This window comes from Lactuca serriola, chromosome 3, assembly GCF_051521515.1.
Source record: "Lactuca serriola cultivar US96UC23 chromosome 3, Lser_US96UC23_V15, whole genome shotgun sequence".
In the NCBI taxonomy this organism is placed as follows: Eukaryota; Viridiplantae; Streptophyta; class Magnoliopsida; order Asterales; family Asteraceae; genus Lactuca; species Lactuca serriola.
Window position 1 is genome coordinate 33,923,487 of NC_136410.1, and position 72,089 is coordinate 33,995,575.

Sequence of the window (72,089 nt, forward strand, 5' to 3'; positions counted from 1 at the left end):
AGTCAAAAACTTTTGAAATTTTCATAAAGTTTAAGAAAGAAGTGGAGAATCAACTGGGCAGGAAGATAAAGATTCTCCGATCCGATCGAGGTGGTGAGTATTTTAGTATCGAGTTCCACGACTATCTTAAGGAATGTGGAATTTCTTCACAATTAAGGCCTCCTAGGACACCGTAGCTGAAAGGTGTGGCTGAGAGGCGCAATCGAACCTTATTGGACATGGTTCGTTCAATGAAGAGTCAAGCTTCATTACCTATCTCATTTTGGGAGTATGCATTAGAGACTGCCGCCCATATCATTAATCTAGTCCCAACTAAGAAGGTTGCCAAAACACCTCACGAGATGTGGACAGGGAAGGTTCCCTTGTTGGCACATATCAAGGTTTAAGGTTGCTAGGCTTTCATAAGACGAGAGACTCACGACAAGCTTGAACCTCGCAGTGAGCGGTGTATTTTCATCGGCTATCCATAGAAGTCCTTTGGATATCTGTTCTACAGAGCGAGTGACAATTTTGTCTTCATTGCGAGGAGATGGTTTTCCGAGAGACAGAACTCATATGCCAAGAGGACAGTGGGAGAAAATTGACCTTGAAGAGCTTCAAGAATCAAGTGATGAAGGAACCTCAAACACTAGCGCTCAACCCGAGGAGGAAACTCCTCTTGAACCATTGATGAGTCCTTACCTCTTCGACGTTCCAGTAGAGTTAGTGTTCCACCCGTATTATATGGCTTCCATATAACTGTTGAGGGAGATACATTTATTAGTGTAGTACACTAGCAAACATGGATGAACCTAAAAACTACAAGGAAGACATTGTAGGCCCGGGGTCTGCAAAATGGAAAGAGGCGATGGACAACAAAATTCAATCCATGTATGAAAATCGAGTTTGGAACTTCGTTGATAATGTATCGGGTCGTAAGACGGTCGGGTGCAAGTGGATCTTCAAGAAAAAGACTGACATGGATGGGAAAGTGCATATGTTCCAGGCACGATTGGTTGTGAAGGTCTTTACTCAAACCCCTAGGGTTGACTATTGTGACATCCCCATTTTCACAGTCAGAAAAGACCGATTTTGTTTATGCTTTATAAAAATCAGAGTACTTCTTTTTCATAAAAATGTTGCGGAATTTGTTTCCAGAAAAACACGATAAATACGTTATCAAAACATTTTCGAAGAAACGTATTTTATTCATTTTAAAACGTTTGGGATGTCATTGTCAATACAGAAACATAAACATAAACATAAACATAAACATAAACAGAACTTACTTTTATTTACACTAGTGATCTACATCTCTTTAATCTCTCAGTGTAATGTGACTTCATATCAACACCTGTGATATAAATAAACTGACTGGGTCAGGTTGGGAAACCTGGTGAGTACATAGGGTTTTTAACCCACAATAATATAATTATTATGTTTAAACAATCAAACAATCAACCCAATTACCCATCCCCATTATCTTCCTTACTCTTAAGGATTTATCCTAAGAGTCATCTATCCTGCATTCGTTTATTCCGAAGTTCCTTACTTCCAGGGTTATAGGACTGGCACTAAATCCATAGCTGCCAATGTTCGTTCATAAAGCACTAATTCCATAGCTGCTATAGTCTATTCATCGGGTACTAAATCCATAGCTACCAGTCTTTATCTAATAGGTACTAAGTCCATAGCTACCAATTCCTAACAGGTACTAAGTCCATAGCTATCAAATCGTAACAGGTACTAAGTCCATAGCTACCAGTGTTTGTCCAATAGGCACTAAGTCCATAGCTGCCGATGTTTATTAGGCACTAAGTCTATAGCTGTCAATGTTTACTCACATCATCTTTTATCTCTCATCATTCATCTACCCATGTCATACCCAACATATTCGTATATATAAAATACGTATACAGTTTAAATCATTTAAAACATGTATAAAACGTTCATCCAGCATAGACAGCAAGTATTCAGATAATATGCACACATAGCACGTAGTTTATATAAAATACTTCATATCTATGTGTAAGATGAAAGGTACCATGCACTCACCTGAAAGGTGGTGACTTAGCACTCGGACAGCGCTTCGATACTCTCAAAACAATTTCCTTCGATATAACCTAGTATCAACACCACTAGAGTTTAGTCTAATGATAACCGCGACTAATTAATAGTCTAGCTATTATTATTATTATATAAGCGTTAAATAACACTCAATATAACTCATAATAATAGCCCAAATAATTATTTTAAAGACCTAATAACATTTCTATATCGAAACATAAGCTACGCTAAAGATAGGGTAGGTACAACTCACTTACAATGGGTTTTCTCGAAAACCGGGCTTCGTTGGAGCAGCGTTCCTAAGCCGAAAGGCTTTTTTCTAAGAGCCGTCGGGCGCTCCGGGGCATCCGCCTCGTGCTAGGGAGTTACCCTAGGCTTTGGGGGGTTAGGGAGGCTTAGAGAGAGAGTTTAGAGGGAGAAAGAAGAGGGTTGAGGGGTGAGGAAATGAGGGAACCCGACACCTCTATTTATAGGGTGAAATCCTAACGGACTCGCCGAGTCGGTTTACTGACTCGCCGAGTCAGTGCCACGTGTCATCACCTGATGGCTTTCCTTGGGGAGAAAGCCTTGGTCCATATTCAGCCACGTCACCCTTTCTGCAGCAGCACCCTGCTGACTTCTAAACCCCGTAACTTTCGCATACGAGCTCTGTTTTTGACGTTCTTTATATCCACGCGTAGGTAAAAACAAGATCTACAAATTTCGTTTAGACTCCGTCGGCTAATTCTTGACCGATCTCAAATTTAACAGTAGGAGGCGTTTAGACTGTTAAATGACCGCGAAGAATTCGTAACTCCTTCATACGGACTCTGTTTTCGTCCATCTTTTTACCATTGAGTTTCTATTAATGAGATATTCAACTCTCATTTAGGTCACATAAGCCAAAAACCGCTCGAACTAAAATTTGAGTTTCGGGCCGTGCACTGCTAAGCCGAATCTTAGAAAAATCATAACTTCCTCATACGAAGTCAGATTTGGGCGTTCTTTTTATCGACGCTCTTAGTTTAACATATTCTACAACTTTCGTTTAGATTTCTAAGGCTAAATCTCGCTCTATCATAAATTCACTATTTACGCTTCCCGGTGTCGTGCCGGTTTTGCCGTAAAACTTCGACGGGCCATAACTTCTTCGTTATAACTCGGATTTCGGCGTTCTTTATATGTACGGAAACCTTGAGACATATAATACAACTTGGTTAAGATTATTTATTCTAAATAATCTTTTGTCAAAAAGTCGTTTTCGACACTTATTGCCTCAAAATTAACTAGCCCGGATCTGCGGGCGTTACAATTATCTCCCCCTTAGGATGATTACGTCCCGGAATCATCAATGAAACAGGATAGTATAATGACTCCATACGTTAGCTCTTCATCCTAGGTAATAACTGTAACTTCTATGTTGCTTCGAACAAGTATCTAACTCTTGGACTCCTTGACTGCAGGCGGTGCTCGGTCTTGCACCTGCTCGTTAGACTTTCAATCATGACCTTCGTGTCACAAGCTCATTCTTTATCAGAGACACCTTATTCTTCTTAGGATAAGTTAATTTGATTGCTACAATTGACCGATGTGTCATATTCTAATGACCTATTATCGTATGTAACAATGCTTAGACTCAAGTCTCTTAGAGTCAAATTCTGGAATGGAATATGCCTTCCTTCATGGTCTAATGTGATATAATCACATTTTAATATGTAGCATTTCTAGCTACCAACTTCTTTAACAACGAGCACGATACTTCTATTGATCGCTTTGATTTCAATCGTTTGGTTTAAGTCGAACGCTACATCAAACTTGGTTCTCTGAACCACGTAACCTACTCATCGTAGTCGGACTCAATGTGATATGACCACTAGGGTCGGGATAAAAACAAATTTCTTAGTCATTACCGAAACAATGGTAACGACATACTTGAATAAAACGAAATCAATTACTAGCTTCCTTGTAACCTTGTGACTTTCCCTGATCCAAGCGTGAGTCCTGTGCTTCCGGTAGTATATGCATCTACTACCTTTCACACCTACTCATACTCGTCCCAAGTATTGTCTTGCAGTTTTCCAAGTCACCATTCAAGAAAATCATATAACAGTTTAACACACCAGATAACAAAGCGAAGATTTTATTATTTCTTGAAACTATTACATAGGTGTTCAAGTTCACCCTAGACTATGCCTCTAAGAGGCTACATCATGTGGTTTTATCTATTAGGCTACCTCGTAACTCGATCTTCGTGTATAGATTCCTTATCCTTGGTTTCTCGCGTTGTTTTCCGCGTCGTCGAGGATCATGTGGAATGCCCTTGGCCTTGGTGGCGTTTCTGGTCTTGTTGCTTTATTTTTCCTCGGGCAGTCTCTGGACATGTGCCCCTTGCCTCCACATCTGTAGCATACTTTATCATTATGTGTGCAATCCTTGGAATAGTGACCAGTCCTTCCACACTTGTAACAACTCACTTCTTCGTTGCACTTCCCACAATGCTTCTTCTTGCATTTATCACACCATCTCGCTTCACCTCCATCTCCTCCTCCAAGCTTTGAGAATTTGCTTTCCTTGTTGGACCTTGAAGATCCTTCAAACTTCCGCTTCTCTCCCGACTTATCTTTTTCTAGACCCTTTTCTCTTATCTGGGCCTCTACGTTCTTAGCTGCCCTAACAGCTGTTTTCAAGGTAGTTGCCATTTTGACCATTGGGCCAAAGTCAGTGGGTAATCCATTAGCAAACCTATCAATCTTGAAGAGTTTAGTAGGCACCAAGTAGGGGAATAGCTTCATCCTCTCGGTGAATGCGGTGGCATACTCATCAACACTCATCTTCCCTTTCTTCAGGTTCTGAAACTCGTTGTTTAGGTCTATCAGATCTATCTCCAAGCAGTACTGCATTTTCAACTGTTCCAAGAACTCCTTCCATGACATCCTTATGGCTTCTCCTCGTGGCATCGTATCTGCCAATAGCTTCCACCAGCTCAAGACTCCAGTTTTCAGCTGTCTTACTGCGAAGATAGTCTTCTGTTTATCGTTACAGCTGCAGCTCTCAAACACCATCTCCATCTCAGAGATCCAATCCATAATCTCAGCCGACTTTGGGCTTCCTGAGAGGCTTGGTGGTTTCGCACCCAAGAAATTCTTGTACATTCGCCCATCCTTGTCGTTTCTCCTCTCCGGGCCATCCCTTTGATCACCTTGAGTCCCCACTTGACTCACTTGGCGGCTGTAGTTCCCTTCCTCAGATTGTTCGGGAATTGGATCGGTTGGCTCAACATGTATGGTAGGTTCGTCCCTATTTTCGTGGAACATCTGTCTCATTTCTTCCCTTTGTTCAGCTAGCATAGCCCGAATCATGGCTTGAACTCCAGCCATGGTGACTGGCTCAGGTGCAACTTCTTCTACAACAGGTATTTGCTGAACCACTGGGGGTTGGTTTCGGTTCCCATTTGCATTCACATTTCCGCTACGGGTCCTTGCCATCTTGATCTATACACCGAATAAGGTGAATCTAGATCTTAATTTAGGATTGACGTCTTAAATCATCCTTATCACTCCGAAACGTTTATATGCTAGTTCTAATATCGTATTCGTATGTTTAGAATCCTAAACACATAAAGTTTCCAGATCCGGTCGGCAACAGACCATAGATCCGATCAAACTATAGCATAACAAATCATTTAGAACATAAAAGCAATTTATGCATCATTCCTAAAATAAGCTAGTGCTCACACCTCACAATCATCACTTAGCATTCTAAGTTTAAGTCTAGAAATAAATCCATATTCCTAGTTCGCTTAAACTAATGCTCTGATACCAACTGTGACATCCCCATTTTCACGGTCAGAAAAGACCAATTTTGTTTATGCTTTATAAAAATCAGAGTACTTCTTTTTCATAAAAATGTTGCGGAATTTGTTCCCAGAAAAACACGATAAATACGTTATCAAAACATTTTCGAAGAAACGTATTTTATTCATTTTAAAACGTTTGGGATGTCATTGTCAATACAGAAACATAAACATAAACATAAACAGAACTTACTTTTATTTACACTAGTGATCTACATCTCTTTAATCTCTCAGTGTAATGTGACTTCATATCAACACCTGTGATATAAATAAACTGACTGGGTCAGGTTGGGAAACCTGGTGAGTACATAGGGTTTTTAACCCACAATAATATAATTATTATGTTTAAACAATCAAACAATCAACCCAATTACCCATCCCCATTATCTTCCTTACTCTTAAGGATTTATCCTAAGAGTCATCTATCCTGCATTCGTTTATTCCGAAGTTCCTTACTTCCAGGGTTATAGGACTGGCACTAAATCCATAGCTGCCAATGTTCGTTCATAAAGCACTAATTCCATAGCTGCTATAGTCTATTCATCGGGTACTAAATCCATAGCTATCAGTCTTTATCTAATAGGTACTAAGTCCATAGCTACCAATTCCTAACAGGTACTAAGTCCATAGCTATCAAATCGTAACAGGTACTAAGTCCATAGCTACCAGTGTTTGTCCAATAGGCACTAAGTCCATAGCTGCCGATGTTTATTAGGCACTAAGTCTATAGCTGCCAATGTTTACTCACATCATCTTTTATCTCTCATCATTCATCTACCCATGTCATACCCAACATATTCGTATATATAAAATACGTATACAGTTTAAATCATTTAAAACATGTATAAAACGTTCATCCAGCATAGACAGCAAGTATTCAGATAATATGCACACATAGCACGTAGTTTATATAAAATACTTCATATCTATGTGTAAGATGAAAGGGACCATGCACTCACCTGAAAGGTGGTGACTTAGCACTCGGACAGCGCTTCGATACTCTCAAAACAATTTCCTTCGATATAACCTAGTATCAACACCACTAGGGTTTAGTCTAATGATAACCGCGACTAATTAATAGTCTAGCTATTATTATTATTATATAAACGTTAAATAACACTCAATATAACTCATAATAATAGCCCAAATAATTATTTTAAAGACCTAATAACATTACTATATCGAAACATAAGCTACGCTAAAGATAGGGTAGGTACAACTCACTTACAACGGGTTTTCTCGAAAACCGGGCTTCGCTGGAGCAGCGTTCCTAAGCCGAAAGGCTCTTTTCTCAGAGCCGTCGGGCGCTCCGGGGCTTGCGCCTCGTGCTAGGGAGTTACCCTAGGCTTTGGGGGGTTAGGGAGGCTTAGAGAGAGAGTTTAGAGAGAGAAAGAAGAGGGTTGAGGGGTGAGGAAATGAGGGAACCCGGCACCTCTATTTATAGGGTGAAATCCTGACGGACTCGCCGAGTCGGTTTACTGACTCGCCGAGTCAGTGCCACGTGTAATCACCTGATGGCTTTCCTTGGGGAGAAAGCCTTGGCCCATATTCAGCCACGTCACCCTTTCTGCAGTAGCACCCTGCTGACTTCTAAATCCCGTAACTTTCGGATACGAGCTCTGTTTTTGACGTTCTTTATATCCACGCGTAGGTAAAAACAAGATCTACAAATTTCGTTTAGACTCCGTCGGCTAATTCTTGACCGATCTCAAATTTAACAGTAGGAGGCGTTTAGACTGTTAAATGACCGCGAAGAATTCGTAACTCCTTCATACGGACTCCGTTTTCGTCCATCTTTTTACCATTGAGTTTCTATTAATGAGATCTTTAACTCTCATTTAGGTCACGTAAGCCAAAAACCGCTCGAACTAAAATTTGAGTTTCGGGTCATGCACTGCTAAGCCGAATCTTAGAAAAATCATAACTTACTCATACGAAGTCAGATTTGGGCGTTCTTTTTATCGACGCTGTTAGTTTAACATATTCTACGACTTTCGTTTAGATTGCTAAGGCTAAATCTCACTCTATCGTAAATTCACTATTTATGCTTCCCGGTGCCGTGCCGGTTTTGCCGTAAAACTTCGACGGGCATAACTTCTTCATATATAACTCGGATTTCGGCGTTCTTTATATGTACAGAAACCTTGAGACATATTCTACAACTTAGTTAAGATTATTTATTCTAAATAATCTTTTGTCAAAAAGTCGTTTTCGACACTTATTGCCTCAAAATTGACTAGCCCGGATCTGCGGGCGTTACAATTATCTCCCCCTTAGGATGATTACGTCCCGGAATCATCAATGAAACAGGATAGTATAATGACTCCATACGTTAGCTCTTCATCCTAGGTAATAACTGTAACTTCTATGTTGCTACGAAGTCAGATTTGGGCGTTCTTTTTATCGACGCTCTTAGTTTAACATATTCTACGACTTTCGTTTAGATTGCTAAGGCTAAATCTCGCTCTATCATAAATTCACTATTTACGCTTCCCGGTGTCGTGCCGGTTTTGCCGTAAAACTTCGACGGGCCATAACTTCTTCATTCTAACTCGGATTTCGGCGTTCTTTATATGTACGGAAACCTTGAGACATATTATAAAACTTGGTTAAGATTATATATTCTAAATAATCTTTTGTCGAAAACTCGTTTTCGACACTTATTGCCTCAAAATTGACTAGCCTGGATCTGCGGGCGTTACAACTATGATGAGACCTTCTCACCAGTGGCCAAGATCAAGTCTATAAGGGTTATGCAAGCCATAGCTGCATTTCATGATTATGAAAATGGCAGATGGATATTAAAACCACTTTCCTTGATGGAAAGTTGGCTGAAGATGTTTACATGAATCAGCCAGAAGGTTTTATGGACGCAAAGTTCTCGAATAGAGTGTGCAAGCTTGAGAAATCCATCTATGGATTGAAACAGGTGTCTCGCATATGGAATCTTTGTTTCGATGAGAAAGTCAAAGAGTTTGGTTTTTCAAGAAGCAAGGATGAGTTCTGCATATATTTCAAAGCTAGCGGGAGTATAGTTAGCTTCTTGGTATTGTATGTCGATGACATACTAGTCATAGGAAACGACGTCCCAACCTTGCAGGGGGTCAAGTCCTAGCTTAGGAAGTGTTTTGCTATAAAGGACCTCGGAGAGGCTGCTTATATTCTAGGGATAGGGATATTGAGAAATATAAGTAAGAGACTAATAGGACTTAGTCAAAGTACTTACTTGGATAAAGTGTTGAAATGTTTTAGCATGGAGAATTCTGAGAAAGGGGATTTACCAATCCAGTGCAATACCAAATTAAGTAAGACACAAAGCCCGAGTACCGATGCTGAAATAGCAGAAATGAGTCGAGTACCATATGCTTCCACCATTGGCTCGATCATGTACGCTATGACGTGTACTCACCCTGATGTGGCTTTTGCTTTGAGCATGGTCAGCCGATATCAAGGGAACCATGGTAGAGTTCACTAGATAGCAGTAAAGAACATTCTTAATTATCTATGAAGGATGATGAACTGGGTCCTTGTACTTGGTGGAAGTGAAGACTTGAGAATGACAAGGTATAGTGATGCTAGTTTTCAGACTGACAGAGATAACTTCCGCTCTCAGTCGGGATGGATATTTCCCTGAATGGATGAGCAATGACTTGGAGATCCAGGCACATTGACAGAAAATACCACTTCATCAGACATCGGTTAGAAGAGGGACTCCTCATAGTAAAGAGGGTCTGAGCAGGGTTAAACACTTACAACATGTGAGGAGCATTATTCTGAAGGACGATACTAGTTTTAGAGATTAGATAGTTATTTAGAAACTTATAATAGATAAAATGTAATTGACATTTGATGATTAAATAAAGAAGTTTTATTTATGAGTAAATTTACTATCTTGTATCAATTGTTTACTATTGTTTTACTTTTGCATGTTTTGACTTCCAGAATAATAAGATTATTCAAATTATCCACAGTCGATCATACTTTGTAAGTAGGCTACGAGGTTAGATTGTCATGAATTGGTTTGTGGATTGTCTAAGTGTTTAGACATAGCAAAGGTTTGCTGCAATGTTCATGAGTGCTCTTGAAATCAGATTTGATTATTGGATTAAACCCACGCTCATATGAATCACTTCATGGAATTTATCACGGGTGATTGTGAGATGATAATATCGTATAGTCTTTAAACCGATATATATATATATATATATATATATATATATATATATATATATATATATATATATATATATATATATATATATATATATATATATATATGAGTTGTCGTTTACAAGTTTCTTATGCATTGATAGTGCGTAAACGCATCAGTAACTTGATGTTATAAAACGTAGTGTGGTGTACTATTTATAAGTAAGTAGTACAAGCATATAAGTCAAAGTTTACCTGTTCCTTTTAACCTAAGAGGATTAAAAGTGATATCTTGGGCCCCTTGATGGTTTTATGTTGACTTATGTGCCGGACCCGGTCATAATTGAATTGATGTGTTCAACTAAGTTTGAGTTTGATAGCGGCTTTTGAGATCTACCATTGCTAATCGGATTTTGATGTCGTACTTGCAATTATAGTTTTTAGACTTATCCAAGTAGGAGACTGTTGGATTAGGTGTTTAAGCCCATAACTATAATTGGTATGTATTTGGCCTGATAGTAGCATGATCCTTTTGGGTTGCCTTCACCATAGCAACTTGAATGGATGAATAATGGAGAAAAAGGTTAATTGTGATTTGTTAATATATTATAAGAATAATATATTAATAGAGAGATCATATTATTTAATTAGTATTGACCAGAAATTAATTTGGAATTAATTTGATGATCAAAAGAGACTAATTAAATTAAGGGGACTGGTATTTCAATTATCTAATAGTTGTGAGTTGGGCTTGTGGCTCCTTGTGGATGGAGTGGACGAATTCTATATTTAGTCCACAGAGATTCCATCCATATGATAGCTTCTGGTAGGATCTACTGGGCTGCTTAAGGCTTAAGCGGTTGCATTAGGGTTTTACCTGAAACCCTGGAAGCTTCGCTATATAAGGAACCCCCTAGACTCCCAAAATCGGCCTCTTGTTCCCAAGAGAATACCCTAGTCGAATTTGAGCCTCCCAACCTCTCTCATATTCTTCCAACTTGCTACTTGGTGTTTGTGATCCATTTGAGGTGCAACATTCGAGGCACTAGGCTCTTGAAGGTCAAGATTTGCAAGCTACAAGGAAAAGGTATTCTTCTAACTTAGTTTTATGTTACAAATTATGAAAATTGTATGCTAGTTACGGTTCATGCTTTGGATAATTTGATTTGCATGTATAACTTGAGAAAAACATAGATCCGAAGCATTAGTGTTGCATGTACACCATAGGAATGTTGTAGTGCTCAAAACCCATCAATTGTTTCCTTCCAGAATGTCAATGTATAGATGATGAGCCAATGGGATCACTCAGGTTAAGTGTCGGTTGTTAAGGGATTTGTCAGCTCGTTGTTTTGATTGCTATTTTTAGTTTAGAGTGGGCAGATGTCGATGAGTAAATCAATTCCAGAGACGGATATTGTGACATCCCCAATTTCACGGCCAGAAAATACCGATTTGTTTATGATTTATTTGAAAATCAAAGTATCCTTTTGAAGAAATATGTTGCAGAATTTGTTCCCAAAAAGGTGATAAGTAAATTATCAAATCATTTTCAAAGAAATGTGTTTTCATTATATTAAAAGCGTTGGGGTGTTATTGTCAATACAGTACATCAGCATAAACAAAAATAGTACAGGCCTTACAACATCTATTATACTAATGGCCTACAATCCGTTGATCTCTCATCTGATCTACACTCATATGCACCATTGCTACTACCTGTAATACAAGAAACTGAGTGGGTGAGGCTTGGGAGCCTGGTGATCACATAGGGTTTTCAACCCACAATAATTAAGTTTATTAATTTCATCAAATCAATCAACCGATTACCCATTATCGTTATCCTCACTTTTTGTCCCTAAAGCATTTAAATTAAGGGACCTAGCCTAAGGATTTTCATCAGGATTTACAACACTTCTTAGGCGATTCCTTAGCAATATATTTCAAAAAGGTAACCATGAGGGGGATGGAGTACACCTGGTGAACACATTCTTCAAAAAAACCTACAGGTTGCAAGCCTACTAGCGTTCCACTAGATTGTTTAGAATAGTCTGTGGTCATCATTTATACTCTACTAGATGACTGGACCAACTTAAACATCGAGGACAAAGTTTAAGTCAAGTGGGGCCCTAGTTCCATTTTCATAATTTGGGTTTTAGGGGAGTACGCCATGCGTACGTGTATATGCTGAGCATACTACAACGCGCCCTAATACGTAGGGCGTACATGCCTGACATGCAAACCCTAATTATTATGGTTTGGATCATATTTAAACCCCATTAGAGCCTCATTTCCCCCCACTTCATCGGCCTCCATCCTCTGAAAACGTTTTTGCAACCCTAATCTACCTAGTTTGCAACCTTTTAAGGTATAAAGCTTGCACTTTACCACTCTATCATATAGATCTAGATCTCATTCTTTTAAAGATACTTTTGGTCCAAAAATGGTGAATCTTGAGCATGGCATGTTCTTGACCCATTAATCCATCCTTTCTTACATTAGGTGAGGTCTTAAGCCATAAAAACGGAGTGTTAATGGTTAGTATTGGGATTAGAGTGTTGCGTCATATGGGCTTATTTGTTAATATTTTGATTACCCGGTTTGGGCCTGTCCAATCATGGTGTGCGCATTAGGGTTAGCTTATATAATATGCATGCATGTATAGAAGTTAACGTTTTCATTGATAGTGATTGCATTGTAACCCTAACCACGCCTCTACAATCGAAGTTCTTCATCGAGCTCTTCTGAGGAGTGAGATATTAATCGTTCGACACCTTTTGATCCATTCTAAGTGTTCTTTACTTTGTTATTCTTATTAATCTGTTTAGAATCTATCAATCTAATAGCACAATAATCTCATCAATTGGTATCAGAGCAGGAGACCGTGAGATAATACGCATCTCTTCTGTTTGAAGAATCTTTTAGGGTTTCCGCTTTTATCGAATATAGAGAAGTCGTCTTCTTCTGATCGACGGTGTATCTTGTGTTTGATAAAATCCTAAGTTCATCTTTACAAGTTTGATTCTAGCAGAGATAAGAAAAAGCTCATCATGTCTCACAACGACTCTCAATCAATTCCCATCAACATTTACAACAGTATTGGATCCACTACTAGGATTCCCATTCTCTATACTCAAGACTATGAAGTGTGGGCGCACCACTTCAAAGACTACGTCATTGGATCTAAAGATAATGGCTATCTTATCAGGGAGGCAATAACGATTGATCCGTTTGTTCACTCTGGAATGAATAGAACTGTCCAAACTCAAAAGGAGTACAATAAACTCTTGATTGATGTAGAAAAGATCCCTCAGGACGAAAAAGACAAGGTGTTATGTAACATTAAAGCATGAGGATGATCAGATTCGCTTTGCAAGACGATACTTTTCGTTTGGTGAGCTGATGCACTACAGCTAAAGAAATATGGGATAGGTTGAAAGAATTATATTTAACTGATGAAGATCTAGAGCACTCGATCCAAACCTTATTGCTCTCTGAGTTCAGTGCTTTCGAACAAAAACCTAAAGAGAAACTCATTCGAACATTCGATCGTTTCAACCATCTGCTTAGCAAGATAATGAAGCATGGAATTGGAAGGGAAGTGATCAAACAAAAGGTTACCTTTATGAATGGGTTAAGACCCGAATGGATGGTTGTAGTCTCGACTGTAAAGGCACTTGAGCAATTTAAGTTTTACTCGCTGACGAAATTAATGGGTATACTCAAATCTCATGAAAGTGTGGTGACTAAGGAAGCGAAGGTAGTTTCGGGTGTGGGTTCTCTGTCCCTTGTTTCTAAAAGCAAGAATGTGGTAGACGAAGAAGAAGAAGAATCTGACATGTCAGAGTGTGATATGACTAATGAAGAATATGCAATGATGGTTACAAACCCAAAGAAGTTTTCACGTAAGAATTTCCTTGTCAACAAGAACCGAAATTGGCAGGGAAGCTACAGCTCTGAAAAGACGAAGGAGGAGAACAAGAACACTACTCAGAAGGACGATGAGAAGAAGGAGAGCAAGCTTGTGGAAGATTCAGGATATGACTGCAACTCCTGTCACAACAAGAACCACTTTGCTAAGGATTGCATGCTAAGAAAGATGTCTGAGAAAAAGGAGGGTGAATATGACGAAGCATACCACATGCGAAAGTTGGAGGAGATAAAGAAGAAGAAATCAACTAACGTTTCTATGAATGCTTTAATTGTGCAGGAACATGTTATTGATGATGAGTTTGGTGGAGTAGAAGTCTGGTTTACAGACTCTGAGGATGAAGAGGTATGCAGACCCTCGCATGGAAGAGCTTATGTGGCAAAAGAAGGAGTTTCTGAGTCGACTGGGAGATGCTTAATGGTGACAACAGAAGTTTCAGGATATACAATCGAAGGTAAGCATGAGGAAGCGAAGCTTAAGGAAGACAAATGTTTCACTGCCAAGCCTATGAGTGAAAAGATCAGTGATTGCAATCAGTTGATCAAAAAGGTACAATCCATACTTGAATTACATAAGATACCTGTATCAAACTATGAACCAGAATTAAACGAATTAAAATTCAAGTTTTCTAACTTAAGTGGTAGTCTTATCCAAACTCGCTTAGAAAATTCTAACCTAACTGAACAACTCAGCAGGGAGTCTTCCAAGAGTGAGGAGAGAAGGATGTGGATACAGCAGAAGGAGTCAGAGTTAGTTAGGGCTAGGGATGAACTTATTTATGTGCAACGAGACAATTTGAAGTTTTTAAAACAAAGAAAAGTTTTTTATTTGATTTCTAAACGTTTGTACACTAATATCACCTAGTTTCATTTAGATTGTGAGATAGGTAAAAAGATTCACAAAATGATTTTGCCTTTCCTTGAATTTAAGGAGGACGAAGTCAATGCTGAATGTGGATCTATAATGTCATCAGATGAGATTTTAGTAACCTAAAAATATGGACTGGAAAAAATTGAGTCTTTTATCGAGTTCAAAGAACATAATTGTATGTTAAAGAATTTGCGGGATGAAAATGATAAATTAAAAATCAAGACCGAGACCATACAAAAGTTTGAATCATCACATGGCAAATTTAGTTATATTCATAAGATGAATATAGAAAACAGTTCTGAATTTGATGATGACAATGAGATGAGAGAAATCTTAGTAGAAGACAAGGTCGATTGTTCAGAATTTCTTAAGAGCGAACCTGAGTCAATGAAACCACTCATATCTGAAAATTCTTTTGAGTTCGCTCGAACATCCAAGGATAAGTCCAAGGTTTTCAAAGAGAACTGAATGGACCTCCTTGGTTTATGAAGATAACGCTGAAGGTTGTAACAACTACTTCTGGTCTGCACCCATCGACAATGCAGAAGAAACGGTTGGCCTGTCAGAGAGAACCTCATGGGGAGTCAAGGGTAGATAGATGGCTGAACCCATCAACAAACCTTCAAGTTTTGATAAGCCAAGTTCAAGTGGCACGAAAGAAATACCAAGCGAACCAATGAAAGCATTTGGTGCATCTTCAACCATAACCGAAGCCAGAGAAGAGAAACCAAAACCAAGAGTGAATATTCATAAATCTCAAGACCAACTTGCTGAACAGAAATGCCAGAGGAACAAGAGATACATCAAGAATCTCAATGAGAGAAAACAGTTTTGGTAGTCCCAAAACCCAAATAATGTTCACTCGAAAAAGGTGTCCAATCCCAATGCAAACGACAAATCAAAGGACAAATCTCCTTCTTCCGAGCATTGCCACACATGTAGTCAGACAAACCGAAAAGGAAGTCTCGGTCCTAACTCTTACTACGCCAAGAACCTAAAGTCAAGTTTCGGTCCTGAACCCTTTTATCCTCACACGCAACCGAAACCAAACCCGGTGAAGGATATCAAGGGAAAGGGAAAGCTCGTCCCTAATCGTAAAGCTCAAGTTGAAAAAAAGGCAGCTAACCTTAGGAATCCAAAGAAAAACTCAACTGAAAAAACAAACTAACAATAATACACCCCAATGAAAGCAAGATAAAAATAAAATCAAAGTTTTCACCATCATACTAAAAGATGAAACCGCATTGATAAAAAGAACATATTGTGACATCCCCAAATCTCGGCTAGAAAAGACCGGTTTCATTTATGCTTTTTAAACATTTTCAGAGTAAATCATTTTGATTTTAAAAGAGATGCGGAATTTGCTCCCAAAAACAAAGTATGATAAAATAATATTTACCAAAGCATTTCATAAAGAAATGTATTTTCATTATATTACCAAAACTCGGGATGTCATGTTCCGATATAGACCATAAAGCATAAACGATAAACATTACAAGTCATTCAACAAATATATACATATACAGACTTGTAAACAAAAACAACTTGATGATTATCCATCTCATGCCCTTGCGCCACTTCCTGTAATACAAACAAACTGAGTGGGTCAGGCTTGGGAGCCTGGTGAGCATATAGGGTTTTCAACCCACAATAAATAATTAAATTAATTTTTCATCAACCAACGATAACCCAATTACCCATTCCCGTTATTCTCACTTTATGTCCCTAAAATAACTAACACAAGGGACCTAGTCTAAGAATATTTCATCGGGGCGACAACACATGCATTCGGGGGTTTCCCGGCAATATATGTCAAATAAGGCAACCGTGGGGGGATGGAGTACAACGAATGAACACCCAAGTTCATTAACACCTACAGGTGGCGAGCCTACTAGTGTTCCACAGGACTGTCTAGAAAAGTCTGTGGTCGTCATCTAAACTCCGCTAGATGACTAAATCAAAACAACATTGAGGCCTCTCATCTGTTTATTACACACCAACTATCTACCCATGTTCTACCCAACATATTAGTAGATAAAAATATACATTTTTATACATAGTTTAAAACCTGTATAGCATGCTTTAATCAATACATATTCCACATAACAGATGAGGCACACACATAACACGTATTTCATAAAAAATAACTCAGATCTATGAGATAGAAGAGAGTGAATATACATTCACACATATAACAACAAAATATATACACATAGCACGTATTTTATATAAAATACTTTATAATAATGTGTTGGAAGAAGGTAACTACACACTCACTTGATCAGAAGATGATCCGACAGCACTACGGCTTATAGAAGTAGTATACTTTGATAGATCTGGAAGATCTTCACCAAAATCGAACTCCTCACGGGCAGAGCTACAGCTCGGGAATAACGTTCATTGGGATCCTCGGGGCTTCGGATCTTGCTTCGGGGCTCGGGAATGATACCGGCGCTTCGGGATATGATTGGCACGCAAATCGAGGCAAAACTTAGAGAGAGGGAAGAGTTTGAACAAGAGAAAATGGCTGATTTCGAGTTCTATTTATAGGCTGAGGGTCTGGGATTACGCGAGGCGTAATCTCAAATTACGCAGGGGGTACAAAGGCGAACTCAGATGAAAGTTGTATGTCTGCTAACAAAGGCGAACTCAGATGAAAGTTGGTTGTGGCACCGAAGACTCTCGCACCTAAACTTCAAAGATATTAATAAACTGGTGGTTGGGGATCGCGTGCGTCGACTCCCAGTTCTCAAATTTGACAAAGAACATTTGTGCGCAGCATGCGAGTTGGGCAAGCAAAGCCGAAAGAGTCACCCTTCTCGGATCAATACAAAAATCATCTAACCTCTCGAACTACTGCACATCGACCTATGTGGCCCTTTGGCTATCGAAAGCATCGGTGGTAGTAAGTTTATACTTTTAATTGTAGATGATTTTTCACGCTTCACCTGGGTTTTCTTTCTTAAACAGAAATTAAAGGCAACTCCCAAGCTGAAAATTTTTATCAAACAAGTTGAAGTACAGCTGCGAAAGGTGGTAAGAAACATCAGGAGCAATAATGGTCTGGAGTTCAAAAATAAAGACTTTGAAGAATTCTGGCTGAAAAGGGAGTAACTCACAACTTCTCTGCTCCCTACACTCCTCAAAAGAATGGAATTGTTGAAAGGTGAAACCGTTCATTATGTAAAGCAGCCAGAACCATGTTGACTTTTGCTTCTCCTCCACTATACTTCTAGGAGGACGGCATAGCTGTTGCATGCTACACTCAGAACCGATCCTTCCTCAACAAGCAGTTTTCCATCATGCCATACGAGATCTTAAATAATCACAATCCTAATGTGAAGTTTTTCCACATGTTCGGTTCAAGATGCTTTATTTTCAACTCAAAAGAGAACTGAAACAAGTTCGACATAAAAGCTGACGAAGGGATCTTTCTTGGTTACTCGCTTACTTCAAAGGCATATAGGGTTCTCAATAAACGATCAAAGAAGATTGAAGAAACCTATTATGTAACTTTTGATGATAACTACATGAAGAAGATTCAAACAAGCGAAAGTCCAACGAAGGATATCTTTCAAGAATCAGGTCAAGTCTCAGTTCCTATTTCAAATATATTTGAGGAATATATGCTACTCTTTGATGAACCAGAGAAGGCAGTCCACTCAGAAGCGAAAGCAGCAGATAACAAATTCGATCACTTGAAGAAGATCATCGACGAGGCTGCAAAAGACATGGAAAGCGAACCTCAAGTCAACAAGCAGACACCAAGCGAACGTATTGAATCAGGCGAAAGTCCAGCTTCAACCGTCCCTCCAACAGGAAGCTTTACATTCCTAGGGGAGGGTTCCTCTGCACCAAAATCAACCGAATTGACTTTCCAGGGGAGAATTGATCACAAACCTCAACTCATCAAAGTCCAACCGAGGGGGAGGATTCTGATCGAAATATGGGATACGCTTCACCATTTGAGAGAGAGAATGAAAATACAAATGACGAAGGAGATTAATCAGAACCTGAAGAAGAAATCAACGCTGAATTGGATCCTGCCTACGATCCAAATTACCCTCCTCTCATAAAATGCACAAAGGATCATCCTAAAACTCAAATAATTAGTGAATCATCTGAGGGTGTTCTCACACGCTCTCAACAAAAGGCGAAACAAGCTGCTTTATTCTCTCAAGTAGAATTCTGCATGTTTAATTCGTTTGTCTCCAAAATTGAACCAAAAACAGTAAATGCTACTCTTGATCATTCTGATTGGGTGCAAGCTATGCAAGACGAACTTCATGAATTTGAACGAAATCGTGTTTAGAGGCTGATTCCCACACCAAAGGATGCATCTGTAGTCGGTTTAAAATGGGTTTTCAGGAACAAGTTAGATAAAGAGGGCAATGTGATTCACAACAAAGCAAGGCTTGTGGTGAAAGGATATTATCAGGAAGAAGGAATAGATAATGAGGAAACCTTCGCTCTTGTAGCAAGGTTGGAATCAGTAAGAATCTTTCTGGCATACGTTGCACATAAAAACTTTGAAGTTTTCCAAATGGATGTTAAATGTGCTTTCTTGAATGGAGAACTAGAAGAAACGGTTTATGTTGAACAACCACCCAGATTTGTGAACGACAAGTATCCTGATCATTGCTACATTCTGGACAAAGCAGTCTACGGCTTGAAGCAAGCCCCAAGGGCATGGTACGAAACTCTAACACGCTTTCTCAAAATGTCAAAATTCAAACAAGGTTCGGTTGACCCAACATTCTTCCGCAAGAAAGAGGGTGAACACTTAATGATGGTGCAAATTTATGTCGATGACATCATCTTCGGCTCCACGAATCCTAGTTTAACGGTTGAATTCAGGAAGTTGATGGAGACTAAATTTGAAATGAGCGCAATGGGTCCAATTAAGTTTTTCCTTGGACTAAATATAAGACAGGGACCAAAAGGTATCTTCATTAATTAGGAACCTTACACGAAGACTCTGTTGGCGAAGTTCGGCATGACGGGAGATTCCAAAGTTAAGGCTCCAATGGCATTTGGCATGAAGTTGACTCCATCTCTTGAGAAACCGGTTGTGGATATGACTCTATATCGACAAATGATAGGGTCATTAATGTATTTAACGGCTAGTAGACCAGACATAATGTTTTGTGTATGTTATTGTGACAGGTTTCAAGCAAATCCAAGAGAACCTCATATGGTCGCAGTGAAAAACATCTTCCGATATTTGAAGTGAACCTCGTCTCTCGGTCTCTAGTATCCTGCTAAATCCGGTTTCTTTGTTCAAGCCTTTTCTGACGCTGATCTAGGTGGGTGTGGATTAGACCAAAAGAGCACAACTGGTGAGTGTCAGTTCCTTGATGCAAAACTTGTCAGCTGGCAATCAAAGAAACAAACATGTGTGTCTCTTTCTACAGCTGAAGCTGAGTACATAGCTGCAGCATCATGTACATCACAAGTCATTTAGATACAAAGCCAACTTAGAGATTATGGCTTAAGTATGAAGAAGATTCCCCTCTACCGTGACTTTGAAAGTGCGATTCGAATATGTCAAAGACTAAACATATTTCACTAAGATACCACTTCATTAAGGACCACGTTGAAGATGGAAATGTTGAAATTCACTTTGTTCGGTCCTCTGATCAACTGGCTGACATCTTCACTAACGCCCTACCGAAAGCGAGCTTTAGTAAAATTCTACAAGGCTTGGGAATGATGGAAGCTGAGTCGGTACTAAAACCTCTTCCGTTTCACTAAAAATTAAAGAAACGAAATAGAGATAACGCTCGGTCTATTTCGGTTCTGGAATTTTCGGGGAGCGAAATGAACCGAACGTTCGGCCCATTTTGTTTCATCTTTATGAAGTTCGGTTTCAATTGTATATTTTGTATGTCTTGTCTATCTTTTCGCTTAATATTTATTTTTCTTTTATTTTTATTACAAAAACTCCAAAAATATTTTATTTTTTGTTTTTATTATTTTTCAGAAATTCCAAAAACTCCAAAAATATTTTATTTTCTATTTTTATTATTTTTCAGAAATTCCAAAACTTCAAAAGCATTTTATTTTTGTGTTTGTTTCTTTTCTTTCTTAGGCTTGATGATCACAGCTGTTACATCATGTGGAGCTAGGGTAGGTATATCTTTTTTCATCTATGTACTAGTTAAGAGTCCCAAGAAGCATGATGTTGTATGTAGACCGAAGCCTCCTAGACTCTGAGTGAAGCCTTAATGATTCGATCTACACCTATCATTTCTTCCCAAATAGGCTGTTAAATTCACTCAAGTCATGAGCTATCTTACTCTTCTCACATTGAGCTAACAGTTTTCTGCTTTGTCATTCTTCATTAGCAGAGGTACTTTCAGTTCTTTAACAACCTCATTTTTCTCCATCATGTTTCGCTCCACAATTGTAACCCTAACTCTCAGTAATTACCACTGAGGTTTATGGTTACACAACATCTGTGTTGATGATCTTAGATCCGTTCACCATGTACTGAGGGAAACCCAAAATCCAATACCTTAAATGAATTGACGGTGAACGATACAATGTTCAAGCTATTACTTGTTACCTTGATGGAATCTCTTTTTATTTTTGAGTGGTCTTTATGAAATTGTCTAAAACTAAGATGTTTCTTCCCATAAGATCCAGTTTCAATTTTCTTTTTGAGATTCCTCATAATCACCTAGTCACTTTAAATTTTTTCAAACCTACTTGTTCAACAGGCCACATCGGTATCACAAGTAATTCATCCTACTTTCGGTCTTATTTTAAGTCTTGAAGTTCGGTTAAAGATAAACCACCCACTAAGGCCTATACTTGAAAAGATGCCTTTCAATGTTTCTTTACAAACATTTGATCGTATTTCACGGGAAACCACACAGACACTTCTCGGTCTCTCTTGACTTTGAAGGAAGAGATTCATACTCGGGATCATTCAGTTTATGTCTTCAAAGACATCACATTTATCCCACACTCGTCCTGCTTTATTTCTTTTTCTTTGGCACACTCTTGCACGAAGATCTTTATGATTTTCCAAACTCTTGTTTGTGGTACGAATGGCACTTTTCAGATTTGTGCTTTCGGTTCTAAAGGATAAGGTGGTTCAATTTCTTATGGAGGAGCGAAGGTTGTTTACAATGAAGAGAATGACTAAGTCTCTTTTACAACTGGTTGTACTTGACTTTGAGGAATTAAGCAGACGACAATCGGATACGAATTCCACATGGGATAAGTTTTAGGCGCGTGAATTTGAAACGTTTCCTATACCCACGCCTGCTGACATAAAACTAGGAATTCCAAGCTGTTAAATCGCGCTTTTTCAGGCGCCGTTTCAGAGATCGTATCATCATCACAGTGGATTCTTTCTCTCTCCAGGCAACAGTATAAAAGGGGGTCTCACACGTACTGTACCTTCTTACCTTCTTCAACCTCTCTCTCTAATACAACTGTTCATCTTCTTCTTCACTGCAACAATGGCGGAATCATCCTCTCTTCAAGAACAAACAGCTTCTTCCACTTTGCTTTCAATAAAACCCAATCAGAATCTGATTATTCCACTGAACCCTTTTGTTTATGATTCGTATATGCTTCACGTGGTAGAATGTCTCAAGTATTCTCCATTGGTGATCACTCTCACACAGGTCGAGTTAGTACCAATGTCCCTTCTTTCTCAGGTCTATTCAACGGCCTCATACGAAAAAAACAAAGAACGTATCTTCTTTGATATCTTCAATCACAAAACCTCTATATCCAAGACATGCTTTTGTTCCCTTCTAGGGCTTGCTATTGATGCCTCTGTAATCTCTCCGGATTTTATCACCACATCTCAACTCTTTTTGATGTTTTATGAGATGGGACACACCGACGTTCTTACTACCATGAAAAAATTCAAGAAGTCGTGTTTACCCTCACAATGGAATGGTTTGTTTACACTGATCTACAAGGGGTTAGCAAAAAGGGTTGCAGGATCTGATGGGGCGAGTAAAGGCTTCATGACCATTCTTTATGGTCTTTATAATGGAATCCATTTGGATTATGGATCTTTAATCTGATCACAGCTAGTGCAGAGCCTCAACTCCTCATCTAAACACTCTGAGATATCATGCGGTCGTTTCTGGATGATAGTCACATGAGACTTTTCAAATTCTGGTTATGGTGGATGCACTTCTATCTTCGGTTGCTACGTTTCACAAAACAAAAATCATTGTCTCTAATCGAACAAAGTTTCTTTATGTCGATTCTATTCCTGAATCGATGAGCCGTTGTGTCTCAAGCGAAAGCAAAGTCATGGCTGATTACAAGAAGTTAACACATTCGGGTCCACACCAACTAACTCCTGAGATGCAGAGTGCCTTGGATGTTGCTGATAAACCAGCCAAGAGGGGGAAGAAACCAGACTCTAAGAAAACTGAGATCGAAGGTCCCTCATCTCCGAAAAAGCGTAAGGCTGATAAAGCTGCACCTTCGGCTCCCAAAAAGAAAAAGCTGAAGAAGATGGCCAAACGACCGAAGGTGCCTTCGCCTACTAATTCCAATGAAGAGGAGCAATCCGATGAGGAAGAAGAGGAGGCTCAACATGAGGGCTCGCCTAGGAGAAATACTCCTCCTCGATCTCTAACTCCTCAGGTACAAGATAATGTTCATACTCCTCCTCCTTCTCCAAAAGAAACCACAGTTCCAATCTCAGTTGCTCCAATTCCACCGCCTGTCACTTCTCAACCAATTTCTAATGCTCCACTACCACCTCCAGTCTTCTCTCAAGCAACAACAACAACCACCACAACTGGACCTTTGGTGAGTGTCAATGTATCTGATACTGGGGCACATACCGTTGGTATTTCAACCCTGTTACCACCAAAACTCCATCACCATCTTCTTCAACATAATCAAAGCCTATTCTGGGAGGTGCAAACTTTGAGTTTGACTCCACTTATTACAGTCCTTATCACCTTCCCAGTGAAGATGACGATGAAGCTCCAGTGACAAGGCAACATTTACAGAGTCTTCATAATAAACTTGATAACTTGCTTGCTTCCCCATCCACTTACTCTGATGTGGTGTTGAAGGCTTTTCTTGATACTGCTCTGCAGCAATATACCTCCTTTATCGACAAATCAATTGATGCAGTAAAAGCCTCCAGATCTTCTTGCAAGAAAGCAACATCAGAAGTGATAGAACTTGTTCAAGAATCCAAAATTTTTCTGGACTCGTTCAACGGCCATGTTGATTCAAATGCAACAAAAGTTAATGCCTCTGTTGATAACCTCTCCAAGTCATTTCGAGAAGAGAAACTTAAATTTTGATTCAGTTCGTTCTGAACTTCCAGCATATCATAATTCTCTTCTCACCTCGGTCAACTCTTGCCTTGAGAAACTTCATGCTGGCCTGGCTATTGATAACAAGATTAAGGATGACCTTGCTCAAAAGACTGCCCAACTTGACGTCCAATCTGCTCATCTTGCTCATGCTCAAAAGGAGATTGCATCACTTAAGACTGAGCAGACAGTTCTTAAAAGCTGTGCTGGGGATATTATTTCAATTCTGAGAAATCTTGTGAATGCTCATGATCCTGTCCTCACCCTTACTATCCGGAATCATTTGACTGCCAAACTTCTTCCTGCTATTCAAATGTTGAGTCAGATTCAGGGTGTTACGGAGCCGGTGGTCGATCTGCAACAAGGGGAAGAAGCTTAAAATCCTCCAACTTTATCCAAAATCATTATCCAAACTGAACCAAAGGTTAATGTAGCTTCGGGTTCTGGCCATGAAAAGTTGAACGGTATTGTGAATGATGATGATGATGATGATGATGATGAGTAAGAGACGATTGTTGAGGCGTTAAAAAGGAAGAAAACGGATAATGAAATTGATGAAAATTTGAGGATAGCTAGAGCGGAAGAAGAGAAAGAGCGAAAATAGAAAGAAGCTCATGATGCTATGGTTTGCAAACAGGATCTCTTTCCCACCTAGACTAGGGAAAGACTAATCAAAGAAGTGATTGAGTCTCCTAGTGTCCACTGGCTGGAGCTAGTTGCCTCATTTGATTGTGACAATACGTGGGACTCACAGTATGACATGCCCATCACTTGTAGGGCATTTGTGTTCCATTGTTTTGATCCTACAGTTGAAGTCCCTTCTCCTCACCCGAAGGTTGATCAAGATTTGGTTGATTATTATTTGCAATTTGCTCAGCCTCAATACTTGACATGGAGTGCTCAGAAGACAACATTTGTCAAGGTATTTAAACCAACTGTTGCTGGGAAATTCATTAATGTGAAGTTCAGGGTTACCCGGGGTTCTAATGACTCGGTGCATATGATCTCTTTGGTTGATCTTCCAAATCTAAACCCACATGATTGGATTCTTCTGTTCAACATTCTACTCACTAGTCAAGAACAATATGAGTCGATCCTTGATCACATAAAGAGAATGTTGGCTTCCTATATCCATGAAGTTGCTAAGATGGATCAGGAAGTGGCAAATGTTTTGAGAAAGAAACCAACTATAAAGCCCATTGGAAAGCTAAGTGATCTCAACAAGATGAAGATGGGTAATATTGATCTGAAGCATCTCACTGTCATGTTCACAAGAGGAGAAGGTGAAAATTTCCTTTTCTCTCTTGTTGACAAACATTTGTTCTCTACTTCCTTCTTGGAGCACATACTTGATATCACTCACAGATGTAAATACAACAGTGATTCGGACAAGAATTTTTTTCTGACATGCTTCGGTAGTATATACATTTTCGTCACACTCTTTTGGCCATTATACCGAAGGTGTTCAAGACGGTGAAGAAGTATGCTCTTTCTCAGCAGAACTAAGATCTCGCCTCTATTGACGTAAAGGGGAAGATTATTGGCATTAGAGTGTTGCGTCATATGGGCTTATTTGTTAATATTTTGATTACCCGGTTTGGGCCTCTCCAACCGTGGTTTGAGCATTAGGGTTAGCTTATATAATATGCATGCATGTATAGCTTAGAAGTTAACGTTTTCATTGATAGTGATTGCATTGTAACCCTAACCGCACCTCTACAGTCGAAGCTCTTCATTGAGCTCTTATGAGGTGTGAGATATTAATCATTCGACACCTTTTGATCCATTCTAAGTGTTCTTTACTTTGTTATTCTTGTTAATCTGTTTAGAATCTATCGATCTAATAGCGTAATAATCTCAACAGTTAGTTTTGTCCCATGCATGCTATTGAAGGACTTAATGCATTAAGATGCGGACTTTTGGTGTTTTAAGCACTTATTGAACATGCAAGGTCATAAAGTTGGAAAGTTTATGACTCATAATGATATTTTGGCCATGGATCTGCAATTGGATGCATTAAGTCAAAATATTAAGAACTTACTGGGAAAAGAGGAAAACCTGGGAGTACATCGTGTGTATCTATGTGTAAGCCCAACATACTCGGTCAGCCATCCCAATATAGTCAACGAAGGAGTACGCCCCACAAGCGTACACTGTGTCAACTCGGTTGGGTTGAATCAGTTGATTTGTTGACAATGAAAAGGTTTGACCAAGGGGTATTTTGAATGGTGTTTGAGAATTAGTCATTTAGGTGAATAGGTGTTGGTTAAAGCTAAAATTCGAAGTTAGGACCTCATTAGCTATTGATCAAATTGAGATGTGAGTTTTTCTCATTGTACTTATGGGTCGAAGGCACCAGGACCGCCCATTGGATTGATATCATGTTATACATTGATATGCTGAGTATGGAATAGATCTACATGATTATGCTTGTTAAATGTGACTCGAGCATTGGATCATGTTCATGCAAAATTTGGAGCACTTGGAACTCAATGGAGCAGTTAGGTTCATGGATCATTTTACAAAGGAACAGATCATCTGAGAAAGGAATGGATCGCTTGAAAAAGAAATGGATCAAGTGCCAAAGGAACGGATAGTATAGAAGGGGTTTGAAGGGTCTTAAGCACTACAACATTCCTATGGTGCACATGCAACCTGTAACACTGAAAAATTTTCAAAACCAAATTTTCATTTAAAATCATATAATTCCCATAACACATTTCATAAAAATCTCATTTATTAAATTTACAAAACGTAACTCCATAATCGTTTGATTAAATCCAGGATCGTCAAAACATAGTTCTTTCACTGGTGTGTACAATCAAGATGGTGCATTCCCGTGATCCTGAGAAAAACCTGAAACACATAACACACAACACGATAAGCACGCAACTTAGTGAGTTACCCAAAATACCACATACAACACATTAGCCACTCGAGGCTATAACTCTTTAAGACCCTCCAGTATAAGTTTCTCAGTGGGACCCTCCAGTCCGATCGCTCGTTGGACCCTCTGGTCCGGTCTCAGTGAGGACCCTCCGGTCTCAGTGAGGACCCTCCGGTCTCAGTGAGGACCCTCCGGTCCGGTCTCGGTATCACATAACATAGCATATATATCACACAGACAAAATGCATAACTCAAGTAAGCACATAAGACCCTCTGGTCACACATAAGTACCACTCTAGGTAAAGTATGGTGAGAAGACTCACCTCACAAGCTATCAAGTAATAGCCTCGTACTCAGAAATCCCGAACTAGCCTCCGCCTAACACATAAGATAACATCTCCAATTAATAATCTATTCCTCCTCAAATACACCAAAGGCTATTCTCTTTCTCTGTCTAACTCTTGAAGTGGATAAAAGACCATTTTACCCCTCCATGGTCTCCATTACCCATGATTGACCCAACCCTAAAGTCAACAGAAGTCAAACTCGAATCAACAGCCCATGTTTGACCCGACTCGTCGAGTGCACTCTTGCGACTCGTCAAGTCCCCTTGTTTCCTCATAAGTCTCAAGAAAGTCCAGCTCAACTCGTCGAGTTGACCCCCAACTCGCCGAGTTATCGCGTAATCAAACCTATCGGGACAAACCCTCACCGACTCGTCGAGTCAGGTCATGAATTCGGTGACTCCCTTCGATCAGATTCCTCATTCAGACTATTTAAGGGAGATATATCACTCCAAACACTAGATCTACCATTCTAAGGGTCGATTGTCATGTAAAACTGTAAGATTTACGTTCAAACATGACATATAAGGCTCATAATGCCAATACATGCTCCAACAATAAATCTTTAAGTGAATGAATAAAGATTGAGCCTTTGGACCCTATGGACCTCACTAGGTCCAGATCTGAAGTCTAGACCTAGAAAAGTGTACTCATATCTCAATAAAAAAGGTGATAGAAAGCCATAATCATCAAAACATGAGATCTAATCACCATAAGGAGAAAGGTGGGAACATTTTACCTCCTCCAGAAGCTCTTGGATGAAATATAACTGATCCACTGGCCCTCTACTTGTTCCTTGATGACTCCTTTCCTCCTCTTCAAAAGAGATGTACCACAAGACCCCAAAATTAGCTCCTTTCACACTCTCTAGCTCCAAAAGGACGTTAGGGTTTACTCTCAGTGAAGGTGAGCCAAAAATGAGGCTATAAGTTTCCTTATATAGACCCCCAACCCCAGGAAATTAGGGTTTCTCTGCTCAACACCTACTCGGCGAGTCAGCTCTCTGACTCGTCGAGTCCACTCATTAATTCCACATGGACAACCCGACCCGACTCAGCGAGTTGGACTCACAACTCGTCGAGTCACTCCATAAATCTCAAAGATAAACACACATTAATGCATTTGAAAGTGCAAATGTTACAATTCTCCCCCTCTTGAATTAGATTTTGCCCTCGAAATCGCTTCTTCAACGTCACATAGATCGAACCCAACAACCCAAAAAGTACCACCGAAAGGATCTCATATCACATAATTAACTTTCTCCATGGACACCTGAAACCAAATAGGAACTCCCAAACCCGGAAGAGGACACACCCTTCTTCCGTTACGATACCCCTTCTGATTCTCCAAAATCTGAACACTTTAGTGGCCTGTCTCACTGTCAGGCCGCCCTTTCAAGATATCACCGTGTTATTTGCTCCTCGAATAACAGACCCTGAAAACTCATTGTCCTTCTGATTCTCTCCTTGCGACTGCTAGAAACCAGTCCAAGCCCAAAAATTTGTCACCGATCACTCATACCAAACCTACTAAGCGATCCATATCATACTCCAAGGAGTGAAAGTATCCGCATCTCACCAGGGACTCATCTGATGTACTGCTATCAGAACCTAACTGATCAATGAGCTCTCAACACCCTGTCCACAAACACAAGAAAATGATCATGCTCGCTCAGAAGTGTCCTCTGACATGCAAAATCATAAGCCTCCGCTTCCTCTCCAATATCCCTTTCAACACTGAGTACCAGGTCAACTCCCTACCCCATAGTTGAACCTCCAAAGGTTACCCATTGCATGCCCCAAAACATCTCACTGACTTCCTTCTCACAACCACTATCTTGATCCATTGTGACACACAAGTCATGAAGTTTGCTTTACCCCAAACGGATACCACAATCCCAACTAAAACCGTCTTACCCTCAACCTTTGTCGTATACTACTCATTAGTTACATGCGCCTCGCAATCCTCCCATACAACGAACTGGCCCATTCAGATCTAAGACATCAGATGACACCCAATACCCTTCAAAATGAAACCCATCTCTGAATCCGAAATCTCATTCACCAGTTCAATTCACCACCCAAGCCAAACTCAAACTCAAGCGTCTGGTCTGACATAGAATTGGAACCTCTCGTCTCAATAAAGCACTCAATTCATGACCCATGACCCGCAACCCATGCATACACCACTTCTCCAATTCCCTTCGGTTGCGATAACCACAACTCAACTCTAAACATAACCATTCCCGACAAATATGGAGACCCCAATCTCACCCCTGGTTCGACCACCAGGATCCTATAGACTCGAATGATGAGGCTACTCAAGCCTAGGAACTCGCCTGAGTCATGCCATGACTAGTGAATACTACGGCTCCCTGTAGATTTGCAACGCTTCTCGCTCGCTGCTTGGTGAATACTAAGGCTCCCGACAATATATTGTATTTAGGGGCCCATTTTTATTTTTCATACAGAGCCTTCAAAATCAACGGACCGGCACTGGATTCTTCATCTATTGGGATGTTGGTTTGTTGTCGCGACGAAAAGTTTTATCGGTCCACCTTTATATCCGGTCATTTTGCCCAAAAAAGTAGCCAACCAAATGGCATGGCAAGCCATCGGTTTAGATGCCATTCTCCATACATTCCTAAATAAAATGGAATATCATTTTGTTGTGTTTGCTTCAACCTTTTCATTGTCTGATGAAGCGTCGATCCTCAACTTCGGTATTTTCTTTTTTAGCCAACATAACCTTTGACCCCATATTTTATCTCTTCAAAACGTCTTTTGTATTTTGCCTCATAGGAGTTTTCTTTTTTATTAGTATTATTTGCTTTGTAGTCCGACCTTAGCAAAGTGTCAAGTTTCTCCACATTTAAAGAATTAAAGTACTTATCTGTTGAAGCTGATTATTGTTTGTCATCTCGAAGAGGTGAGTCACTTCAAACTTTCTTGGTCCATATATCAATTGGAGTTTTTAAAGCTACTATATTTGTAACAACTTGATTTCACAAATAAGGTATGTTGAAGTTTAGTAGGATTTTTTTTTGGTGTGTGTAAATGGCCATTTCAATGCTATTAAATAAGTATCTAAGGGATGTATGTTAAGGTTTTATAGGAAAACTCATGAGAAATACATAGAAAGTTGAAGCATTCTGTATTGCATATGGTTCTACAATAAAATTGAACCTTACCTTACATCAAATAAAGAAAAATTATGATCGATTAGACCCCGATCAGTGAATGATCAACTTACCATCCTTCCTTTCGGATGAATTCAAAAATACTATGATGGCTCCGCAACTTTATATATTTAATTTATTATATTTTTTTGTTTGTGATTCAGCAATCCCAAAATTGCTTTTTTATTTAAATGTCTAGTGCGAGGTTCGGTAAAATAAAAAACTACAATTTTTGAGGAAAATTTGTGTGAGATATTTTTATTGGAGATTTTTTTAATTTCATTACGAATACGTAGGCAAAAACTTTACCGAAAACGAAGGTTCGAGTCAAAAGATATGGATTTTTAAGTGACATGGGATCAAAAGTGGGTGCTGAACCGGGTTTTGACTACTGAATCAAGTTCCGGGCCGGTCTAGGCATGAATTTTAGCCGACTTTGACGTAAGTTAGCGTTTTTGGCTTGATATTTTCACCGTTTTCAGCCTTAAAACTCCATAACTTTGTCTAACTTTCCTCTATAAATCCTTATCGTCGTTTGTTGTAAGAAAACCTTGTATTTCGGAAGTATTAAGTGAAGATTTTGAGGTAAAAAACCTTAAATTTTGGGTGTTTAGTGTTTTTCAATGTTACGCTTGATGTTGGTGGTGTCTAGCTCCGGATCCTACTATAAGAAAGTTATTGGAATGGTTGTTTAACCTATTTTGAAGGTCTCTTAACATGATTATGTCTTCATATTTGGAAGTATTTTGATTAGTATGGTCTAAACTACATGTGTTCTTGAAGATGAAACTGTAATCCCATATTTGTGCAGGACTTGCTACAAATTTATGGAAGTATATCTAACATATTAAGATGTATTTCTTAAGGAATACATGATTAAAGTTTTTTTTTTCCAAAATATTTATTTTCTCATGATTTTGGAAAGTTAAACATGTTCAAAAATAGCTTGGGAAGCTACTTTAAGTCAGATGACAGTTTTGATTGTTTATACTATAAAAATAATAATCAAAAATGTTATTTGATGAACAATATAGTTATTTTGAGAAAAAATCAATAAGGTCAATACCATAATTCTTTAACAACATGTCGCCATAAGATTCAAACGATAACAACTCATTTTGATGTCTATATGATGTAATTTTTTTGTTTATTATATATATTTAAACTAAATAAGGTTCCTAACTTAAAATGATTAGAATAATTTTGTTTTAAAAGGACGAGGTGTGATATGAGATAATAAAACTAATGGTACTATGTTAATCATGGGCCGGTTTTTAAAATAAGTGATGGACCACGTCGGAACACAAAATGCACAACCCATATGGATGAGACTTTGTCCATTCGCCCATTTGGCGGCACCGTGAGCCCGCTGCGAAAAACCATCCCGTGGAGTTGCCATAAAGGATTCTTTAGAATATCTTTACTTTTTTTTTCCTATTCTTTTCCGATCTTACTTATTTTAATTTTTGTTTTTGGAAATATGAATAATATTGTCTTAGGAAGAATACTATTCATATCTCCAAACCAAAAATAGAGTTCAAGTTACGGTTGCATTATACATCTCTTTTTTATTTTACACATTTTTAGTTTATTTTTATCTATTAATTATAGTTTAAATATAATATTTAATATTTGTAATATCATGTTATGTAGTAATTTATATTAATTAATCAAAAATATAGAGTTTAATATTTATTTATCGAATTTATATAAAAAATTAAATATATTCGAAACACTTGAAATACCGTAACATAATTTATACAATATAGTAATCGAATATGATCGTGATTTTGATATATTTATTATAAATATAATCTTATTTATTTAATAACTATTTATAAAAAAATTAATAATTAATTTAAATTTATTATATATAAATATTTTATTTATGATAATATATTTTGTAAAATTATTGTAATGAAAAAAAATATAATATATATTTGTTAAAATCTAGTTAGTATAGATGTGTATTTGACAATAAATATAAGTTATAAAAATAGAATATTATAAAAATATATTTTTTAGGGTAAAAAATAAAATAGAAAATGAAATATGATTGAATGAAAGTAGATTGGAGATGATCTTAAATGGCATTAATATAAACCAACACTTTCAAATTATAAATCTTAAAATCTAACCTAATAAATGAAAATCAATTTTGCCAAATGTCATGTTCTCATTAAATTTGACACATGTCATTTTCTAAGAGTTTTTTTGAATTATTTCTTTTCCACTTGTCATTTTCTTAAATTTTTTAGTTTTCTTAAATTTAAAATCCACATTTTAAAGAGATTTATATATGTAAAGTATATCATTTCTATTAAATTTCATAATAAATGTTCTACAACCTTTATTATTTACTTTATTTATTATATTCCTTGTATTTATGTAAAATTATTACTTTAAAAAATATGTAATGCATAATTTTATATTAAATTTTTTTATAAACCCGTGTAATACACGGGTCTCACACCTAGTATATATTAAAAGGATCCCCTTCCAAAATCCAAACTAACCCTTTCCAATTTCCATTCCCGTTTCATTTGTCTTTTTTTAAAATACCCCACATTACAGTGTACGGTTTTCTTATTTTTCCAATATCTCACAAATGAGATGAGACAAACTTTAAATCAAATTAATTTAGGTGTAACAAAGGTTTAGCGACCGAATTAAACATGTATGAATGTCTGTTGCTGCTTGGTGGTATTTGTCTTGATACATACTATGCTACATCATTGTGCTAATGTAATTACCATATTGTCCTTGGATCTAATGCAGCGTTGCTTTCCAAAAGCTGCCGGCCACATATGACATATTCTTGGTGTTTCTATTCGTCTCTTGTACATATGCGATATATTTTTCATCTTATAAAACGTGAATCACATATATGTCTCAGGATCCACAACATAGCATTCACAGAAGAAATTAAGAACAAGATGGAGGGGATAGTGCACAAGACGATAAGTGTGAATGGGCTCGACATGCACATAGCAGAGAAGGGTGAAGGTCCAATAGTCTTGTTCGTCCATGGCTTTCCTGAGCTTTGGTACTCCTGGCGTCACCAGATTGTGTATTTGGCTGATCATGGTTACCGAGCTGTGGCACCAGACCTTCGTGGCTATGGCGACACAACAGGTGCACCAGTGAATGACCCCACCAAGTTCACCATCTATCATCTGGTAGGTGACTTGGTTGGGCTTATTGATGCGATCACCAGTGAAGGTGAAAAGGTGTTTGTTGTTGGTCATGATTGGGGTGCCGTCGTTACTTGGCACTTGTGCATGTTTAGGCCGGATAAAGTCAAAGCTTTGGTGAACCTGAGCGTGCCCTTTCTTCCCTGGAACCCAATGGGAGACATGGTCAAGATGATGATAGCCGCATATGGGGAGGATCATTACATGGTCAGGTTTCAGGTACTTATTCCTACACCCCATCACGACCACTACCCATCGAATTTATTTTCATTTTGCAGCCTTATGCAATAAGAAAGACCATCTTAATTTTGTCAACCAGTTTCTTATATATGACTTTACTTCCTTACATATATGCGTGTCTATAACTGTATATATATAGGTACCTGGAGAAATTGAAGCTGAGTTAGCTGAAATGGATACTAAAACTGTTGTGAAAAAGTTGTTGACATTTCGAGAACCAGGACCAATTTATATTCCTAAAGGTAAAGGATTTAAACATTCCCCTATCGATGCCCCAGTTACCTTGCCACCTTGGCTGTCAGAAGAAGATGTTGAATACTTTGCTAGCAAACTCGAGAAGACGGGTTTTACTGGTGGAGTTAACTACTATCGAGTCCTTCGTTTGTAAGTTCCCCTTCGCTACATGCCCTCGTATTTCCAGTTATTTTGTTTCCTGTTGATATATATATATATATATATATATATATATATATATATATATATATATATATATATATATATATATATATATATATATATATATAGGAATGAGTTCTATGAAAAACAAATAACTAAGGCAACATCTACCGGAACCAATAATCAAATGACACGTGTCCATTTCTTTCTTCACAAGTAATGTATTGTGGAAGTGATGTGTTGTCATTTTTTCATTGGTTCAAATATATGTTGCCCTAATCATTCATTTTCCATATAACTCTTCCCTATATATATATATATATATATATATATATATATATATATATATATATATATATATATATATATATATATATATATATATATATATATATATATATATATATATATATATATATATATATGGGAAAATGAATATACCTTTAAGGGTATATAAGGTTAGGTACCCCAACTTACCATACTATGTTGTTTTATATCATATAATATATTATAATTGTCTAATGTTCTTATAATTTAATTTCTAACTTGATTTACTTCCAAGATTTTTATAAATTACACATTTATGTTCCTCTTATATAATTTTCATTTTCAACTATAATATATATAGTCTAGTGGTGTTTGGGAAAAAGATGTGATGTAAGTGAAAGATAATAGTGAAATTTCAAATATCTTGAAAGTAAATCAATTTCGGGTTGAAATTTAAGAACATTATAGTGAATATATCAAACAAAACGAGGTATTATAGTGTGTTTGGGTACCTAAGCTTATATACTCTTAAGGATATATTCACTTTTCCGATATATATATATATATATATATATATATATATATATATACACACACACACACACACACTTTATGTGAGAAACATGATTCCATTAATTACCCTGTTGCTTGTACCATTACAGGAACTGGGAACTCAGTGCATCATGGAGTGGTGCCAAAGTGATAGTCCCCTCAAAATTCATCACTGGAGACCAAGACTTGGTGTATCACATGCCTGGGGTTAAAGACTATATACATAATGGGGGGTTTCAGAACGATGTTCCTTTGTTGGAGGAGGTGGTGATAATGGAAGGTGCAGCCCATTTTATCAACCAAGAGAAGCCTGATGAGATTAACAAGCACATAATTGAGTTTTTGCAGAAATTCTGATTTACTAAATCATCTCAACCCAACAGTTGATATGGGCGCTAAACCAAGATCCATGGCTCTTAATATGTCGGGTTTTAATAATTTGGGAAGTACTATCTTGATACCCATCTTTTATTTTTCATGTTCTACAAGATGGTTGGTTTAGGGGTATCACAATTTATGAACTTATTAAAGTTTTATATTAATTTTTCTATAAGGCATTGAACTCTTCAAAATTTTAATGAAATGTATTTTTAATAATAAAAAAGTTTTTATTCCCATTGAAGAGTTCAATGATCATTGAATTTTATATTCACTGAATGCCAAGATGACATTCTTTAATATGCAATGGAACTATGAGTCCTGCCAAATAGTAATGTCACTTCATTCAACTCTTCCATGAAACTATGCAATGTGGATGCTCTTACTTCATAATCTCATTTTTGCATTGACTAGGTGAACTTTTTATTGTTAATTCATATTCAAATATCCTCTATTAATTGGGCTTACTAGATTTTAAAAAGTTGTAAATTGGTTGTAGTCTTCACCACTAATAAAAGCTAAAACCAGTGGGGAAAGAATCCTCGAAACTTTGAGAATGAAAGCTTGTTTTTATAAGAAAAGACCACATCAATATGAGTAGAAAGACAAAGTTGTAGAACAAGTGAAGCAAACAGTGATATTGTATAAGGGCATCTACAATGGATTGAACTTCATAGAGTTTAATGGATTGTCATATCATTTTTTATCCCATAAAACTCTATCTTTTTTGTTCTACAATGCATTAAACTCTACAAAGTTCAATAGAAAATTACAAAAGCTAATTTATAGTATATACTTAAGAATTAAAAAAAAAATTCCATTGAAGAGTTCAGTGACCATTGAACTCCAAAACAATTGAATGCCAATGTGATATCTCATTATGGTATATGTTAATCCCTTGAAAGAAATATAGACTTGCTGTAACACCCTATTTTGAATCGTATCCTAATTTGGTGTCGTGACCCAAAGACAAGTTATTGTAAGGCTTGGAGCCTTGGGGAATGAGAGGTTTAGACCCCTTTGGGTGGGGATAATGTAGATTAGGTGATCCAAGAGTTCGATTTATGTTTTGGAAACCAAGGGTATACCGAAAAGTGGTAGTTCGGGCCTTTTATGAATTTTGGATTTAAGTTCGGAAAGTTTTAAGGCAAGAATGAGTTGATAAAAGTGTAGAGCTTCTCATTACCTTTCTATGGATACAAGGATCGTCGAAATCGGACTTAGAACGAAGAAGTTATGTGTAACATTCAAAAAACACAGGCCAAAAATTTCATTTTTAATTAAGTTATTATAAAACCATTTAGTATAATTGATGGGTTTTAAGCAAAAGAACATTCCTATTTACACATGCAAAACCCTAAAACTTTGGATCTAGGTTTCTCTATTGTACATGCAAATTTATCCAAAGCTTGAAACCCTAATCTAGCATACTATAAAATTTGAAATCTACTTCTAATACAAGTTTAGATGATTACCTTTTGATAGTAGCAAGAATCTTCAATCTTCAAGAGTTTGGTATCACAATTGTAATACCTCTAATGGCTTACAAACACCAAGGTAAGAAGATAATTGAGAAGAGAGGAGGAAGAGGCACAATTTCGGCTATAGTAACTCTAGGGTTTCTCAGGTGGCCGAAATTTGTAGCCCTATGGGTCCTTAAATAGCTGAACTGCTAGGGTTTCTGTATCAAGAACCCAAGAAATAGCATGCGATGAATCATTAGATTGAATAGTATAAATACCTGCGTAGGACAACTTGATCTTTCCATCCTTGATATCTTGCAGATATTTCGGGCAGCTTCAATTCCAATTCCTTTTGTCATAATAGTAGTAGCACCCTGCATCCTTTAGGTTTGAGGTGGGTGCAGCAGGACCAGCCTTAGTTCCACTAGAAAAGGTGCCATCTTGGGACTTTCCCTTATGGTGGCTCTTAGAAGGAGTCTTTGTCACACCCCCAAACCAAACGGCGGAAACGTCTGGGGGTGGAGGACTTCATCTGTAGTATAACAACACATGCATCATAGTAATCAAAGTACAAACAACCATTGTATTTAAAAAGTAAAAGTATTTACATGTGTTCAATCTCTGTATATTGACACCAAAATAGTTATAGAAAAATACATGAAACATGAGTCAAAACGTGTTCATCTTCTCAAAAGCTCGGGGAGTACATGTCTACTGATTCCCTGAGAATACAAGTAATTTGAAAAGAGAGTATCAACATAAAATTGAGTGAGTGCAGAAGTAATTATGTTTTCTATTATGTGAATATGTAAACTGTTCCAGAAAATCCTATATTTTCTGCTGTATATGAAAAGTAGTTTTAATCCCATAAAACCATTCTGTTTGTAAACCATTGTTCTATATTTGTATCCATTTTATAAAACCTGTAAAAATGAGTGTGCCTGGTTTCACCAGCTGTTATTATAAATTGTAATGTAGTACTGTAATTGTATCCTTGTAAACTAGTACTTTGAAAATGTACTCATGTTTAGTTAATTATACACTAACGTATTGTTAATATCTTTTTAATGAGTTATTTTAATCATACTATGACAAGATGGCTTGAAACAACGCTTTGAAGACGTTAAAAACCATTGATAACAACTGTCACTCATAGGCATGTATGCCCGACTTTAGCTAGCAGCCTGAGTGCAGGGTTGTCAATACCAATATAGATCTATACACACTTGTTTCGATCCCCGGCTGGAGATTCTGGTTATAATATCATGACTTTAACTATGTTGTTTAAATGAATAAACAACGTAAACACGTTGTCTCATAAAAAGCATATAAACGTTACGTGTATAATGAAAACCCAATCATTCTGAAATAAATGATTGATAGTATGTTCTTTGTTTAGTATACTCTGAATGTACTTGAAAGTTGTATACTCTTGTTTAGTTTTGAATCAAACTCTTGTTCTTATACAATAGTATAAACCAACGTTCTTGTAAAATAGTGTACTTTAGTATACTTGACTCATGAGTTAGTGTTCTTGAATCATAAATTATACCTGTTGTAATTTATATGTACTTTCTGTATTGAAACTAACTGTTCATGAATGCAACCTCTTGCTCGACATGTTACAAAGGGTATTCGAAACTGAATGAAATAACCTTTATATTTATATATATACAAGATATATAACTAAAATTGAAACGACAATCGAACAAATAACCGATACCCTAAATCCACATCCAAACAAAGAAAAGGAAATAAAATGAGTTATCAGTCCTAAGTCTTTTAAATCTTATATATGTATATATATATATATATATATATATATATATATATATATATATATGATTTTTTTGGGAAAAGTATAAGTTTATAAAAGAGTTAAACATTCTGAAATACTTTTAATGACTTGATGTCATTGTATCACAATTTGAAACCATTTGTTTTGAAGATAATTTAAATCCATTTTGTAAGATAATTTGAAACCATTTGTTTGTAACACAAAATCCTTGTATTAGACTTGTATCCCCCCCCCCCCCTCTTAAAACTATAAAAATTATGAAAATACGGGGGTATGAACTCACCTTTTGGAGGGTGATTCAAATGATGAATTGATATAGGATGTCTAGACACACGAGTGAAATCTCGTAACATAACAAGCCCTATATAGCAATTTGTATAGAAAATATGCAACCAATTAGAAAATATAATCATAGGAATGATTGAAAATCAGGGTAATTTGTAAGTATAACTTACAAATTGGAGTGTTAGAAGCTAAAAAGGAAGCTGATATGTGTTCACGGCCAGGAGTTCTTTAGATTCAAAGGTTTTCAGACGCTTGTTCGTCGTGTTCTTCGCATGTTCTTCATGTTCTTCGTGAAAATAGATGAAATTAACGGGTTTCAATCTAATATAAGAAGATTGAAAGATGTTCTTGAAGTGTTAATAAGATCAAGAAATGATACCTATTAGATCTTGTGAAGAACTAGTGATTATTGCTTGAATATGATGAGAAGGGATGATTATAGCATGTTCTTGAGGAAAGAGGTTGTTCTTCGTGTTCTTGGTTGATGATACTTGAAAGAAAATAGATGGAATTGTGTTTGAATGTGTAAAAAGTGAAGAAAAATCAACTGAACCATATATATATATATATATATATATATATATATATATATATATATATATATATATATACACACACACACACGAGGGTTCACGATCCGAGGGGTTCATGGCCGTGAACCTCGTTTGCGGTCCAATCTAATTATGGCCGAAGCCTTTTACGGTCCGAGATCTGCTAGCGTTTACGGTCCGAAGTGTATATGGCCTGAAGCCGTTTGCGGCCTCGTTTACGGCCGAGGTGTTCCCGGACCGAGGTTGGTGTACGGTTCGAAGGAAAAGAAGAAAAGGCATTCGAGACTTCTCGGATTTCAAGCCATACTCTTCTTAACACAACAATACTTTGAACACTATGATTAAACCCATAAAATACATTACTCTATCTTATAAAAGATAGAATAAAATTTTAGTTGACTTTAGTTTGACCCTGTTTGACTTTGTTTGACTTTCTACAAGAAAATAAAGGGATGTTACAGCCTTCCTCTTCTTACCCTTCCCTTGCCCAATAGCCAAGACGGGGGCAGCAGTAGGAGTAGGAGTTTGTGCAATGGATTTGTCCCTGAGATTGCTCTCAGCAGTCCTCAACACGCCTTGAAGCTTGCTCAACATGACCTCATCTTTGTTCATGTGGTAGGTCATGCGGAACAGGTTGTAGCAAGGAGGCAAGGAGTGAAGAATAATATCAATCGCCAGCTCCTCATCGAAGTTAACATTTAACTTCTGCAAGTGGTCGACATATCTTTGCATCTTCTGCAGATGAGCAGTGATTGACTCTCCGTCCTTCATCATGGTCGTGATCATCGAAGTGATGATCTCGTACCTCTCCTGCCTGGCACTCTGGTGGTCCCTGTCAAGTAAATTCTGATGCATTTCGTAGGGATAGAAGTCCTCGTAGGACTTTTGGAGTTCAGTAGTCATGGGCGCCAGCATGATGCAATGGACTTTCGTGGCATCACGCTCATGGGCCTCAAAGGCAGCGATCTCCTTGGGAGTAGCAGTGTTTACATCCACCTCTTTCAACTCCTTGTCGAGGACATACTCCTTGTCCTCGTAGCAGGTAACCATTCGTATGTTACAGATCCAATCATTAAAATTGTTTCCGTCAAAGATCACCCTCCCACACAAATTCATGAGTAAGAATGAGCTGGAAGAGTTAGAGTCTGAAGCGTTGTTGTTCGGGTTAGACATCTGAAAAAGAAAAGAGACAAAGTTTAATTAGATAAGAATCCCCAATTAAACTCCCAAATGAGAAATTAGGGCTAGGACCCAACAACATTATTTGTAATTTAGAAGAGGGATGTCGTAATCTAAACAACAAATAATTTGAAGGTAAGTGAATGACGATTCACTAATTTCCACCATGAAAAACAAAAGCAATTAGGTTTTAAATGTATTGAAACTCCTAGATCATTTGAGATTCATTGAACTTTTCAATGGCATGTTTAAATCTCGATATGCCCTTCAAGTTTGTGACTGGGATACCGAGGATCACAAACAATGTATGAATAACCATGCAAATGTACTTGGTGCCCTCGATGTTACAGTCACCTAATCAATGTGTCGGTTAGCCACACACACTCCATTGATCTATGACAAACATCGAGTCACCCTTTGCCACCTTTTCTTAGACCCAAATTAGTGTGCCGGTTAACCACACATGTTCCACTAACGTCTTAGCAAGGGTACAAAGTGTAATTTCATGGAATAGCATCAAATTCATATTTTTTTCTAAAGTAACTAAGATTGGTAATTTTATAAAAAAAAAACATTTAGTTACTTTATTAATCATTATACTTTTAATGAGGAAATAGTTTCCCTATCCTACCCGTTCGGCTAACGGCCATCACCCAATCAAGGAAGCGGTGGGTGAGAGTGGACACTAATTAAACTGTCACTTTATATGCAGCAACCTTATACCCCCCCCCCCCCTTATAGATCGACTTCGTGAATGAGGCCTACTAACGGTAAGACTAGCATTTATCTTATATATATATATATATATATATATATATATATATATATATATATATATATATATATATATATATAATTATTCTTATAATATTATAATAGTATATGGTTGAATTTTAAACTTGTAAAATTCTAGGGTTTGGAATTTAATTATTTTAAAATTAAACTTTTAATCAAAAATCAAATTCCAAAACTTGAGGGGAAGTTTTGAAACATTTCAAAACTATCTAGATCAAAATTCAAATAAAACAATTAAACAATTAATTGGTGGTTATCTATTTTTGACCTAATCCAATTTCATGCAAGATAATTGATCAAATAATTCAAATAATTAAGCTTTATCATATAAGGAAATAATTATCTAATTAAATGATAAATATCTTTTATTTTGACTAAGATAATCACATAGAATCAATAAAAGTCATATTTTATTAATCAAAAACAATTTTGGTAATTATCCCAAGTCAAAATAAGCCAAAATCCCGAAAACCTGTCTGTCTGACAGCCCGACTCGCTGAGTCCCTTACAGAACTCGCCGAGTTCATCCTACTCGTCGAGTACCTCATAGGACTCGACGATTTCTGTCAAGCAGATGGCATAAAAAATGATTCTAAGCAATAAATAAACATACCATGCATCAAATACAATAGAAACCAAGCAAGGCTCTGATACCACTGATGAGTTTTGAGCAAAAGAACATTCCTATGTGCACATGCCAAACCCTAAAACTTTGGATCTAGGTTTCTCTATTGTATATGCAAATTTATCCAAAGCTTGAAACCCTAATATAGCGTACCATAAAATTTGAAATCTACTTCTAATACAAGTTTAGATGATTACCTTTTGATTGTAGCAAGAATCTTCAATCCTTAAGAGCTTAATATCACAATTGTAATACCTCTAATGGCTTACAAACACCAAGGCAAGAAGATGATTGAGAAGAGAGGAGGAGGAGGCACAATTTCGGCTATAGTAACTCTAGGTTTTCTCAAGTGGCCGAAATTTGTAGCCCTAGGGGTCCTTAAATAGCTGAGTTGCTAGGGTTTCAATCAAAACCCTAATTTGATAGCTTAGGACCTAAGCAGCTCCAAGAACCTTCTGGAATAAGGCCCTTGGACAAAATCTGAGTGGGCTTCCACTCTAATTTCGTCCCCCTCATTTCCATAGGGATCCACAGCCCAAATCCAACTATCTTATAATTGGAAATTCCAGTCCCCTTAGTTCAATTAATCTCTTTTAATCACATAATTAATTTCCTAATTAATTCTTGATTAATATTAACTAGCTAAGATGATTTATCTATTAATATATTATTCATATAATATATTAACAAACCATAATGACCTCTTTCTCTCCATAAATCATCTTGTCCAGTTGCTTTGGTGAAGGCAACCCAAAAGGACCATGCACAACCGGGTCAAGTACATACCAAATATGGTTATGGATTTAGACATTAATCCAACAATAATATCATCCATAATAACATCCCATGTCAAAACCAAAGAGTAAATAATCAAAACATATCAATATAAAACAATATCAGAGTGTAATCCCAAAGATCTCATGTGCAGAAGACATAGTGTGATGCGCTGCGATCGAGCCAACTCCTTTCCTTTGAAAACGAAGAACCTTGTGACATCCCCATTTTCACGGCCAGAAAAGACCGATTTTGCTTATGCTTTATAAAAATCAGAGTACCTCTTTTAGTGAAAATGTTGAGGAATTTTTGCCAGTAAAACATGATAAATACATTATCAAAGCATTTCCAAAGAAATGTATTTTTTTTTCATTTTAAACCATTTGGGATGTAATCGTCAATACAAAAACATAAGCATAAACAAAAAATACATTCATTTACACTGGTGATTAGGGACAGGTGTATATGTGTGAATTCATTCTCCCGGATTAACGACGAATGACTATGTCCTATCCATACTCTCGGACTGAGGATGACTGACTATGTCTTAATCCATACTCCCAGACTAAGGACAACTGACTATGTCTTAATCCATACTCTCGGATTAATGACAGTTGACTATGTCCAATCTATACTCTCGGACTAGGGACAATGACTATGTCTAATCCATGCTCCTGGATCAATGACATATACTAAAGTTCTATTCTCTGAGTATAACTCACTCGTACTCGTAAGAAAATACTACCCAATATTCCTCATAATTAATTTAGGTTTACTCTTTATCCTAAATCATCATATATAACCAGGTATGTTCTTTAACACGTATTTCAGGCAACATCAATTAACTCGCACATAAACATATAATTAAAATTTCAATCAATACTTGTATTAAAATCATGTTCATGAAAGGGACTATGCACTCACCTGATAAAGTGGTGACTCGGTACTCGGACGACACTTCGTTTAAATTAAACAAATCCTTTGATAGAACCTAGTATCATTACCACTAGAATTTAGTCTAATGCTCGACGAGACTAATTAATAGTCTAACTATTATTACTATTATATAAGCATTAACACAATACTTTTCACCCACTATGTACAGACAGGGGCCAGACATGAAACACCGGAGGGCAGGATCATTTTGGCATATAGCACTTCTGAAATATAGCAACCGAAGCGGCCCTCCAAACCAGATTCCCCGTACCGCGAGTGGTTAAAAAATATTATAACGACACTTATATAACTCATAATAATAGCCCAAATATTTATTATAAGGTCCTAATAGCATTATTATATTTAAATAAAAACTATATTTAAAATAGCGTAGGCGTATCTTACCTACGAGGGGGTTTGGCTAGAATTCGGGCTCTGCAGGGGCAGAACATCCGAGCCGAAAGCTCTTCTTCTCGGAGTCGTCGAGCACTCTGGGGCTTTCTTCTAGCGCTAGGGGAGTTTTGGGAGGTTTAGAGAGAGTGTAGAGAGAAGAAAGAATGGGAAAGGTGTGAAGAAAATGAGGGTGGGAGAGGTACTATTTATAGGGTGAAATATGTTTGAATTTTATGTCACATGTCACCATCTGGTGGCAAGACTTGGGGAGAAAGCAATGATCAAGATTGTGCCACGTCACCCATTTTCGCATAGCACACTTCTGACTTCTAAAACCCGTAACTTTCGAATACAAGATCCAATTTTTACGTTCTTTGTATCCACGCGTAGGTAAAAATATAAGATCTACAACTTTTATTTTGACTCCGTCGGCTAGTTCTCAACTGATCTTAAATTTAACAGTAGGAGGAGATTATATTGTTAAATGACCGCAAAAAATTCGTAACTCTTTCATACAGACTCCGTTTTCGTCTGTCTTTTTATCTTTGACTTCCCATTAATGAGATCTTCAACTCTCATTTAGGTTGTGTAGGCCAAAAAACCGCTCGATCTAAAATTCGAGTTCCGGGTCGTGCATTGCTATGCCAAATCTTAGAAAATTCATAACTTCCTCATACGAAGTCAGATTTGGGCGTTCTTTTTATGCACGCTCTCGGTTTAACGTTTACTACAACTTTTGTTTAGATCACTAAGGCCAAAAAGTCTTCTATCATAAATTCACTATTTACGTCTCTTGGTGTCATGCCGATTTTGTCGTAAAACTTCGACAGGCCGTAACTTCTTCATTATAACTCGGATTGCGGCGTTTTTTATATGTACGGAACCCTTGTAACATATAATACCACTTGGTTAAGATTACTCCTTCTAAATAATATTCCATCAATAACTCATTTTTGATGCTTATTGTCTCTAAATTGACTAGCCCGAATCTGCGGGCGTTACAAACCTGAAACCAAAACTGTAAACCGTAAGCACGAAGCTTATTGAGTTCCCCCATCATACCACATACCATACAAATAACATACTGTCAGGCATATCTGGGTGCCCGACCTACCCCTTCGGTCTCTTTCAACCGGTAACTACCTAGCATATCTGGGTGCTGGCATACCCCTTCGGTATCTTTCAATCAGTAACTGGGGACTATTTCACCCCTACCACTACCACATAAAACCCTAGCATATAAACATAAATCACATACTGCCTAGCATATATGGGTGATGGCCTACCCCTTCGGTCCTGTCGACCGGTAACCGAGGACTATTTCACCCCTCTATTACCACTATCACATAACATCATATAATACTAGCACATAATCATAACAGATATCAACATACCAAATAATTATCACAAAGACAATCATCTCTACTATAACTCTTACTAGTGGGTCGGCCTTGGTGCCTTAGACCCACTTCTACTGGAAGGTAACTCACCTCACACTGCTGAAGTCCCGCAGACGTAATCCCAGCTGCTGGATGACAGATTCTCGAACTGTCAATATCAAAACATCACCCAATTAGTAATTGGATCCCATCACATAACCATTAGTTCTTGGAGTAACAGGCTACATTACCCCATCTTGGCTTGAATCAAGCCCAAGGCCCAATCCAAAGGTCTAAAAGTCAAACAAGGTATCAAAGCCCAACATATGGCCCAACTTTCCAAATTGGGCCCAAACCTTTATAAGGTCTTACAATAAGGCCCAACCATTTAGTCCAGTCCAACATTCGACGTTCTATTGGCCCAATATTATATAATCATTAAGGCCCAAACTATGGCCCATCAATGGCCTAATTTTCCAAATTGGTCTAAACCCATACATGGGCCTTACCCTAAAGCCCATTAAATTATTCTAGTCCATATGCTTGATTTTAGATTGCCCATTAATAGCCCAATTACCAAAGCCCAATAAAAAGGCTCAACTTAAGGCCCAAGTAAGATTAGTGTTTCACATAAAATGACAATTAGGGTTAAGTGTTTCTCAGTTAACCCATTAAGTACTTAATCCATTAAGTCCATCACTCTACTAGATAAGTCATATGGTGTGATTGGGTGTAATTCACAACTCCATTCTAATGGCCCAAAAGTGGGTCCCAATAAGTCTGAAGCCCATAAATCCAATATTAGGGTTTTCTAAACCATAATTAGGGTTTCCAACCCCATCTTAGCCAAATAGGCCCAATAGCTAGGTCTTTTGATCAATTAAGGTTCATTAGGCCCATTAGGGTTTCACTAGGCCAATTAGTCACATGTTTGGGCTTTTAGGTTAATTAGGGATTCATTGGGCCCATTAGGGTTTTAGTCCCTTTGTCCAAACATCCCAAACGAGTCACAATACAAACGAGGCACACCACCACCCGACACGGTGGTCAGTGGCGACAAGAGGCGGCAGCCACCACCTTATGGTGGTGGTTAGGGTTTCTTTTCATTATTCCAATTCCTAGTTACATTTTACAATACAACTCTCATTGAACACATCCACACAACTAAGCTAAACACACACACACACACAACCACTTTGTGGTGGCTGGTAGTAGTAGATGACGACAGCCACCACCTCACGGTGGTGGAGGTGGCTGTTCTTAATTTTCTAGCCAAACAAACTACACACACTACAACAGAAACAAACACCCACACGCTTTCTTTCTTGCAAATGGATCCAGCCACCCACCCACCTAGTGGCGGTTGGCGACAGCAGCAACAATGTTAGCGGCATCAGCAACGGGTTGCGGTGACAGCCAATAGCGATAGTGGCTTCACAGTGGGATGGCCGCATGGTGGCGACCGCAATGACGAACCCAGCAGCAAACTCTACCGGTCATGGCGGAGAAAGGATATGGCAGCCTTGGACAACGGCAACTATAACAGGAACTCGAGACCCACTAATGGTCCTCATCGTTATCGACAAGGGAATAGCGCCATGGATGTCAGTGGCTGCTGGAGGGTCATGGTGGTTCATGATGGAAATTAACCTTCTGACCGTCTTGCTCTCTTCCGACATAGAAAGGATGGACTCCGGCGACTGGCTTCAACGGTGACTAGGAGGCTGCAGCGGCTGGAAGGAAACGGGAGGCATAAGGGGGTGACGGCTGTAGCTTCATTTAGGGTTAGGGTTAAAGCGGGAGGGGTGATGGGTTATATACCCCGATCCCCCAAACTTACTTCCATAATGCCAAATTTAGCCCCTCCATCCAGAAATCATTTCAAAATAAATCCCATATTTACCTTTTAAACCCCAACATTAAAAATCCATTGCAATCTAAGTACAATATTTACCAAACAGCCCCTTTGCCTCCAAAATCTCTTCAAATAAAGTCCTAGATACCATTTAGTCCCTACCTTCATAAATACTTACAAGACCAATCCATAACTTACACTTTTAACTCGCAATCTCTAAAACTGTGACAATTAGCTCCTCGAGACCAACACCTTACTATATAATTATTGATTTTAGGGCTACTATACATTCATTAATTAATTTATTTATTTATTAAATAAACAGGGTGTTACATCTAGTCTAGGGTATGTTTTGGGTTTATTTTGATCTTTAGAGTGATCCTTCTGAGTATAAGCTACTTCAGGAGCTTAGAATGTTGGATCTTAGAATTTCTGAGGTTGTGGGTGCATAAAAATGTCATCTTGATGGTTTTGATTGAGTTATGATTAAGCTAGTGTTCATATTATCGGTTTAGAAGGATAAAATGGGTTTTAGGTCCCATTAAGGCATGCAAAGGAGTAAAGTTGGCAACCTTATGGTTTAAGACCTAATCTAGAGGTTAGATCTGAGTTTAGATGTTGGTCTTAAGCATTAAATGCTTAATGAGAAGTCTTTGGCCCTTTGACGAGTACGATGGGCGTATGTAGGAGTACGCTCAGCGTAATGCATGGATCAGGCTTCGTGACTTGTACTTTATGTATCGGAGAGCAGTATGCAGGGCGTACGAGTTCAGTACGCGAGGCATACTCCTAGGATTCACATTTTGGGCCTATTGGGATGTGGAGTATGAGATGTTGGACCGGTTATGAGAAGGATAAACTGGTCTTTTTTCCTTTAGGAAGATAGAATATTGGTTGGACCTTGGATTTTGGGAATTTATCGCAATTATTTGATCAGGGATAATTTGGTTATATTTAGTGTGAGGATTCCGGTAACAGCAACTCGGGTGTTCGGTTATCTTGGTTCGAGGTGAGTCTCCTCATTATACCAGTGGGTCGAAGGCACCAATGTCATCCCACTTGGATATGTTATGCTAGTTGTCTTTGTGACTCGTACATGGTATGTTGGGCTAGGCTCATTGTATGACAGGCTAGGCCTATTTGTATGTTGGGTTAGGCCTATTGATCAGGAAGGGCTAGGCCCATCATATTTTATGTAGGGTGCTAGTTGACTCTGTGACTCTTGCATTTGTATGTTGGGTTAGGCCCATTGGTTTGGCAGGGCTAGGCCCCTTATGGTGGGTTGGGCCTAATATGTGGGTTGGGGCGAATGTTATGTGTGGTATGTGGTATTTTGAGGAACTCACTTGTAACACCCAAAACCTGGTACGTCTTGAAACCCTCAAGAATGTATGTTTAAGCATAATTGGTCCCTTGTGTACGTTGGGCGTACCTATGCGTACGCTTAGCGTACTCTGCATGAATGATCGCGGAGGAGCATCACGTATGTTGGGCGTACGTAAGGGTACGAAAGGCGTACGCGTCAGAGGGTCAAAACACTAAATCTCGGACTTGTCCCCCTATTTAATCATCCTTTAGCCTCTTGGATCACACCCTATCAGCCTCTTGAGCCTCTTTTCGTCTACTTTCAGCTGTGGCATTGTGTGTGAGATTTTTGAGCTTAAGGAGAGGGTTTTGGTGGGCATTTAGAGTTCTTTCAAGAAGAAGAAGTGGTTGTGCAAGCTTAGAACAAGTTGGTGCTTCAAGATCCTGCCTAATAATCATCTTGCAAAGCTTCTGGAGGTATAAAGCTTGCACCTTTCCATCTTAATCTCTAGATCTAGTTGGGGTTTCTTGTTTGGTCCCTTTTTGGATGATTTTGGACCTCCTTTGAGAGTTAAGCAACTTTTGGAGATGGGATAGACAGATCTGACGTCCTTTGGTCCTTTAGTACCATAAAAATGGAAGCTTGATGGGAGCTTTGGCCTCATGCATGGGTTAAAGACCTTGGAAAGGTCTTAATGGAGAAGTCGGGTGTGTATGAGACATGCAAAGGCATAAAGTTGCCAACTTTATGCCTTAGGACACCTTTACAGACTTAGATCTGGCTTTTGGACATAAAGGACATGAGTATTAAGCACTTAATGGGGAAAGTGCTCAAATTGAGGGTACGATGGGCGTAACCCAGTGTACGCAGGGCATAGTCCCATGTCCCAGTACGCTGCGCGTACCAGGATGGTACGCTGAGTGTACGCAATGCAGATGGATCAAATCTGTTTTGGTCCCTTAGGCTAATCGGGCCTCATTTGATTATTGGGCCTGGTGAAATCTGGGAATTATGAGTCATATAATTGTTGCGGGCCATGGAATTATCGTTGGGTCTTTTTTGGGCCAAGAAGCCCATTAAGGTTTTTGGACTTAGGCTTTGGGCTCATTAGCAAAGGATGGATTTTTGGGCCTTATGGAAGGGTTGGGGAGCTGGGTTCCCTTGGTTAACCAAAGTTCTAACATTGATTAATATTAACATTCAGCTTGGGAGGTTTCAGACTGTTAAAAGAGTAGCTATTGTATTCAGCAGACAGAGGTGAGTCTTCTCACCATACCTATGGGTCTAAGGCACCAAGGCCTGCCCATTATGTGATTATGATATATGTGTTAGTCTTTCTATGATTTGATATGATATGTGATTGTGTGTTTTGCATGAAGACCCCAGGGGGAGCCCGTGGCATTGGGTGTAAGACCATGTGGGTTAGCCCATGGCATTGGATGTAAGACCATGTGGGGGAGAATATGGCTGTCCTAGGTAAAGACCATGTAGGGTAGCCCGTGGCACTAATACATATTTTATGTATGCATGGCTTATGTGATATGTGTGTAGCTTTAATTAGCTAACAAGATATGTGTATGTGTGGTGTATGGTATGCTCTGTGGAACTCACTAAGCATTTCGCTTACAGGTTGTTGATTTTTTTCAGGTACATCTGAGCCCAAGAGCAAGGGTAAGGCGTGATGGCGCAGCATGCACTCTATCGATCTCTTTCACTGTTACAATTGGGGACACTCTGACGATTTGAATAATTTGTAATGAATCGATGATTTGAAAACAATTATGTTGGGGTTTTATGGTTTAAGCAGTTATGTTTTATTAATTAAAAAGTGAAATTTTTCTTTTAAAATTTGGGTCGTTACATCACTAAGTTGTGTGGTTACGGTTTTATGATTATGGTTTCAGGTATTTCCGGTTCGAAATGGAAGGGTCCGACTTGATCGCAGTACATTCACCCATGTTTTTCCGCAACATGATGATCTTAGGATTGTACTCTGATAACTGTTTCATTATGATATATTTCTAAATTTTTTGAAAAGATAAATGGTGTTTTTTGTTGAATTGCAAATTGTAACGCTCTAAAATTCCAACCAAATTAAACTTTTCAAAAACAACCCAATTTCATTAAGTTATTACAAAAAGGTTTTCAATACATTTATTATCAGAGTATTCCCAGAACCATATCATAAAACATAAACATGAGGAGCGGTACGATCACGCCTTTGCCTTGCCACGGTCTCCTGAAGTACCTAAAACATTAAACCACAACTGTAAGCCTGAAAGCTTAGTGAGATACCCCCAAAATACCAACCACAATACCATACCCATATCATATCATAACCAGAACAGAGCAGCCATGCAGTTCGGGTCTACTGTGTGACTGGTCCGCCGCACCGGGCCTACAGTCCACCTGGTTCACCCTCCGAGTCTAGCCATATATATCGAGTCTACAGTGTGATTGGTCTGCCCGCACCGGGCCTTCATTCCACCTGGTCCACTCTCTGAGTCTACAGTATGACTGGTCCGCCCGCACCGGGCCTTCAGTCGGCCTAGTCCACTCTCCGAGCCTCGGCACGTCTGGTCCACCCTCTTAGGGCCTACAGTCTATCCGGACCGCTCGTTGGGCCTTCGGGATAATCGGTCCGCCCTAGGTATGTTGGCCTACAACACAAAGCAGGACCCGCCTCAACCCAACCCCAGTCAAACAACCATGTGCACATAAACATATGATCATATAAAAATTCACAACTAATCAACCAATCTAGCAGATCACATACATAGCACATCCCTACCAGGATACCGACCTAACCGGTCACTAGCATAGCATCATCCTATAAACCAGGATACCGACCCTAACCAGGTCTCTAATATATACCATCCTAACTACCAGGATGCAAACATAACAAGGCAGTAACATAACAAACAACTACTCGGATTTCCATCCGATAAAGGGCCGGCCTTGGTGCCGTAGACCCTGTCGATATAGTGAGGATAACTCACCTCGCATTTGTCGAAACTCTGAACTGAAGAAGCAGATGCCCGAACCACCGTCTCACCAAAAATCCCGAACTATCCAAAGTAGCAAAATAATCATTAGCCCAAGCACAAAATCCTTCCAAGGGTAAATTGACCAATTTACCCTTAACTCAATCTGGTCCATGATTAAGGCCCACAGTCAAAATATGAAAGGCCCAACACTAAGTAAGCTCCCAAGCCCACTACCGGCCCATATTCCCTGACTCCTGATGGCCCACTAAGGCCCAAAGACCCAAAGTCCAAAGCACAGCCCACACCGAGGCCCAAATACTCAAGACCCAAAGTGGCAGTGTTACGCGGGGCGTAACTCAATGTACGCTTAGTGTACCAGCTCCATGACATGTACGCTGGGTGTACCTGCACGTACGCTCAGCGTAGTGCTCTGTTAAGTCATTCCCTCATTAAGTGCTTACTACTCCATTCCAAGGGCTACAAACTCAGATCCATGTCTTATTTCACGACTTAAACCATAAAGTCACTGACTTGGTGACTTAATATGGCTCAAACCAACTCAAACTTCCAAAATGATCTTCTACATCCAATAAGAGAGCTAGATCTCATGCATGGGCTTAATAGGACCATAAAGGTTGGAACTTTACTGCTTATGGGACTCATATGACTCTAAGGGAGGCAACCCTGGTCTTAGAAACGAGCTTAAATCACAAAGACCCAATCTTGGGACCAAAAGGTCCATAAACTTGTACTAGATGAGATCTAAGAGCTTAATCATCAAGCTCATAACTTTTTACCTCAAAAGGGCTCCAGAAGATGATGCCTTTTCAGATCTATGAGCTCTAGCCACCCCACTCCTTCTTTGACAACTTCCTCTTTCTTCTTCTTGGCTCTCCTTTGCCAAAAACAAGCTTTCCAAGGTCAAACACACCCAACAATGGAGGTGGGACGACTATCTAGGGTTTTCTAAGGGTAAGAGAATGTTTATGGAGGCTAAGGTTGGAACCATAATGTTCCTTTTATAGTGGATGTCCCTAAAATTAGGGTTTAATGACTATGGGCGTACACTGGGCGTAACTCTAGTACGATGGGCGTACGCGTCCTGGTACCCGCGATCACTCACCCTACTACGATGGGCGTAACCCAGATTACGCTGGGCGTACCCACGCGTGTCGCAAACGCATGCATGGTCTTTTTCATCACTTTTTCCATTATGGGTCATAAATGTCAATATTTTTAAAGTGTCATAACTCCTTCATTCTAGATCCGTTTCCGACGAACTTTATATCCACGAAAAGGTGGCGAGAAGCCCTACGCTTCTAGCGACACACCCTGGCCCGAAACCCCTTTCGAATAAAACCCAATACCCATAAAAGACCGAAACGCCCTTACTCTTGATCTCGGAAACCCAAAAATAGATATTTTAAGAACGGGGCGTTACACAAATGAATTTTTACCTCCTAATTTTTGGGAGGTTACACTTGTCATATTTTTCAACTCTTCCATTAAATTTTTCATTATAAATGCCCTAAGAATAACCGGAAAAATTACACATTTAAAAGGGTGATACAAAAAAGAATCAAATGTTGTGAAAACTAAAAACTTAGAAGAGGAAGAGTCTGGTATCCCACATTGCTAGGAAATTAAAAGTAAGGACGACATTCTTATGAAAGGAAAGAAAAAGACAAAAGTTGCCACTAATATTTTGGTTTCACTTTTTATATATTTAAAATTATCAAAACTTTAATATAAAAAGAAGGACTCCTGACTATATTTTGGTGTATCATAATCGGGGCCTCATTGAGCCTTTGTCGTATATGAAATACAATAAAAAAAAATAGACAATGAATTAAAATGATAACATAATTTTTTATTTATACATATTTAGTCCTTAAGTTCTTTTTGTCTATATTTACCGTTTCAACTTGTTTAAATTGTACACACTCAATCCTTATAACCGACTACTCTAGGTAAGTCGAAAAAATGACTTAGTGTGGTAATATATTTCTCCTTTTATGCAACCTAAATAATGTTAAATATGCAATTTGAATAACCGGGACGTTACACTTGCCACATCGTTCAACTCCCCCATTAAAATTTCCACTATAGATGCCCTAAGAATAACTCGAAAAGTTACACATTTAAAAGGGTGATACAGAGGCCCGACCCTGACATTTCGGAGACCTTATGCAAAAACTAAAGTGAGGCCCCATAAAAAATTTCTTGTAAATATTATTAACTACATTTGTTACTACTAATTCAAAATATAAAGTTGCTAAAAAACATCTCATAAATTCACTACCACAAAATAATGTCTTCACTCATTGGTAATCAAATAAAACTGTAAAACTATTATAAACAACTTTAAAAAAAAAAAAAAAAAAAAAGAACAACGCATTACTATTTTCTAAACATCGACCTTCTAGCATTTTTAAAAGAAAATTTATCTATGAGATTTTTTCTTACTTTTTGGTGAGTTTATAAAATATAAAAATGTTGTCTAAAATTTATAAAGAAAACAGATTTGCATTTTTTTTTTGATATAGATATTTTCCTTAAATTGTTGATAATTTTAAATTTATGATTAGATTTTGATTTTTTTTTATTTTTATTAATAATTCAAATGCATCTAAAATTGAAACCAAATGTTATCAGACTAATTTTATTTATTGATAAAACATAAAAATAGATTTTACAAAAATATCAATACTATAACTATAAATTATCTCAAAAATCGGAGGTCCGGTACAACCGCACTGCCACCGCTCGTGATAAAAAAAAGAATCAAATGTTGTGAAAACTAGGGCTGTGCATGGGTCGGTTTGGGTCGGTTTTGGACCCCAACCCAACCCAACCCGTAAATGATCGGTTTCTAGTTTTTAGAACCCAATAGGGTCGGTTTCTGGTCGGTTCGGTTTCTGATATCGGTTTGGACGGTTTCTCAGTTTCTTGGGTTCAACCCATACACTTACGGTTTCTGGGTTTAAACCCATGGGTTTTGGGTTTGAACCCATTTTCCAGAAATGTAACAATTAGTTAAATAATTAAAAAAACACCTAAGCTTCTTTTATTTATTTTTATTTTTTTAATATATATATATATATATATATATATATATAAACATAAAATAATCAGTAAAAAGCATCGGGATTGCGGGTTTGCTGGGTCGGTTTCTCGGTTTTAAAGAGGGGTCGGTTTCTCGGGTTGTTGGGTCGGTTTCTGGGGGCAAAACCGAAACCGAACCCGGAAAGTCGGTTTTTACAAATTTAAAACCCACACCGTCGGTTTTGATTCGGTTTCGGTTTTTTCGGTTTCGGTTTCGTCGGTTTTTGTCGGTTTCTCGGTTTCTTGGTTCGGGTTTGCTCACCCCTAGTGAAAACTGAAAACATAGAAGAAAAAGAGTTGCTATTCTACATTGCTAGGAAATTGAAAGCGGAGAGGACATTCTTATGAAAGGAAAGAAAAAGACAAAAGTTGCCACTAATGTTTTGGTTTCACTTTTTATATATTTAATATTATCAAAACTTTAATATAAAAAGAAGAATTTCGGACCAAAATATCATAATCCGAATCTATTTGAGCCTTTGTGATATATGAAATACAATAAAAAATAGATAATGAATTAAAAGGATTATATAATTTTCGATCTGAACACGTTTAGTACTTAAGTTTTTTTTATTTATATTTACCGTTTCAACTTGTTTAAATTATAAACACTCAGTCCTTATAACCGGTTATTCCAGGTAAGTCGAAAAAATGACTTAGTAAGGTAATATAATTTTTATTTTATACACATTTAGTCTTTATATTTTGTGTTAAATTAGTCATTGTTTTTTAACGCATTTAGTATTTATGACTGTTTTTTTTTTCTTCAGATTTTGCTCACGACATCCTACGTGGGACAATCATTAATTAGGTGTTTAGGGTTGTTGATGTTTCTTGCCACATTGGTCTCTGCTGCTTGGTTGCTTAGTATTTATGACTGTTTTTTTTTTTTTTTTCAGATTTTGCTCACGGCATCCTACGTGGGACAATCATTAATGAGGTGTTCAGGGTTGTTGATGCTTCTTGCCACATCGGCCTCTACTGCTTGGTTGCTTAGCTTTTATGGTTTGACTTAGGTCTTGTGTTCTGAACGTCGTAACTTCTTCATATGATCTCGGGTTGTAATGACATTTATATCTATGTGTTCGTATTTGAGTCTACTATAATTTTCATTTAGATTACTCCCATTAAAAAGTAAAAAATGTTGTGATGGAAGACATGGCCCACTTCATCAATCAAGAGATGCGTCATGAGATCAACAAGCTCATAATTGACTTTTTGTGGCCCACTTCATCATTCAAGAGAAGCCTCATAAGATCAACAAGGTCATAATTGACTTTCTGCAGAAATTATGATCAATTTCCATTTTCATTCCAACTTATGCATGTGCATTCCATATAAAATTTGTAGTGGTGTTTTGGGGAAGAAGTTCAAAGCTTTGTTGCTTCTAGCCTTCTACTTTAACTAATGTGAGGATACTAATGTTTGGCTTAACTAGTAAACATGTTTTTTCTATGATACAGTGAAATAAAAAAAAAGCATGTTGAAGATGCTATTGAAAGCCTAATTATGCATGGCAATATGTTTCTGTCAAATATACAACCTGAAAGTGTTGCACTAAACTGTGTTACATTAGCATAATATTTGTCGTTTATGCAGCCTTTGACTCATTGGTGTTTAAATACAAGTATATGCTTTTCAAGACAATGCATAAACTATAAAGTAAATGACAGCAATCAATGTTTCCTTTCATTCAACACTTGTCCATGAAATCTCCCCCAAATCAGAACATTAAGGGATGTTAGAACTTTTGGAGGAAGTCATAAATGTGTTTGTTGATCTTGTCTAGTGTTTCTTGAGTGATGAAATGAGCTGCACCTTGGATCACCACAACTTCATCCAACAAACAGGGTCGGTCCAAGAATATTTTGGGCCCGGGGCAAAAACAAAAATGGAGCCCTTCGAAAAACAAATTGCTTCTAGTGTAATCATATCAAACGTTTTTTTTTTTTTTTTTTTGAGATGGAGAGTTTCCGTCTTATTTAAAACATAGATAAAATTAAAAATAGTTTAGAAGTGAATTATATTTTTCGGTTAAAAAATAATAATTAAATATAAACTAAATTTTTTTAAAATAAACTATTGTCAAGTTCTAAAATTGGCCCTCTTAAATAAAACTCATTTTATAAATTTTTGGTGAGTATGATTTTTATAAAAAAAAAAAAAAGGATAAATAACTAACTTTTATTTCATAAGAAACTATATAGACGTGATAATTTATAATTAGAATTTTCTGTGATATTAAAAAATAATTTAAGTGTGTAAAATCTAAACTAATTATCATTAAATATGTGTGTAAACCAAGATTTGGGCCGGCCTAATTGTCATTACTGTAACCATTTAATCTAAATTCAAAAAGCCACGTTAACAAGAAGAATTGAACTTGGGACCTACAAGATTTGAAGGCAGAGCCTTTTCCAGTTGGTCTGTAATCATTTTTAAACTGTTTAAAGTATAACACTAATTATATATAATTATTAACGTCCATTTTTTTGGGGCCCTGATCCAACGATGGGCCCTGGGCCGTCGCCCAGCTTGCCCACCCCCATGGGCTGGGCCTGCCAACAAAGGTACATATTTCTTGAATCTGCCACCATTTATGTAGTCCTTCACGCCTGGGATATGATACACTAAATCTAACTCCCCAACAACGAATTTCACTGGTACACTTACTTTAGCACCTGTCCATGGTGCTTCCAGTTCCCAGCGTTTTCCCCAAATCCATCTGGTGAAATCGGGATCCTTTTATATGAAGGATGTTCCTACCAACACCATCAATTTCGCCGCCGCTACAGCCTCTTAGACAAATCCGTTTATGTCTTCATTGACGAGAAACACCGATGGGTTGAAATCGTCGATGTCTTCTGGATTTCAGATCACGAACCTTTCACAGATCTGGTGAAATTAGATATGGGTAACTGTTCAGAGGAGAAGAGGAAGTAAAGCAGATTTGTAGAGCGCAGAGAAACAGTGTTCCGATGATGGTCCAATCGACACGTGGCGGTCCGGCGGACGACGGCCGTCGATGGCGGTGGCGGTCTGGTAGGTCTTGGTGGAGCAACTTCAAGTGAGATGTAATAGAGAAAGTAATACAATGGGTGGGTGTTAGGTAGCAAACTAGTAATAGCATGATAGCCAAAAACACCGAACCCGATGGTGAAAACCGAAAACCGACATATTAGGGTCGGGTTTGGGGTCAGTTAATCAGGGCCGGGATCAGGTTTGGTATGCTTTTAGAAAATTTCCGCGGGTTTGGTTACAATGATGGTATACAAAATACCCGTCCCAATTACCTGAAACCAAAACCGAAACCGAAACCCGTTACCTGAATCCGTTCATATATATATATATATATATATATATATATATATATATATGGTTAGGTTATTTTGTTTTCACTATCTATTGTGTGCATATATGATTGATTATGAACCAATCATTTTAGTTATTTTAAGAAAATAATTAATGCATATTACATGTTAAAGATATATTGGATATTAATTACATGTTCAGCATTTAATATGGATTATATACTTTTTTTAAAATAACTAAAATGATTGGTCCAGAATTAATCATACATGCACACAATAGATAGTGAAAACATTTGAACCTAACTATATATATATATATATATATATATATATATATATATATATATATATATATATATACATATATATATATATATATATATATATATATATATATATATCCTTGAGTTATCTTCTTTGTTGTGAATGATTTAAGGATAATTTCTTGAAATAGCTTCCTGTTTATTGTAATGCTGGTGTTTTGACATTTTTTTAATCATAATACCTAGAGTAATTGTGATATTATGGTTTATGAATGTTAGTGTCTTTATTGTTTTTTTGCCACCAGTGTCTTTATTGTTTTTTTGGATATGAATTTATGCTTGCATCACTAAGTCTAATGTTTTTGTATTCTCATTGCATCAAAATTGTTCTTAATTTGAATGTTAAACGGGGATCCCCGTTACCCCATTGGGATACCCGCAAACCCGATAGTGTTTGGTAAATGGGTACTCGTTGGGAATCGGGTCGGTGATGCGATCGATTTTCATATTCGGTGACGGGGACGGGATTACCAAAACCCGTCCCAAATCCGTCCCGTTGTCATCCCTAATAGCATCGGTGGGGTGTGGGTGTTTTTTTTATGTTGAAATGTTCTTGCAATAAAATGAGTGGCTGGATTTGTTCTCAAGTTATATATATATATATATATATATATATATATATATATATATATATATATATATATATATATATATATATATATATATATATATATATATATATATATATATATATATATATATGTCACTTTTAAAATTAAAACTTCAATCTCTTACAATCATTTGTCTGTACTTGTCTATCAAATAACAATAATATTGTTATAAGAAGTATCGGAGTCCAACATTCTAAGATTTCTAAATTATTTAAATTATACCCTTCATAAGGTTATTTATAATTTCGCTATATATTACAAACGTGTTCTGTTTATTATATAAAGTCATAAGGTTATTTATAATTTCGCTATATATTACATACATTCTCATTTATAGTGGATTTTCATTTATATTCCGTATGCATGTGGTTTTCTGGTTTTGATATCCATACAAATTCATGCGTTAGTTGTGTTGATTTATTGTGTTTGAAGTATTCATCTAATATAACATATGTTTTAGGAAATTAGTAAATATCTATAATGCTACTTAATAAAACAAAATAAATATAACATGTGAATAAAATCAGAGTAGGTAATATCATATAATGATTTTATAAAAGAATAAATTTGTCTAAAAGTTTATCAAATATATTTTTCCAAAAGTTGAATAGAAAAAGTTATTGACTTGTGGTGGACGGCTACAAAGGTATAATAGTCACTTACGGCTACAAAATAGTTGATAGAAAAAGTGTGGACTTCAGCTGTTAGACAAGAGATAGATAGATATATATAAAGCCTAAAACATTTAGGCGTTGGCAGTTGACACTCCCAAAACTATACAAGATGGAGAGTATAGAACACAAGACAGTGAGTGCCAATGGACTTGACATTCACATAGCAGAAAAAGGTGAAGGTCCATTAATCTTGTTCCTCCATGGCTTCCCTGAGCTGTGGTACTCCTGGTGCCACCAAATTCTGTATTTTGCAGATCATGGCTACCGAGCTGTGGCACCAGACCTCCGTGGCTATGGTGACACAACGGGTGCACCAGTGAATGACCACACCAAGTTCACCATCCACCATCTGGTAGGCGACTTGATTGGGCTTCTTGATGCCATAACGAGTGAAGGTGAAAAGGCGTTTGTTGTGGGTCATGATTGGGGTGCATTCATTGCTTGGCATTTGTGTATGTTTAGACCTGAAAGAGTCAAAGCCTTGGTAAACCTGAGCGTGCCGTTTCTTCCCAGAAACCCAAAACGAGACATGGTCGAGATGTTGACAGATGCATATGGGGAGGATCACTACATGACCAGATTTCAGGTACGATTGATTTACAAAAAGAAGGTGCATGTATGAGTTACTTAATTGTTAAAGAGTATAACTTTATATATGAGTCATGAGTGTAGGAACCAGGTGAAATTGAAGCCGAGTTAGCTAAACTGGGTACACGAACAGCAGTTAAAAAGTTCTTAACATTTAGAGAACCTGAGCCATGGTATTTTCCTAAAGGTAAAGGATTTCATTATTCACCAGGCGATGCCCCAGTCACCTTGCCACCTTGGTTGTCTGAACAAGATGTTGACTACTTTGCTACTCAACTCCAAAAGACAAGCTTTTCTGGTGGAATCAACTACTATCGTGCTTTCCACTTGTAAGTTAATTTCACAAGCACAAAGTCCAACAGCAAATTAACAGTTGATTCATTTTTTCTTTTTTCTTGTGTTTGTTTGTAAAGGCACTGGGAGCTCACTGCAGCATGGCAGGGTGCAAAAGTGATGGTGCCATCTAAGTTCATCGTTGGCAACCTGGACTTGGTATATCATATGCCTGGCATCAAAGACTACATACACAATGGTGGGTTTCAGAAAGATGTTCCTTTTCTGGACGACGTTGTTGTTATGGAAGGTGCGGCCCACTTCATCAATCAAGAGAAGCCCCATGAGATTAACCAGCTCATAATCGACTTTCTGCACAAATTCTGATCAATTTCCAGCTTCTTTCCAACTTATAATGGATGTGCATTCCATATGAAATTTATACTGGTGTTTTGGGTAAGAAGTTCAAAGCTTTGTTGCTTCTAGTTTAAATAATGTGAGGCTGGATACTAATGTTTGGCTTTAATTAATGACAAAATTGCAAAAATGGTCCTGTGGTATGCATTTTTTTGGGCCTTTAGTCCAAACCATGACTTTTTTTGGATTTGTGGTCCTTTTGAGGTAGTTTTATTGCGTTTTTGGTCCCTCGGTAAATTGAAATGAATGTAATGCCCTTGGGGTGGGGTATTTATTTTCTATTTTTCTTTCATTTTTCTAAAATCTTGTATTCATTTATTTATTTAAAAAATAAGTGGGCTCTCTCTCTCTCTCTCTCTCCACAATATTTCTGGGTTTTCAAGAACTCAAGAACAAACACTTATTTCCATTTCTGGAGCAACCCACCACACTCCTTAATACTTTTATTTCTTTCCTCTTTTTTAGATTTCTTTCCACCGATTCATTACCAGATATTTGTATGATAATCTTTGATTTGGGGACCTGAGAGGGATTCGATGACATATTGATTTAGGGGTATTTACATCTCCTGCTTGTTTGTGCTTCCATCAGACCTTGTTATTCTCCAATTTCCAACTAATGGAGACCTTAGAAAAAGATGAGGAACATCGATCTACCTGCCAAATTCGACCACCCCAACCTCAAATTCGAAGTCATGAATCGTACTATCAAGCAAACCGACCCGAACATCACCCAAACATCACATATGTTGTCAATCTTTGTGGAAAGAAAGAATTTGCGCCTGATTCAGAAACAAAAGTCTAGAGATCCAAATCGACTTCCTTGATCGATAATCTGATGTTGAACAAGTTGAGAAACAATCTGGAGAGGTTTCCGGAGGATAAAAAGAACAGAACCTGATGTAACTAAGGGCGAGAAATCGGGGGATGTATAATCTTCATGGATTGAATTGCGAATTCCTTAAAGTCCATAACTATGGAATTGAAAAGGATAGGAGGAAAAAAGAACAGAACCCTAAATTTTAAAACCCAATTAATTTTGTTATCGAACCTCGAAATCTCTGTAACAATAACTTTAAAAATGAAGAGCAATCAACAACAACGAATTCCACAAATCATTGAAGAGGGAAGCATCCATTAGAGAAGAGGGAAAAGAGATTAGATACAAAAAAAAAAAGAAAAAAAAAAGAAAAAAAGATGAACAGAGAAGAGGGAAGCATTAAATTGAAAATGGGTTTAACTAGAGGGGTTAGGGGAGGAGGGTTTTGATCGGACCCAGTGGGGGTTTGATTGCCTCCATGATCTCCGATCGCCTTCTGAAATTCACCAATTCGAAGCCCATGAAATCCTTCATGAGGTGAGATACAGGGAGCGAGAAATGTTGGTGATTTTATATCATCAATATTATTTAAGTGTAATAGGATTAAATTTGCTGATCAAAAGTAATCTTGTTGAATATTGAACAAGTTAGGATGGTGTAGGAGTGCACACTTGTTCAAGTTTTTCAAGATTCAAAGTACACTGTTATTTAGGGGCGAATCCCCTAAACGAACGAGGTCCGGGGGCAACGCCCTTGGGAGCGAGGTCCTAGGGGCGGCAACCCCTGGCTGGGGTCGAAAGTTGACCCTTTTTTCCCTAAGATCCGTTTAATGACAGGTTTGGTAGTTTTTTATGACAGTTTGTAACTGTCTAGTGACAGTTTTCAGACAGAAATCTATAGTTGTTTTGGTCTGGTATATTTTTTGAAGAACATTTCACATACATTCTCTGATTTCGTATCTCTGAATTTCATTCAATTGAGTGTTCAATATGTACCATCGAAATACTTCAATTTGATAGTGATTCACGACTTTCAGATAATCCAAACAATCTGTTCATCCTTTTTTTCTAACAAGAAACAGAGAGGGAGAGAACTTCCAAGTCATAAATGAATTTGAATTCAATATCTTCTACCTGGGTTTTGTATGGAATTTTTTTATTCGAAGTGAGTTCTGATAAAAGAGAGAGAGAGAGAGAGAGAGAGAGAGAGAGAGAGAACATTTTTATTTTTTTTAATTATTAAAATGAAAAAATAATTATTAAAACTTAAAAAAAAAATGAACTTAGAAATAGAAAAATAAATACCCAGTGGTATTAAAGTCATTTTAGTTTACGGAGGGACCAAATCCGCAATGAAACTAACTCAAAAGCACCACGAACCCAAAAAAGTAAGGGTTTGGACTAAAACCACAAAAAAATACATACCACAGGGACCATTTTTGTAATTTTGTCTTAATTAATTAGTGAACAAATTTTTTCAATGAGACAGTCAACTAAAAAAAAAAGGCATGTTGAAGATGCTATTGAAAGCCTAATTATGCATAGCAATATGTTTCTGTCAAATATGCAACCTGAAAGTGTTGCACTAAACTGTGTTACATTAGCATAATATTTGTCTTTTATGCAGCCTTTGACTCATTGGTGTTTAAATACAAGTATAGGCTTCTCAAGACAGTGCATAAACTATAAAGTAAATGACAGCAATCAATGTTTCCTTTCATTCTACACTTGTCCATGAAATCTCCCCCAAATCAGAACATTAAGGGATGTTAGAACTTCTGGAGGAAGTCATAAATGTGTCTGTTGACCTTGTCTGGTGTTTCTTGAGTGATGAAATGAGCTGCACCTTGGATCACCACAACTTCATCCAACAAAGGCACATATTTCTTGAATCCACCACCATTTATGTACTCCTTCACGCCTGGGATATGATACACCAAATCTAACTCCCCAACAATGAATTTCACTGGTGCACTTACTTTAGCATCTGTCCATGGTGCTTCCAGTTCCCAGTTTCTGTATATAAGATAATCAAGATTTCAAATTTCAAAAAGTCCAAATAAGAGGAAGGAGTGGAAAAAAAAAAAAAAAAAAAAAAAAAAAAAAAAAAAAAAAAAAAAAAACTTACAGGTCCATAGAACGGTAGTAGTTTATTCCTCCTGTGAAACCAGTTTGCTCAAACTTTTTGGTGTAATAATCAACATCTTGTTCCGATAACCATGATGGCAAGATGATAGGAGTATCGTGTGCATCTCCAAAGGGCTTACCTTTGGGGAAGTAAATTGGATTGATATCACGGTGTGTCAAGAATTTCTCCACAACTTTCTTGGTTCCAACACTCGCCAACACAGCTTCAATTTCCCCTGGTTTCTACAACAAAATTAAAACGAGAGTCAAAAAGATTGAGCCCAAAGACATGAAAATAAGACTAAGTTTTGGTAATAAATCCGCATACGTATAGCTCAAACTAATGGTTCGACAGCATTTTCTCATCAAATTAAATGAAAGGAAGAGCAAATCTCACCTGAAATCTGCAAATGTAGTGATCATCTCCATATGCAGCACGCATATTCTCTACCGTTTTCCGTTTAGTGTTTCTCGGGCTAAAATGAACGCTCAAATTGACTAAGGCTTTAACTTTGTCAGGTCTAAACAAACACAGGCGCCAAGCAATCATGGCGCCCCAGTCATGCCCAACAACAAACACCTTATCTGCACCAAGAGCGTCGATGAGTGCGACCATGTCGCCGACAACGTGAAGTGTAGTGAACTTGGTAGGATCGTCGATAGGTGCACCGGTGGTGTCTCCGTAGCCACGGAGGTCAGGGGCGACCGCACGGTACCCGTGGGCGGCGAGGTAGATGATCTGGTGGCGCCAAGAGTACCAGAGCTCAGGGAAACCGTGGATTAGAAGTACAATTGGACCTTGACCCATCTCTGCGATGTGCATGTTGATGCCGTTGACGCTTATCATCTTGTGCTCTATCCCTTCCATCTTCGTCTGTATCGATTTGGAGCACAATTCTGCAAAATTGTACAAAGGAGTATATTTCAAGAGAGTCGGTATCTTGAAGCATTATCCATCCACGAGATTAATGTGCGCATTATTGATAGTTTGTTAGACGTTCTTTTCCAAAAATGAAAACATGTCATTTTTATGTAATCAAAATTCAAAAGCAATCTGAAATAGGGTAAATTTCGTTTATACTTTATACTATTTTTAAACATTAAATTTATATTTGTACACTTTAATTTTTAAATATAATAAATACTATATTTTTAAAAAATTTAGAATATTATATATTTTTATTAATCCAAGTATTAATTTTATTACCTTATAACATTTTTAATATTTTAAAAATTGATTACTACCATGTGCGATTAGCAATAAATCTTACATTGTCCAAGAAACAATAATATACTTTACTAATCTACACATAAAACATTATACTGCCTATATAAATATTGTTCTTGAAATAAAATAAGATGCAAGTCAGAATGAACCTTATTTTATAGTTCCCACTCCTCCCGACCACATGCACCACAAACACCTCTAAAACATGCAACAACTACCTAAGTGTTGGTGAAACATACAACTCAAAACATACAACTCAAAGTAAGATATCACTAGGTATTGTAATTTAACACCTTATGTATGCTGAATTATATATGTATGGAGGTGATTACTAATCCCCTTTACATATTACAATTGGTGTAATCAATCTTCCTTAATTTCATTCTACACTCCTCCATGGAAGCTCCCCCAAATCAGAACATTAGAACTTCTGCAAGAAGTCATAAATGTGTTTGTTGATCTTGTCTGGTATTTCTTGAGTGATGAAGTGAGCTGCACCTTCAATCACCACAACTTCCTCCAACTGAGGTACATTTTTCTTAAATCCACCACCCTTTACGTATTCCTTATTATACACCAAATCTAACTCCCCAACAATATACTTTACTGGAACACTTGCTCTAGCATCTGTCCATGGTGCTTCCAGTTCCCAGTCTCTACAAGTAAGATAATCAAGATTTCAATTTCCAGAAACAAATGAAGGGTAGTGATTTGAATTTTCAAAGAATTGTAAAGGAACTAACAGGTCAACACAACGGTAGTAATTTAGTGCTCCTGTAAAGCCAGTTTGCTCGAATTTTTTGGTGTAATAATCAACATCTTCTTCAGATAGCCATGATGGCAAGATGACAGGGGTATCATACAAAGCTCCAAAGGGCTTATCTGTAGGGAAATAAAAAGGAGCACGATCCCTGTATGTCAAGAATTTCTCAATAACTTTCTTGGTTCCATAGCTAGCAAACACAGCTTCCATTTCCCCTGGTTCCTGCAACAAAGTTAAAAACGAGAGTCAAAAAGATTGAGCCCAAAGAGATGAAAATAAGTCATGATTCTTGACATTAGAGTAAGAGTCTTTAATCCGTAACAGCAGAAGCGATAAATCATCGTAGCTCAAATTAATAGGTTTGACAGCATTTTCCCATCAAAACCAAGTGAAACGAAGAACAAATGTCACCTGAAATCTGCACATGTAGTGATCATCTCCGTATGCAGCACGAACATTCTCTAAAATTTTCCGTTTAGGGTTTCTTGGGGTAAAGTGAACGCTCAAATTGACCAAAGCTTTAACTTTGTCAGGTCTAAACAAACACAGGCGCCAAGCAATCAAGGCGCCCCAGTCATGCCCGACAACAAACACCTTATCGGCACCAAGAGAATCGATGAGTGCGACCATGTCGCCGACAACGTGAAGTGTAGTGAACTTGGTAGGATCGTCGATAGGTGCACCGGTGGTGTCTCCGTAACCACGGAGGTCCGGGGCGACTGCTCGGTACCCATGAGCGGCGAGGTAGATGATCTGGTGGCGCCAGGAGTACCAGAGCTCAGGGAAACCGTGGATTAGTAGTACAATTGGGCCTTGACCCATCTCTGCAACATGCATATTGATACCGTTGACGCTGATCACCTTGTGCTCTATCCTTTCCATCTTCGTCTCTGTTGATTTGGATCACAACTCTGCAAAATTGGGCACGGGAATCTGTTTCGAGATAGTCGAAGTATCTTGAAGCCTTTGATCCATCATTGAATTTCACGAAATTTGAAATATTTAATAGGTGCCTGGCCTGCTGTCTACTATCGGTAGTTTGGTGCACATTATACTCTTCCATCATTCTAAAGTGACGAGCTTCGTGGCAGGCGGAAAGACAAAATAGCGAAAATGTGCGTCTGGTAGGCAAATTTAGGGCTCTCGATTAAACCGGATGGTTTAATTGGACAATTTTGATAGGATTATTTGTTTTGAATATTTGAATTTTTGGATTGGTTTTTAGTAAAACCGAATTATTATTTTGGATTTCGGATTGGTTTTGGTTTACATTAAAAAAAAAAAATAATCCAAAAAAACCAAATTACAATTTATTATTTTGTTTTTTCTAATATATATTTTTAATAATTTATAAATTTACTAAATTATTCTTTTAGTATATAAAAAAATTTCATCATTTATAATACTTTGATATCTACTTATTATAAAAAAAATTGTCTATAAAGTAGTAATATATAATATATTTTTCTTGATAATTATTTATAAGTTTTAATTCACAACTAATTAAACAATATTTTTAGTTTATATTATAGAGTAAGTTAATACTAAAGTTATATATTTGTTGAAATGTCTTGATTCTTGAAACCGAATTGTAAAAAACCGATCCAACCGAATTATAATTTGGTTGGATCGGATCGGATTTGAATTTAGTTTGGACTATTTGGATCTACGTTTTGAAAACCGAAATTATTTTGGATTCACTTGATCGGATCAGATTAAACCGATCCATCCAAACGAACACCCCTAGGCAAATTTATGTCCAAAACGAAATGTTCCACTTTTGGATTTTTTTTAATGATTTTGATCCCTAAACACTTAAAATTACTTTTATACCTTTAGGCCCCGTTTGATACGTATCTTTTCAGGTCCAAACAGAGCTTTCTGGCTGAATGGACCGGAAAGACTGTTTGATTTGCACAAAAGAAAGAGTCTTTCCCTGTAAGATATGTCTTTCCCAGAAAGCCCCAAAATCATGTCTTTCTGGTTGAATGGGCTGGAAAGACAATTATACACCAAACCCCGCCTCTTTCTTTCTTTATTGAATTATTTATTTTTTTAAATAACTTTTTTTAAATTTATTTTTATTGAATTATTATTTTTTTTCATCATTCAGCACAGTCAATCAGATGTACAATCAAACAGCATGGTTTCTTTCCCGGTCAGAAAACTTTCCCAGACAGAAACTGTCAAACGGGACCTTACTTTTATCTTATTTCACTTTTCTAACTTAAGCAAAAAGAAAAATTAATACCCCCCCCCCCCCATCACCAGCTCCAAAATCGTTTGGGGAGAAGCCCCTTCATCTGCGACTCCACCCTCAATCGTTTAAGGAGAAGCCCCTTCGTCCGTTTGAAACTTCTACCAACAGCCACCACAAATCCGATCTGTTACACTGTTCTATCTATCTCCTTCTCCGACTCCCACACTCAGCATTTATCTTCGGATTCAAGGTTCATCTCTATCTCCGGATACTACAAACCCAAATGGCGTGGGACACCTGCAAACCAAATCTCATCTTTCTCTTCTCTTCATAAATTCATCTCCAACACACAATCGCAACGTCCCCCTCAATCTCACTGCAACCCTCCTCATCCCACGATTCTCTTTATCTTCCTGCGTGGAACTGTTGGAAAAGTGTCACAACTAGCAGTTTTGGCTAGGAAATTATATATATGTATGATCACTTTTTGATGTATCTCGTAACTTTAATATTGATGCTACATGTTATTCATTTCAACAACAACTATTCAAATCAAAACTCACTTGTGAAGCCCAAAACCTAATTCAATACATTTCATACACTCAACTTTGGGTTGAAACCCAAATTTCCTAGTTCAAACATCTTTTTAGGCCAAGAATCATTTATTGGGCCTAACAAGCCAATAAACCCACAACTTGATTATTTTGTGTTAAGATACCTCATTTGGGCCCTAATTGGACCCACATTCACTAAGTAATTGATTTTGGGCCACAAAACTCTTCATGGGCCTTAATGGGTCGTAAACATTTTCTTGAACCTCAATGGGCCGAAAACCCATTTCTTTTGCCATTTGGGGCCGTAAACTCTCATATGGGCTTACATAACTCGAAAATTCCTAATGGGCCCATGCAGTTTGAGCCCAACATCTAATTCTTTCTTCACTCTCCACTTCTCGAAATTAATAAAAAAAGATAATGAGGATTAGGGTGTTGACACCTCATTATTCTATGTTGGTTTTCCATGCAAATTAACTCACATACATCTAAACTCCCACACTCTAATCCCCCATGTATTAACCATTCCTTTCTCTATCTCTTATCTTCTCACTCTCGGCCATAAGGATCTCCACCACCACCTTCATTTCCACTTTCAAACTCACTAGACATCCTCTCTAGAACTCCAAGAAAAATCCCATCCTTCCTCTCCAAATTCGTGTGTGCTTGTGTGAGATCAAGAACTCTTCATCAAAGATCATCATTCTTGGTAAGCTACTTTCTAATCAAGGTGTTCAACTTCAGTTTATGTTAAGTCCTTCACTCATAAACACTCCATTTCATGATCCATACTTCTTAGAACCCCATAAGTTCGAGATCTACTCAAAGGAGCTGGCTAGGGCCGAAACCTCATTCAATCTTCTCACTAAAATCGATCCATCAACCAAAGTGAGTTCATACCCCCTTGTTTTCGGTTTTTACTATGTTTTGGGGGAGGATACAAGTTGCTTTGTGTTAGATCTATGTATTTATGCATGTATGTGTGTGTTTTCATGTTATATGTTGTGATTATGTTATGAAAACATGCTAGATCTTCACTAAACTTGAAAAATCTACTAAACTTGGTGATGTTTGTAAACTAAACCATTTTATGTGACTTACTATGAAGTTGAAAGGATTAAACATGCTAAGAAGGATTGAAAACTAAACAAAATCGTGTAAAGGGGCCACATTTGACAAAATAAACAAAAAGTGAAGTTCTTATGTCAAATCACGATTTTGAGAGGATTAAAAGAGTCATTTTAAATAAAAATGGGTCTTTATGATATTCATGGTTTTAAAAAGAGCCAAAAAGTGTTAATTTTCACAAATGGGCTTATAATTGGGCCTTCACGATTTTTTTAATGGGCTAAATATGTCCATTTTCACAAAATGGGTCTTACTTAGCTACTCACGGTTTCAAGGGCCTAAAAAGGTAATTATTGATTGTTTATGGATTAAATTGTCATTTTAAAACAAACATGGGCAAAAAATGTAAATTTTCGGTTAAAAGGGCTGAAAATGTCATTTCTATTAAATTTAGGCCAAAAACGTTATTTCTATCAAAAGTGGGTTGAAAATGTCCTTTTATACAAAATAAGTCCTTAAAAGCAAACTTTCGGTCTTAATGGGCCTAAAGTGTCATTTTTACCAAAAATGTGCCTTAATTGTAAAATTTTCGGCTTATGGGCCAAGAATGTCATTTTTACAAAAAGTGGGCCTTTTGTGTCATTTTGTTAAATATTTGAGCTAAAACAAGCAATATAATAACAAACGGGCTAATTACGTCGCTCTCATTATTAATGGGCCTTGTTTACCCATTTTCATGTTATTGGGCCTTTGTGGTCCATTTACATGTTTATTGAGCCTAATACATTTGTTACATGTTTCTTGGGCCTTAGTGGTTCATTTACATGCTTATTGGGCCTGATACATTCGTTGCATGTTTATTGGGCCTCAGTGACCCATTTATATGCTTATTGGGCTTGATACTTTCATTACATGTTATTGGGCCTTAGTGACCCATTTACATGCTTGATAGGTCCTGTATACTCCTTACATGTTTATTGGGCCTTGTTAACCCATCTACATGCTCGACGGACCTTGTATACTCATTTCATGTTCATTGGGCCTTGTAGCCTAAATACATACACGGAAACGTTATTTAGAACATTAAATAGTGTGTTACAATATTCGCGTAAATAAGGTTCTTGTGAGATGTTCTTTCATTCATACCTACCTAACATACAACCTTAGGTCATGTAGTTATAACCAGAGTCTCCTAGAGGGAGAGCGAGAGTTTGTGTATAGATCTATACGGGGTTGACAGCCCCGCACCTGAGTTGTTCGCTGCAGCTAGACTAGGCCAGTCTAGGGTGACAAACGTCTTACCTTAAACAAGCGACGCCTGAAAAACGTCATGACAAGCAGATCGGTCATATCAAACATGGTTATAACGACTCACATAGAAATTAACTCCACTGTAAAATTTACGGAATAAATATACATTTCTGCAGTTACGATACTATATAAATACCATTTTTACGATCTTTGGGTTTAAGACCACAACACTTTTACAAGCAGAAAATATATGATTTTATGGGAAAACTTACATTATACATTACCTTCTACTTACAACAGAAAACATAGGATTTCTGGAATACACTCTTTATACATTTTCGAAATAGAAACACACATGCTTTAATACAAGATTGATACAAAGCGTTCAAACCATTTTTACAGAAAATATCGTATTTTTTGGTGTTTACAAAGTGATACAAACTTTTCATACAAATATGTTTATGAACTCACCAACATTATATATGTTGACCATTTTCAAAATAACTTGTATTCTTAGGAAATCGTTAAGTAGGTTGGCCTTCAAGAACTCATGGATTTTGCTGTTTTTTTTTATCATCATACACTTATTATTTTGGGAATGTAATTTGTAATCCACCACACTGATGTAAACAATGACGGTTGTATTATTGTATGTGTGATGATGATGTTGTCTTGATTCAATTATATACACTGTGACGATATTACAAAATGAAGTCACCCAAACCCCCAGATGTTTTCGCCATTCCGGTTCGGGGGTGTGACAAAAAGTCAACAACTCTAATGACCTCCATTGATCAACATCAATCGCCACCAGAAAACCCTAATCTACCCTAACCCGCCGTCAGTAAATCCCCACAGTCCGTAGTTGTCGACGATA

At 37.5% G+C, this 72,089-nt stretch overlaps 4 protein-coding genes across 4 annotated transcripts; 2 read left to right on the plus strand and 2 right to left on the minus strand.

Moving 5' to 3' along the window:
- Positions 1-33,374: 33,374 nt before the first annotated feature.
- Positions 33,375-35,952, plus strand: LOC145094333 (epoxide hydrolase 2-like). The gene is made up of 3 exons (XM_079032578.1): positions 33,375-33,961; positions 34,122-34,366; positions 35,308-35,952. The coding sequence occupies exons 1-3, from the start codon at positions 33,395-33,397 to the stop codon at positions 35,552-35,554; spliced, it is 1,059 nt and encodes a 352-aa protein (XP_078888704.1). The 5' UTR covers positions 33,375-33,394; the 3' UTR covers positions 35,555-35,952.
- Positions 35,953-59,988: 24,036 nt separating this feature from the next.
- Positions 59,989-61,333, plus strand: LOC145091835 (epoxide hydrolase 2-like). Its single transcript, XM_079029649.1, has 3 exons — positions 59,989-60,511; positions 60,598-60,842; positions 60,927-61,333. The coding sequence occupies exons 1-3, from the start codon at positions 60,035-60,037 to the stop codon at positions 61,171-61,173; spliced, it is 969 nt and encodes a 322-aa protein (XP_078885775.1). The 5' UTR covers positions 59,989-60,034; the 3' UTR covers positions 61,174-61,333.
- A 2,206-nt stretch (positions 61,334-63,539) lies between these two features.
- On the minus strand, positions 63,540-65,142 carry LOC145091836 (epoxide hydrolase 1-like). The gene is made up of 3 exons (XM_079029650.1): positions 64,546-65,142; positions 64,150-64,391; positions 63,540-64,037 (listed from the first exon to the last, which is right to left on the minus strand). The coding sequence occupies exons 1-3, from the start codon at positions 65,014-65,016 to the stop codon at positions 63,791-63,793; spliced, it is 960 nt and encodes a 319-aa protein (XP_078885776.1). The 5' UTR covers positions 65,017-65,142; the 3' UTR covers positions 63,540-63,790.
- A 285-nt stretch (positions 65,143-65,427) lies between these two features.
- Positions 65,428-67,258, minus strand: LOC145091837 (epoxide hydrolase 1-like). Its single transcript, XM_079029651.1, has 3 exons — positions 66,551-67,258; positions 66,120-66,361; positions 65,428-66,032 (listed from the first exon to the last, which is right to left on the minus strand). The coding sequence occupies exons 1-3, from the start codon at positions 67,019-67,021 to the stop codon at positions 65,798-65,800; spliced, it is 948 nt and encodes a 315-aa protein (XP_078885777.1). The 5' UTR covers positions 67,022-67,258; the 3' UTR covers positions 65,428-65,797.
- Positions 67,259-72,089: the final 4,831 nt, after the last annotated feature.

Bases quoted from the DNA above. Each gene is read 5' to 3' on its own strand.
- LOC145094333 (XM_079032578.1), top strand. From the start codon at position 33,395: ATGCGATATATTTTTCATCTTATAAAACGTGAATCACATATATGTCTC. The intron at 33,962-34,121 runs GTACTTATTCCT...GTATATATATAG, and splicing joins ATTACATGGTCAGGTTTCAG to GTACCTGGAGAAATTGAAGC. The intron at 34,367-35,307 runs GTAAGTTCCCCT...GTACCATTACAG, and splicing joins TACTATCGAGTCCTTCGTTT to GAACTGGGAACTCAGTGCAT.
- LOC145091835 (XM_079029649.1), top strand. From the start codon at position 60,035: ATGGAGAGTATAGAACACAAGACAGTGAGTGCCAATGGACTTGACATT. The intron at 60,512-60,597 runs GTACGATTGATT...TCATGAGTGTAG, and splicing joins ACTACATGACCAGATTTCAG to GAACCAGGTGAAATTGAAGC. The intron at 60,843-60,926 runs GTAAGTTAATTT...TTGTTTGTAAAG, and splicing joins TACTATCGTGCTTTCCACTT to GCACTGGGAGCTCACTGCAG.
- LOC145091836 (XM_079029650.1), bottom strand. From the start codon at position 65,016: ATGGAAGGGATAGAGCACAAGATGATAAGCGTCAACGGCATCAACATG. The intron at 64,392-64,545 runs GTGAGATTTGCT...ATTTTGTTGTAG, and splicing joins ACTACATTTGCAGATTTCAG to AAACCAGGGGAAATTGAAGC. The intron at 64,038-64,149 runs GTAAGTTTTTTT...TCTTATATACAG, and splicing joins TACTACCGTTCTATGGACCT to AAACTGGGAACTGGAAGCAC.
- LOC145091837 (XM_079029651.1), bottom strand. From the start codon at position 67,021: ATGGAAAGGATAGAGCACAAGGTGATCAGCGTCAACGGTATCAATATG. The intron at 66,362-66,550 runs GTGACATTTGTT...ACTTTGTTGCAG, and splicing joins ACTACATGTGCAGATTTCAG to GAACCAGGGGAAATGGAAGC. The intron at 66,033-66,119 runs GTTAGTTCCTTT...TCTTACTTGTAG, and splicing joins TACTACCGTTGTGTTGACCT to AGACTGGGAACTGGAAGCAC.